Raw genomic sequence first — 70,568 nt, 5'->3', positions numbered from 1 at the left:
AGGGACCGTTTTCCTGTTGTCAGGAGAAGCCCACAGCCTGTGCGTCCTCCCCGACCTCGGGGCCTTCTTAGGTCCTGACTGCCTGGAAGGTGGAGTGAGGCTGTGAGGGGCTGCCTCCCCGCAGGTGTGTCCCTGGCATGTCCCTGGTGTGTCCCTGGTGTGTCCCTGGCGTGTCTGCTGCACTGAGCAGCCTCATTTCTGCAGAAAGAGCCTGAGGTGGAGTCTCCCGGCCAGGAGAAGTGCTGAGAGATCCTGGGAGGGGGAAAGAGAGTGTGGAGGAAGAGGAGGGAGCCCACCCTGTGACCTGTGACCCTGCCCCCCATCTGTGACAAACCTGATTGTAAAACACGTGACTCGGGCCATGGAAATGCAAATGAACTTTGTCTCCTGCAGCGCGATTGATTAGCGCCAGCAAGTTATTGATCAGTTTTGCATCAATTTGTGAATTAATCCCAGCATTCCAGCTGAGGTGAGCGTGTGTGTGCGTGTGTGTGTGAGTGTGTGTGTTTGAGCGTGTGTGCATGTGTGTGAGTCTGTGAGTGTGTGTGTGCGTGTGTGTGAGTGCATGTGTGTGTGTGCATATGTGTGAGTGTGTATGTGTGAGTGCGTGTGAGTGAGTGTGAATCTTCCTCTGACACAGTGATGCGATCTTTCTGGTTCCCTCATCCCGAACGCATGAAATAAAACCTTTGCGGGGTGTCCATCTGTGACGGCCCAGAGGAGCGATCTCACTCTTATGTAAAGATGACCCTTCCACGTTCTCCCACGAAGGAAAGGTCCCATTGAAAGGCCCCTCCAGGTGGAGGGAGTCTGGGATCTATGCGTGCGTTCCTCGGGGGTCCGTCTTGTCTGTCGCCCCCAGCCCACCTGAGCAGGTGCGCAGCTCCTTGGCCGTCATCCGAGGGCAGGGACAGCCTTCTGGCGAGTGTTCCAAGCCGAGGACCCTGGCTGTGCCCCTGAGCGAGCGGTAGGGGCTCTGAGCCCCCAGCATGTCTGAGTTTCTCGCTCCCTGCAGTCTCGTGGGATGGAAGCTAGAGACAGAGACTGGGTGATTGACAGAAGCATCCAGTGCCCAGGACTCTGCATTTGACCAACAACCAGGCTGGTGTGGAGGCGTAACCAGACTTGGAGCAATTCCACCCTGCTGGGTTGATTCTGGGGCATGAAGGGGCGCGGCCACACGAGGTGAGGAGGGGGCGGCCCCCAGCACCGTGTGACCACGGCGAGGCAGCAGGTGCACTGGTCGGGTCCTAGGACGGCCCAGGCGACAAGCCACTGGCGTCAGGAGCACCCCACGGGCAGACTGGGGCTGTCTGGGGTGTGGCCAGAAGGCCTCCGTTCTTGGGGTGGGATCCCAGTGGCTTCCTAATCTACAAGTGGGGAAACTGAGGCCCAGAGCAGGGGGAGCAAGGCGGGCACCGGGGGACCCCGGATCTCGGGCTGCTCCACAGCTCAGTCTCCAGAGCGTTCCTCTCGCTCATCCATGCAGTGAGTCTGCCTTAAGGTCTCCCTATGTGCTGCCTAGAATTCTTGATGACACCAGAGACCGACGGGCCAAAGCACAGAGCCGGGGACTCTGCCCAGGTCTCCCTTGTCAATGGCGGGGGCCCAAGTACTGGAGCTGTCCACTTCCCAGGGTGTGCACCAGCAGGAGGCTAGACTCAGAAGCAGAGCCAAGCGCGCCAGCACAGGATGTGGGTGGCCCACGTGCATCTCCCGTGCTGGGCCAAACGCCCACCCCTAAACAGACATTTCTTAATCCCCAGGTGCAAACCGCTCGCCTCTGCTACCCACGCCAACCCTCCCTGGCCCCCCAGGACTGGTCTCAGAGACAGCAGCCACGGGGAGGGGGCCGAGGAGGGGGCGGGCGTTCCGCCCCGTGGTTTGGATGCTGAGAAGCCCGCATCTGATCAGGAACCCCTGGTTCCCACTCCAGCTCCCTGCTGACGCACACCCTGGGGGACAGCAGACGATGGCCCACGTCCTTGGGTCCCTGCCTCCCACGTGGAAGACCTGATGGAGCTCCTGGCTCCCAGGGCGAGCCTGGCCCAGCCTTGGGGGTTGACCAAGTGAGTGGCCACTCTGAGCCTGACTCCCTGATTCTTTAGTGAATATTAAGTGACAAAAGAGAGCTCTACCTGCAGCCAGAGGGACCCAACCTCAAGCACACGCGGAGCGTCTATGCCCGCTCTGTCCTGAGCATGGCGAGGCCCCGTATCTGTAAACCATCTCTCACCCTTCCTAGAGCCAAGACTTCCTCTTCCCAAGACACGGAGTGGACCAGAACTCCGCTGTGCGTGGAGGTTCCCACCCACCACTCCCCGAAGGCCCAGCCACTGAATGGCTACGGCTTTTGGCCACTTTTCTCTTTCGCTGCCGCGTGCCTCTGCAGAGGCAGCTCAGACAGCCACACAGGGGCAGGCTAAGAGGCCCGCATCGCACGTCAGAGCGCCTGGGTGCCACTCCTGGCTCCGGCTCCTGCCGCCAGCTTACTGTTAGTGCAGCACGGGAATGGCTAGAGCGACTGGGGCTCCTGCCACTCCGGTGGGAAACCTGGATGGAGCTCCTGGCTACTGGCTCCTGGCTCCTGGCTTCTGCCCAGCCCAAACCCGGCTGTTGAAGGTACTTGGTGAGTGAAGCAGCTGATGGAAGCGCCCTCTCTCGCTCGCTCTCTCTCTCCCATGTTAAAAACAATGCAGCCACAGATAATATGGCACGTTTCCAGAAAGTTCAACTAGATGCATACGATAAAAAAACTTTGCATGGACTTCAAAAATATTTTGCATCCAAACCAGCCTACCTTCTTTTATTTTTTTAAGATTTATTTATTTATTTGAAAGTCAGAGTTACACAGAGAGAGAAGGAGAGGCAGAGAGAGAGAGAGAGAGAGAGAGAGAGAGGTCTTCCATCTGCTGGTTCACTCTCCAGTTGGCTGCAATGGCCCGAGCTGCATCAATCCAAAACCAGGAGCCGTAAGCCTTCTCCAGGTCTCCCACATGGGTGCAGGGACTCAAGGACTTGAGCCATCTTCTACTGCTTTCCCAGGCCATAGCAGAGAGCTGGATAGGAAGTGGAGCAGCCGGGACTCGAACCGATGCCCATATGGGATGCCGGCACTGCAGGCCGGGGCCTTACCCGCTACGCCACAGCACCAGTCCCTAGCCTACCTTCTAATTCCATTTTCCAGTAGTGACTGCAGTATCCTCACATGTGTGCAGCTGTGCTGACAACACAGCTTTTTACGATGAGGCGATCTGCGCCAGGCCTGTTGCGTTCTGAGCCCCCAGATCAAGCCTTGGGTGTTGTTCAAGGCCTTACGGACTTTGCCTCTGCCCTCCCCCACCCAGTCTCAAGCTTCCCTGTTTGTGGGGTTCCCACTGGGTCCATTCAAAACTCAATACAGACTCTGCTACGAGTGGCTGCCGAATCTCTCCATCTGGGGAAAAGCAACAAAACCGTCAGATTGATCCAGCAAGGCAAGACATTTTTGCAAGATCGAATCATTGCTGATCTAAGACGTGCCGTCTCTCCCCCTCTCACACTGCTGCTCCACATCACCTAAGGGACGGTGGCCAACCTCTTGTTCCCCCATGGTCCTGGTGTGCTGGACGCCACTCCCAGCCCCAGGAGCTCCACGTGACCCAGCCCTGGCCAAGCAAATCCGTCCCTTCCCTGGGCCCTGGGATCGCTCCTCGGATTTTTCCTCCTATGTGCTGGTAGCATCTCAGGCACAATTTGGTGCCTGTTTGAAAAATGAGGCCAAGAGACACAGTAGAGGGGGGAGGGGCTTGCCCTCATGGAATTAGGCATTGCACAGCACCTACTGGGTGTCAGGCTCTAAGCTAACTCCTAGAAGAGCAATAACTGGCTCTCTCTGCTTCCGGATGGCTCCAAGGACTGGTGAGAAACGGAGACAAGGGAACCCGTGATGAAGATGGGTGTGCCAAGCTCTCTGGCACAGAGAAGGCAGAGGCACCAACACCCCGGGCTGGCCGACCAGGAGTGCTTTGTGGAGGAGGGGCCATCTGAGCTAAGACTGGATGAAGGTGTTTGTCCTGGGGAATGAGAGCCACAGGGCTCCAGACAGATGGGAGAGGGGGAGGGAGGGAGGAACCTGGCAGGTGCCTAGCCCGGGACACGGCTGAGTCAGTGGGCTCCGAGGCCACAGGGCTGGGCAGGGGCCAGGCCACTGGCTGTGCAGGTGCAGTACAAGCTGCTGCACCCACCCTGGCACATGTGCGGCTCTGAGGGGCCCCACCCCCTCTCGGAGCCTGGATTTTTCCAGGAACTCAGTAGCTGCTACAGAGCCTTGACCATCCCGTCCTTCGCAGACTGGGAAGGCTGCTGGGTGTGGCTGGGGGAGAGGCTGGGCTGGGGGTGGGGAGGGGGGATGTGAGAGCAGGAGAGAGCTCCCTCGGAGGAGCCGACCTTGCAGCCCAGGCGTGAGGAAGATGCCAGATGCCCTTGGCTTTGATGGCTGGAGGGAGAGGCCGGCCACTCATCTGGAGACACACAGAGGGGAGAGGGCTGGACTCGTCTTGCTTTGGAGGTAACTGAGTTTGCTGAGCCTTGGGTTGGCCAGAGAAGAGATTCGGGGAAGGGGCTAGAGAGAGTGGGACCACCTGGGGGCCCTGCGCTGGCTCAGCGAGGGAAAATCCAGGGTGGCCAGGAACTCAGCATCCCCAGCGGAACCCACAGCCCTGCCCTGTGACTCATCCTGGCGGCCTTAGGTCCCCTCTTGGTCCTCCAACGACAGCCACGTATCAGTCATTCCTCCTCCAACTCCACATCAGCTCCTTTGCTACTCTCCCTGGTGTGGTACTTGGAGCAGACCTAGTCCCCCCAGAACCCAGCGGTCGATACTTTCTGAAAGAATCCAGAAATAGTCACAGGGGGTGCTCAGCCAAATTGGAGATGGCATCAGTTTCTGGCTCTTGGCCTCAGTCTTCACATCCATCAAATGGGTTTAGCAACCTCATTAGTTGTCTGTCCAGTGCAGAGCAAGGTTTCTGAGACGCCCTTGCCACCTACAGTGACTGAGGAGAAGACAAAGGCTCCGTGATTGGTTCTGCTCTTTCTGTTTGAAACCCAGGGAAATCTGGCCACGCTATGGTAGGTCCCCCCGCATGCCCCGTCTTCCCTTGGCTGGTTTGCGTGTGCCAAGTCCCTCCAAGGACACACAGTCAGAAAGCACCTGCACCTTTTGCCTTCCAAGCCTCCTCAGCTCTCCCACCCGTGTCCAATGGTGTTGGGCAGGTCTGGGCCAAGCAGCCAGAGGCACATCCCCACTGGTGAGTCACTTCCTGTCAGCCGGCACCTGCCGGGCAGTGCCTCCACCCCTCTGTGTATTCTGCGCGCAGCCAGCAGCTGCCAGGAGCCGGGCTGCCAGCTCTGGTCGCTGGAGATGGACTGCTCTGCCCATCCCAGGGTCTGGCCCCTGCTCGCTCGTTCTAGGAAGCCTTGACTTGTCTCTTCCTCCTCCCAGCGGCATGGCTGCATTGCAGCAGAGCCTGAGACAGAGAGAGAAAGAGAGAGAGAAAGAGAGAGAGAAAGAGAGAGAGGCTGGATACAACATCCATGATGTTAGAACAACAACCAAAACTTTACCTTGGATTCCAACCCCACTTCCGTTTGTAATTTCCTCAATTTTTATTTATTTATTTATTTATTTTTATTTTTGTGACCATGCAGCTCTGTTACACGGCAGGCTGTGGTCTGACCACTGACTGGGTTCCTGGGTATGGGTTTGGACCACGGGTCTGCACATCAGGAAGCCTGCCATTCTGATCCGTGCTTGGCTGTGTGACCCTGGTTGGGCGTCTCCATGCCTCTGAGCTCCCAGTTCCCCTCATTCTTGTTCTTTCTCTGCCCGGACTGTGGATGCCCAGGCTGTCCCCCACCGTTCTGACTCATGGGGCGGGTCTGGACGGTGCTTTGCAGGTCACCACGTGGATGCTGGGGAGTTTTCTGGTCCGCACCTGCCTGACCAGGTCTGCTCACCCCCCAGCTCATGGCGCCATCCCCACCTCTTTCACAGAGCCTGGCAGGGTTGGGGGAGTGTCTGAGGCTCTGTGGGGCCCCTGGTCGCACTGTGCAGGTTAGCCGTGTCATCCCAGCCCAGGGTGGCCATGTGCAACCCCCCGCACGGGTGGGCGTAGCTGTGTTTCCTTAAAGCCCTTTTTGGGTGCTGAGATTTGAACACCCTGTCCTGTCCACTGGGCAGGAAGTATCACCTCGCATCTCATCAGTGGTTAAAATAGGTGGAAACCATGCTCAGGGGGAGCTGCACGAAGCAGGCAGTGGGTGGGCCGTGGCCAGCGGGCAGCACGATCCTGAGCCCTCCTTAGGGAGGCCGCCCTCTGTCCTCCCTCCCAGCCTACATTGCCACTTCTGCCGGCCATCACACCCACCTGCTACCTTCTCCGGGGATGAAGAGCTCTTGGGAGGAAGCACTGGTTTGTATCCACCCCATGATGCTCAGCGCCCAGCACGTAGTAGGTGTTCAGCGACTGTCAAAGAAGCCCACGTGTGGACGAATGAAGTCTTGCAGGAGCTCCACGTGGCGGATGTTCTGCCAATGTCCATCTCGCAGACGTGGCCACACACAGATCCCAGGGGCTTCGCGTGCCTGGCACCTACTGTGTGCCAGGAGGCACTGACACCACACAGTCCTACCCCTTGGGATACAGCCTTTGGGGTCCAGAGCATCGGACTTGGTGTCCAAGACAAGACTGACTCGGGGCCGGCACTGTGGTGGAGTAGATTAAAGCTCCTGCCTGCACTGCCGGCATCCCATATGGGCATCGGTTCGAGTCCCGGCTGCTCCACTTCCCATCCAGCTCTCTGCTATGGCCTGGGAAAGCAGTAGAAGATGGCCCAAGTCCTTGGGCCCCTGCACCCATGTGGGAGACCCAGAAGAAGCGCCTGGCTCCTGGCTTCGGATCAGCTCAGTTCTGGGAATTGCAGCCATTTGGGGAGTGAACCAGCAGGTGGAAGACCCCTCTCTCTCTGTCTCTCCCTCTCTCTGTAACTCTGCCTCTCAAATAAATAAATGCATCTTAAAGAAAGAAAAGAAAGACTATGGCTCCACAAGGCCGGGAGCACAGCAGTCCCGGCTGAGTCCCCGGGACCCAGATGGCTCTCAGCACACAGTAGGGCGTTTACAGGAGACCCTGTGCACCGCGCCCTGGGCCAAAGCTGCACCTCCACGTTCCCTGTGGAAGTCATTCAGCTTCTGCAACTCCGTCCCAGAAACGCAACCTGCAAATCAGCTTTAAAAAATTCATTCATTAAAAAAAAAAAAAGTTCAGTGACACCTGTCCCGCTGGTGGCAGCCAGGGCAGTATCTGCTGAGTCAGAGAGGTTATAGTCATAACCGATGACTCATCTCCCAGCGACTTCCCTCCTGCCCACACAACAGACAGGAAGGGCCTGGCGGAACGGGGCGCAGGACGGTCGGACAGGGCACAGGACGGACAGACAGACGGGGTCTCAGGATGGACGGACGAAGCATAGAAGCAGGGGACTAGGGAGACGTCGCCACCGTGAGCTCGGCTCCCACACCTGCTGCTGAGGGAGGGAGCCAGGAGCGAGGCCGGGCTCCAGCCAAGAGGGGTACAGCCCGCCAGGCCCCACTTGATATGGAGAGGGTGACACGGGGGTGACACGGGGGAGGGGGCGCCACTGTCAGCGGCAGGCCCTCGCTCTGAGCGGCTGCTCCGTGTTCTCCTCCCAGCCCCATCCACCAGCCCCAGCGGGCCCCCGCCTCGAAGCGGCCTGAGTGGCAGGAGTCTGCAGAGAGAGGAGCCAGGAGCTGGGGCTGGCCCCACGCCCCAGCCCCCTCGGAGCGGGATTTAACGGTGGAATAATATTTACACAGCAAACTCCTCCAGAGGTGTCCTAAACACCATAAAAGGGATTTTCGGAGCTTAATGAGAGTTAGTGGCAACTGGTGGCTCTAATCTGATCTGGCATTTTCCACACAGGACCACTGCGGGGAGGGGGGGGGGAGGGGGCGGGACTGTTTGCAGAGTTGACACAAGTGGCTCTGAAAAGCCTCCCTCTCCTCTTTTCTTTTCTGGTCTCTCTTTTCTCATCAGCGCCATGCGTCTTGCCGCTGGCCACGGCTCACCCACGCCCCTGGGCTCAGCGTGGCCCTTTTAGGAGATGATTAGGGGAGGGGCTGGGCGGAGACCCGGATCACCTCCCCGCTCTCTTTTCCTGAGGGCAGAGCGGAAGGGGTCAGTAAGAGAACCCCCCCGGGGGTGAGACAGGTTCCGGGCACGTGTTCATCGGACCCGGGTGCAGCCCCAGCGTCCCGGGAGGTGAGTGTGGCAGGAAGCGGGCAGGGCCTCCAGTCCCGACTCTGCAAACACCAGCGGAGTCCCCTCCCCCGCAAGCCTCAGCTTTGTCATCTGTGAGAGGGGACTGCCAGCGGTACCTCCGTCAGGCTGTTGTGGCAATGGCACAAGGGGTCGCGGAGCGTGCTTTCTCTGCGGAGGCGATGCACGGATTTCAGAAGGTTTTGCACAGAGATAAACTCATTCCCTGCTGAGCATTTTTCATGAGCTTTCTAAGGCCCCATCACGGGAAGGCTGGATGCAGCAAGCCTCCGGGAGATTAGTTTAGAGAGTCTTCTGGGGGCCGGTGCTGCGACATAGCAGGTAAAGCCACAGCCTGCAGTGCCAGCATCCCATATGGACCCTGGTTCGAGTCCCGGCTGTTCCACTTCCAATCCAGCTCCCTGCTATGGCCTGGGAAAGTAGCAGAAAATGGCCCAAGTCCTTGGGCCCCTGCATGCATGCGGGAGACCTAGAAGAAGCTCCTGGCTCCTGGTTTCAGATCGGCACAGCTCCGGCTATTGCGGCCAATTGGGGAGTGAACCATCGGATGGAAGACTCTCTCTCTCTCCCTCTCCCCCTCTCTCTATGCCTCTCCTCCTCTCTCTGTGTAACTCTGACTTTCAAATAAATAAATAAATACATCTTTAAAACCAGACAAAGTCCTCTGGGGCGAGCCCGTGGCCCAGCGGTTAAGAGGAGATGGGACCCCGCCTCCCGCATCCCAGCGCCTGCTGTGAGAGCCTCAGCTCTGCTCCCCATTCCCACTCCTGCTCACACAGACCTCGGGGGCAGCAGGCAGTACTGCAAGTGGTGACGTCCCTGCCACCCACACGAGAGACCTGGATGGAGTCCTCAGCTCCCGGCTTCCGCTGGGCCCAGCCCTGGCTCTTGTGGGAATTTGGAGAGTGAACCAGCAAGTGGAAATACTGTCTGTCTGTCTCTCTGTGCGTCTCAAAAAAAAAAAAAGTGCTTCTGACCTCAGTTTTCCTTGTCCGTACAATGGGACTCCTATTATCGACCTGAAAGGAGCAAATGAGATACATTGGTGCTGGCTAACCTGTTCCCCAGGCTGATCCCCATTAAGGTGGTTCCTCCTTTAGGCCGGGATGGGGCATTTGTTCAAGACCCCACTGGAAGCCTGAAACCACGGATACGCTATGTTTTTCTATACACCCGTATCTATGATAATTAAATTTATAAGCTAGGTACAGTAAAAGACGAACAACCATACTTAATAAAATAGGACAAGTATAGCAATGCACTCTAATAAAAGTTATTCCAAACTCCCGCATTGTCTGTTGCTGGCATCCTCCATGTAATATTCTCAGACCACGGGTAGCTGACTGGGGAGTGAAGGGGCGGAGCATGCATCTCTCCCCTTCAGTTTGCAGCTGTTGATTGACAGCTGAGCAGCTGCCCTGGGAACAGACTTCCATGAACGGGGAGGAGCCCTTCTGTGGCCGGAGAATCCCCCAACTCCCCAAAGCCACGGTTAGCTCCGGAGCTGTGGAAGCGAATCTGAGTGCGAAGCCAGGCGCTCCGGGGCCTTGGCAGCAGGCGGCTCCTTCACAGGACACCTGGGCTGTTGGGAGACCAGTAATTCCTGGCCATGTGGATCTGGCGGTGCCGGGTGGGGACAGGTGGACAGCTCTGGCCAGTGCAGCTCTGAATGGGCTTTCCTGGCTCCACACCAGTCTCCCTGAGCCGGGGTGGGGGTTCCCTGGGTACACCATGTGGTTGCCACGCCTGGTTCTGAATCTTCCCCTTCATATTAGTCTAGTTATCATCCCTCTAACTAAATACCACAGAGAAGCTACTTAGGACGGCAGGAGGGTTTTTGGGCTCATGATTTGGAGGTTCAGAGCCCGAGGTGGGGTGTGCCCCACTTGGTGCAGCCATCTGGTGAGGGCAGAGGATGGCGAAGGTGGACTGTGCCCAGGGAGGATCATGGGAGAGAGACAGAGAGACAGAGGGATGGGGGGCAGGCCCACCTTGGCAAAGCTCTGTAGGTCAGCTCTGGGAGGATACAATGCCAGATGGAGAGAGAGAAAGAGAGAGAGAGAGAGAGAGAGAGAGAGAGAGAGAGAGAGAGAGAGAGGCTGGTTCTTGCTATTCCCATGACCACCAGGCTTTGCCTTGAGCACAAAGCAGGGGAGGAAGACGATGGGACAGCTTCATCTCCAGCTGGTGTGTGAGGAAGGGGTATCTTCGTCTGTTCTCGAGACAGTTGGTTTGGTGGGAAGAGGAGAGAAATCAGAGCCGGTGGCCCCGTGTGTTCCTGTCTTCCCCAATGCTGTCCTGTCTGAGTTGCACAACCCTGGGCAAGCCCTTGGGAAGCCTCTATCTTCTTATCTGCAAAATGGGTGCGATTCCATGTCTCCTGTCTGTACAGACACAAAGCAAGGCCATACGATGAGTGTTCTGGTTTCCTGCCTCTGGCCACAAGCCACAGCTTCCTGAGAAAAAAAATAAATGGGATTTGAGAGCTCAAAGCAAGGGAGCGAGGTGTGCAGGGGACAGGTCCTGGGACAAATACCTCTTCTGGGCGTCCCGGTCTCTGGGGCAAGCGCCTGCACCTGTTGTAGGTTGCTGAGCTCCTGTTTCTCTCTGCATCAGGGCATTGGTGCAGGGGAGTGAGGAGAGGTGAGCAGGCGGGAAAGGCAGTGGGGAGAACCCTTGCCACCTGCTTCACAGGGTCCAGTGTGAAAGTAGCCGCTCCCAGAGACCAAGCAGCATCGGGAAGTCAGGCCCCCAAAAGACGCCTCCTCCCCAGGCCTGCCACGCGCTCCCCACGTAGCTGTGGCTTCCACGACAGAGCCCCCAGGCGCGCTGCAGTGGCTGCGGCTCCCTCAGCCCCTTCCCTGGAGGGTGGTGGCCTGCTAGGAGCCCCCCGCAGCCCGCCTGGCTGCCGGGCCCAGACCTGGCTGGCGGCAGCATGTTGCTAGGCGTCTGGCACAGAGACAGATCCTTATCAGAACAGATTCCTGCCCACATGCCTGGGCCCTTCCTGTCCACCTGTTCCGGCATCTGCTTCTCCTAAAACGTATTCATTACACGGAGAGGAGCCCTGAGAAGGCGGGGCGGAAGCCTCACAGGCAGGGGTAGGTGCTCCTCCCCACCTTCCTTGGGAGCAATTGTTGGGGGCAGGGCCATGGTGCAGGGCTCAGTCCGGGAGGTCTGCTGGTGTGGGTGTCCAGGAGCACCTGGACATCGGCTCGGGGTGCGCGGCTCGGGGGCAAACACCAGGAATGGCGGGCACAGGGCTTAAGCCAGTCAGTGTGGCCTTGGGCAACTTCCTGGAGCCCTCAGAGCCCCAGTCTCGTCCTCTGGGAAATGGGGGTGAGGCTCAATGCTGCCCAAATGCTTTGGTTTGCGTTTTGCCTCTGGGTGGTTCGAGAGCTCCTGCCGGTGGGAGTCAGTCACATCTGCACAGTAAGAGAGTGTGCACACATTCATTCGTTCATTCATTCATTCATTCATTGGTCTATCATCATTCAAGGTGCTAACTGCCACCCAGCAAGGGCAGGGAGGGAACTGTCACATGTGCGTGGAAAGATGGAGTAGAAAGAAAAGTGTATGGGGCTGGTGCGTGGCGTATGCTCTGCTTCCGACCCAGCTCCGTGATAATGCGCCTGGGAAAGCAGTGGAAGATGGCCCAAGCTTGGGCTCCTGCACCCAGGTGGGAGATTCAGAGGGAGCTCCTGGCTCCTGGCTTCAGATCAGCCCAGCTCCAGCTGTTGTGGCCATTTGGGGAGTGAACCAGCAGATGGAAGACCTCTCTCTCTCTCTCTGTCTTTCTCTCTGCCTCTGCCTCTCCCTTTAACTCCATCTTTCAAGTAAAATAAATAAATCTTTACAAAAAAGTGTGTTTGGTACAAACACTTTTGAAATCCATGCCCGAGGCTCAGAGAGGGGAAACAGCTTGTGCCACGTTGCACAGCACACACAGAGACAGTGCGCATTCTCAGCTAGGGCTTCCAGCTGCTGGCCGCCACCCTGAGTCCCTGCCTACATGTCCTTGTGGCTCCCAGGGCTTGTTCCTCTGTGATGCCTTCAAGACAGCTGGGGAGGATGAGGACTTCTACAGTTCTGGTGGGGAAACTGAGGCCCCGGGCATGGAAATGGATTTCCCACAATCACAGAGCAGGCCAGCTGCATCCGTACCTGTCCACACAGACCCAAAGCCACGTAGCAAACCAGAGCCTCTCACCCTGCAGTCATGCTCCTCTTACGTCATCGCATCTCTACGGCACTGGCCCCCACACACCTGCTCAGATTTTTGTGTTTCCTATCGCAACAAATGGTGGTTCATGGTCTAGTTGGAGCTGGTTGTAGCTTCTTGTAGCAATGAAATGATGGTGTGCGCTGTGACCCACGGCAGACTGGGTGGTGTTTGTTGGGCACCTGCTATGGTCAGACTGCTGAATATTGTTTCTGCTGTGGTTCTCCCACAGGGAGGAGGCCCCCGGGCAGGCTGGGGTTCTTGGGGATCCTGGAGAGGTGGGTATTAGGTGCCTATGTTTGTGTCCTTTAACCAAGTTCAAGTTTCCAGCTCTGTTCATGCCACAGGGCTGGCACACACGTTGCGGGGGGGGGCTATTACCACCTGCAGCCCCCCAGGAGCTCTCACTGAGGGTCCAGGTGTGAGCGCCCTCACCCCCGTCTCTGCTGGGGCCCCTTCCCCAGGTTCCCCCAGGTCCGGAGACACAGGGCTGCACCCCCACCATGCTCCAGGGGACGGGGCTGATGCTGATCCTCATGTTGCCACCACGAGCTCTTGAAACAATTGGGGTGGAATGATTTGGCCAGCTCAGCTCTGCCACCAGCCTCTGAGAGACAGAGGAGGGCCCGGAGCAGGACACAGCGGCTGCCGTCAAAACCGGGCAGCAGGTTCATCTGCTCTGGTGGACACGGAGCCGGGCCCCGAGCAGCAGGCGCTGGGCGCTGATGGCCTGGGGCTGGAGGGGCAGCAGCCACGTGTGCAGACTGGTGGAGCAGCGTGGGTGAGCTGCCCCTTCCTGCACGTCACAACCCACCCCCTGGCACACTTGTAGCGTCTCTCTCTCTCATACACACACGCACACGCACGCACTCCCATAGATGCACACGGAGATACACACATAGTCACACACACTCATGGGGACACACACACACAGAAAACTCTTGGTCAGAATATACCCTACACACACACAGACACACACATACACACACACACGTATGTACCCCATAGATGCATGCAGAGACACACATGCACACACACACATGCACACACACACAGGCACAACAGCTCCTCAGCAGAACAAACACTTACATCCCCACACACATACACTTGTAGTCACACACATGCACACATGTGTACCCCCATAGACACACATGGAGACATACACACATACACACACATAAACCCTTAGATACACACAGACATGTACACAGACACACAAACACACACACAGACACACACAAACACACAGGCACACACACAGTCACACACAGACACACATGGACACACACACAGACTTGCACAGAATTACTTCCCATCATAGAAGCACTGTAAGTAAGAGATTGCCAAATAAAGTATGTATTCATGTATTCATATTTATTTATTTGAAAGGCAAAGCCACCCAGAGAGAGAGAGAGAGAGAGAAAGAGGGAGAGGTCGGTCTTCCATCCACTGGTTCAGTCTCCAGATGGCTGCAACGGCCAGGGCTGGGCCAGCTCAAAGCCAGGGGCCAGGAACTCCATCCAGGCCCCCCACGTGGGTGCAGGGGCCCGAGCACTGGGGCCACCTTCTGCTGCCTCCCCAGGCACATTAGCAGGGAGCTGGATCAGAAGAAGAGCAATTGAGATTTAACCAGAGCTCGGGCTGGGGGTGCGGGCGTCACGAGTGGCAGCTGTGCCACGATGCTGGCCCCCAGGTGAAATATTCCTGAAGACGCTGTCCGTTTATGGTCCCACGCTGTGCAGACTTCATCCCAGACCCCTTCGTGTTTCAAAGCGCGCACGTCCAGTGGCCAACCCCAGCAGCAGGGCAGACCTGGAAGGGGGCTCTGGTGGGAAAGGGCTTGCGGGCATCTCAGGTCGCCGGCCCCCAAACGCTGACGGCGCACCCGCTGCCCAACAGGCTCCGCCAGAGAGCCAGCCTAGGAAGCAGCCGCGGTATCCAGCCCGCACTGCCAGGCGCCCGCGTGGCGCAAATCTGTTTACTCCTGAAGGCGCAGTGGGACATCGGGGCTCGTGTGTCTGCGCCTTGCAGAGCAGTAACTGGAGGCACGGAGCACTTCACGCACTTGCTCAAAAGTCACAGAGGATGTGGGAGACCGAGGAGCTCCCGTGGGCTAAGTGATGTCACGCCGCCCTTGTCACAGCTCTCCAGGGCCTGTGGCTCAGCCACTGCTGGAGCTCTCAGTGTCACACAGCTGCTCAGTAGCAGAGGGGCTTCTGTCATGGAGAGGAAGCCACCTACGTTCCCCAGACGGCACAGGGCTGGCCGGGATGAGCAACCGGCTGCAGCAGTCACAGTCTGATGGTGGAGGTGGGCAAGCAGCTCCCCAAGCGGGACCCTGGGGTAATTGTTGGCAATAATAGCGGGCGCCTAGGCAGCTCTGGGGGGCCTCCGCGGGCTCTGTGACAGAAGACCTTCCAGAAGAGGGTTCTGCACTGAGAGATGAAAGAAGAGGTGAGGAAAATGACACAGTCAGGTGGGGGAGGCAAACAAGAGCTGAGGCGACGCGGACACCGTCACAGGGCAAACATTGAGGGCCGCACTGATGAACGTCTAGTGCTAGACTTCCTGAGTGTCCCCACTATGAAGCAGGTGCAACATTGTTCCCATCTTACAGATTGCGAATTGGAGGCTCCAAGCCGGGAGGGAATAGCTCAGGTGCACAGAGAGGGAGAGGCAAAGTTGGCCGCTGGACTTGGAATCCAGCCACTTCACCAGTTGGTAGCTGCTTGGACGGGTCCAGCCAAGGCTGCCCAAGCCAGGGTGGCCACGCGCCAGGGGAACGCCCATCCTCGCCCTGCTCCAAGTTCAACAGCGGGAGCCTTGCTCCGGGGAGTTCTCAGTCTTCCCAGGGGCCCAGCCATGGGGGCCTGACCTGGGTTACAGACACCGTGCTGGGGGTGGGGGGTGGGGGGCTGCACCTGCTCGTAAGTGGAGACAACCACGGGGCGGTTGGTGCCAGATGACATCACGGCTCCCGTTGGGTCTGAGCCTCTCCCAGTTGGAGAGAAGAGAACTGAGGTAGTGTTAGAAGGGGTGGCTGCAGGATTTCCCTGTCGGAGCCACATTGGTGTGGCCACAGCTGAGTTGCTTGTACAGGCTGGAAAGCTCCAAGCATTCCAGAGAGGCGGGGCCGATGGATAGGCAGCTGCTCCCAGGGCTCTGGGCCTCCGTGGCACAGAGGAAAGACTTCAGCAGCTGCAAGCAGAATTCAGGGTCGGCCTCAGATGGGTGCCCCTCCCACGCTGGGTGCCAGGGCAGGGCCAGGCAGAAAGAGGCAAACACACACACAGACACACAGACACACACACACACACACACACACACCTGGTGCAGCTACAGCCTGCCAGGGTCAGTACTGCAGAATCTCAAACAGTCCCTTCACGCCTCCCGTGCCCTGCCCCTGGCTCAGCACCCAAGTTTTTGCCCTCAGGGGGTTCCCAGTCCATGTAGACAGCCATTGCCAAGTACAGTGTGTCCAGATCACACGACTGGGAGACGTGCAGGGAGGGGGACCCTTTCGTGCTCCTGAGGTCTGTAATTGAGGTTCCCAGCCCCAGTGTGTAGAGGGAACTGAGGCTCCCAAAGAGAAGCCGTGGACCTGGGGGCTAGGGTCCACACTGCTCGGGGCAGCTTGGAAGCTGTCCACTGAGGACTCCAGCCTCAGCCCCCACGCTCCACTCCTTCGCCCCTGCTGGGTTGGCAGTAGTCTGTCTCTCTCCACTGCTTTGTCCTGGGTAAGGAACTCCTTAGACAGGAACTGCACGCACTTTATACCGGGTCCACCTCCCAGAGCAGATGGCTGCTACTAGTACAACACCTGCCATAGCACAGGTGATCAGCGAGCATTTGGAGGATGGGTGGATGGGTGGGTGGAGAGGCAAATTGCTAGATGGATGAATTAGTGGCTTAATTGATCAACTAATGGGTGATCAGATTGATGGATGGATGGATGGATGGATGGATGGAAATACTTCCCATGGTGCATGGCAAACACGGATGCTTGATAATTGTGCTGGCCCAAAGGCTCCCGTGGGACCTTCAGGCTGTTCCCCGGCTGTCCCTCAACAAGTGACCGCCACTCAGCAGGGGACTGGGATTCCCAGAGCCCCCTCCCCCCACACCCCGTTCAACACAATGTCACTGTCTGTGGCCTGGGAGGGGCTCTGAGCCCTAGGCGTCCACTCCGCCCACCCGGGCTCATCTCCTTCCGCCTGGTCGGCTTCCCAGGCGTCAACAGAGTTCCCTCTCAATCCGCTTCTTCCAGCTGTCCATGGATATTACAAAGGCTCATGGGTAAATGAACTTAAAGATACATTTATTTGAGAATAAGCATTTTTGGGATCCATGCATGACTGTTTCCTGTAATATCCATTTTTCATCGATGCTAAAAAATGAGTACTTGGCCTATTTTCAAGGCAGACTGATGAAGACAGACAGAACTCCCATCTGCAGGTTCCTTCCTCAAATGCCTGAAATAGCCGTCAGCAGTGTCTCCAGGATGCGGGAAGCTGGTGTTAGGGGCTGGAGCCGGGGGTGGAATCCAGGCACTCAAATATCGGACATGGGTATCCTCGTTGGTAACCTCACCACTAGGTCAAATTCCTACCCCTCACGAAATCTGTGAACATCTCCTTGTATTCGTGGGTTTCGAAAGCCTTTGGCAGGGCTGGCATTGTGGCATAGCCGGTTAAGCCACTGCCTGTGATGCCAGCATCCCATACAGGCGCCAGTTTGAGTTCTAGCTGCTTCACTTCTGATCCAGCTCTCTGCTAATGCTTCTGGGACAACAGTGGAGGATGGCCCAAGTCCCTGGGCTGCTGCCACCCATGGGGGAGACTGAGATGGGGTTCTAGGCTCCTGGCTTCAACCTGCCCAGCCCCAGCTATTGCAACCATTTAGGGAGTGAACCAGCAGATAGAAGATCTCTCTTTCTCTCTCTCTACCTTTCTATTAAATACACAAATCTTTATATTTAACAAAGAAAAATTAACAACTAAAAAAATAAATAAAAACAAAATTTCTGCTCCCAAATAAACTTACCTTGAAATTCCATTTCCATGGACTTTTTCAAGTCCCCCCCTGCTAGCTGGCATCAAGGCAAGGGCTTACAAATATATGGATAAAGCTATCAATGCCATGAAAATAGGTCGGATTCCTGGGGAGACATGATGAAGGTAAGTCGCATTACTAACTGCACGCATATAAAATGCACGACTTTGTAAAGTCCCCTCAGTGCATGGATTTCACAATTTGCATGCACCCAAAATGAACTTATCTTTCATTTTAATTTTTTATGAACCTTTGATGTCATGTGTGTGAGTGTCTGTGTGTGTCTGTGTGTGTGTGTGTAAGAAACTAAAAGAGATTGGGGAAGGGAATCCTACAAGACAGACAAATCCAGCAGGCGATGGCTTTTTTTCACATTGTAAACGCTTGGTCCCTTGAAAGGAAATCCAAGCTGGACCCTGGGAGTGAGAGACGACGTGTTACGACTGCGAGTCTGCTCTAGACAGACAGGCTGGGGTGGCCCCTAGGCAGAGACGCTAAATTCAAACCCAGAGCCCATACCTGGCAGCAGGAGTTCGGGGAATAAAGGTCCAAGCATGCGCTTGAACACAAGGACCCGGATCGTTGCTTAATCACTCGCTGACGTCTGGAGACACCCGGGAGGCTGGCAGGGAACACGTGAGCAGTTCCCAGCACGGAAAGGCTGATTTCTTAGGCCCTAATGAGCTCTCTTTAGCGATCAATAGGAAAGAAAAACCAAGAGAATAAAAACACAGGCAAAGGATTGAACAGGGAGTTAGGAAGGAAATACAAATAGAACCACAAGACAGTGGAGGAGGGTTCAGCTCCATGGGGGGCAGATGGCTATTTTGATTTCAGAAACAGAGAGAGAGAGAGTGTCTAGTTTGGGTGCAGTGGCGTGGGGAAGGTGGGTGTTTGTGGCTGTGCCTCCTAGGGAGTTTATAATCTATTTATTTATTTTGGGGAGAGAAGAGGGAGAGGGAGAGAGAGAGCTCCCGTCCATCGGTTCACTTTCCAAATGCCCTCAACAGCCTGGGGCTGGGCAGGGCCAAAGGCAGACGCCTGGAACTCAATCCAGGTCTCCCATGTGGGTGGCAGGGACCCAGTTACCCGAGTCCTCACCTGCTGCCTCCCGGGGCGGGGGGTGCATCGGCAGGACGCAGGGGTCAGGAGCCCGAGTGGGGTCTCCAACACCAACACTCTGCCGTGGGATGCAGGCATCTCAAGTCCTAGGCTAAAGGCTGGCTCCTCCGCTCCATGGATGAGGAAAGCTCACAGGAACTAACCTGCAGGGAGAGCCCACTCATGACCCCTGCGGTCTGCAGGGACTCGGGGAAGGCTCAGCAAGCCGCTGCGCTCTCATGGCTCCGAGGCAGCAGACCTGGGCGGAGGTCATGTGGAGTGGCTAGCTGCTGCTCTCGCAGATGCAGCTGCACCTCCGCCAGCAGGTGCCGCGCGGCTCATCCCCACCACGTTCTATGGCCCCTGGCGCTTGCTGGCCCTATTGGCTGAACTCATGGAACGGGTAGGAATGAATTCCAGTCTCTGTCCCTGGGATGCTGGTGAAGGGATGGCGTCCCTGGCAGTGGGGTACTAGACGGATGTGAAGCCCCCTCTGAGATGGGCAGGTGGACAGATTCCAGGGGTGCTCAGGTAAGCGCAGGGGTGCTCAGGTAAGCGCAGGAGTCCCTGCCTCCCACAGTGAGAAAAGGTGTGTAATAGAACTATGCTGACCCACATAGGGTGGAAGACTTCTTAGAAGCCTGGAGCATTGTGGTCTCAAAGGAAGAGAATTATGCGACCAGGGCACAGAGGGCAGATAGAAAGAAACCAGGGACTGTAGCTCCTCTCCCTCCCTCCCTCCCTCCCTCCTTTCTTCCCTCCTTACCTCCCTCCCTTTCTTCCCCTTTAGAATTTTGAACCACATCGCTGTGTCACTGATTGAAAAGTCAACTAACTTAGAATAAGCAAGCAAGGGCTGGACCTTGTGCTGCAGTGATCCCGGCTGCCCCAGCAGCACCAGCATCCCCACATCCGAGCCCAGGTTCAAGTCCCTGCTGCTCTGCTTTGATCCAGCTCCCTGCTACTGTGCTTGGGATGGCTCAGGTATGTGGGGCTTCTACCATCCACGGGAGAGATAGGGATGGGGCTCTGGGCTCCCGGCTTCAGCCTGGCCCAGTCCCAGCTTTGGCGACCATCTGGGGAGTGAACCAGCAGATGGAAGATCTCTCTCTCTTTCTCTCTATCTCTCTGCACTGCACTTCAAATAAATAAAGAAAATCTGAAAAAAAATAAGCAAAATGGTTCATGTATGAACACATCACTTAAAAAACGGCTCCTTGTTTTCAGGGACTTTTTAGATAAAGCGACTGAACTTCTAGACCTGCCTTGTTTCAGAGTGTTTGCACAAACCGTGGTCTGAGCCCTCTATTACGAGCAGGCATCGCTTATGACGCTTTATCTGTATATGAAGTGCACAGGTGCCACGCACAGGCCACGCACACGCACAGGTAAGCAATGGTAGAGGCCCAAACAGACCTCCCCGGGGGGTAGCCGCCAGGGCCTGCCATGGGGGCACAGCCCTCCCCCAGTGCCGCCTCCTGGTGTCCCACCTCACCCGACTCCCTCTGCCGCGTGTGTGCTCACTGATAAAGGTAGGCTGTGTCCCTGTGGCCGCTTCTAATTAATTTCTGACCCGAAAGCTCCCAGAGCCTTCTCCTGCCTCAGAGACCTGCACAGCCACCAGCCCCTCCTCCCCCTTCCGCAGGAAGCAGCTGCCCAAGTGTAGCTGAGATTCCAAAAAAGAAAAAAAAAAAAAAAAAGGAAAAACACTGTATGTGGGGGGGCACTCACACTTCTTTTCCCCCATTTGCCCTGATTTGCATATTAATAGTTTGCATATTAACCAGCGACTTCAGAGGGTGGGCAGCTAATGAATGCAGCAAGCACCTCAATTTTAACTCCATTTGCCTCATCCATATTCCGATGACTTCGGGGATTGGTGTTCAGCGATACGTTCCGAGCTCGACCCAGTGTGGGCTGCTCTACCATTAATCCAATTAATTAGCCCCACGGAAGTGGCCGCCTGGGCCAGGGCCCTTTGTTCAGGGCTGGGGGCTAATGACAGCCCCAATCTGATGGGATAATGAGAGGAGGGTGTGACCCCAGCCCGGGTCCTGGGTGGGGCTGGCAGTGGGAGGGGATGGGAGGCTTTTGGGCAGAGCAGGACAGATCTCTGCCCCTCTTCTCCCTGCTCCGCAACGTCCCCCGGGAGGCTGAGCTGCCCCAAGTGGCTCCTTGGGTCTCTGGCTTCCAGCTTCTGGGCAGATCCTGCTGATGGGGGTGCAGGAGGAGGAAGGGGGTGGTGCATCGAGTCCTTGGTTTCCTCTTTGCTGGCGCACAGGCTGCTGGGCGCCTCCATCAAAGGTCAGCAGCAGCCCCAGCCTTGCCCACTGAGACCCCCCCCCCTGGAGGTTGACCAGCAAGCCCTGGGGTTACCCCTGCTCTTCCAGTACTTGCTTCAGCAGCCACGCCAGCCCCTCTGAGTGCACCCTCTGTCCCCTGCTGTGGCTCTGGCCCACACCCACCCCTCCCGCTTCACACCCCGCAGTCTCTCACTTCCAGAACATCACGCAAGGGTTCTGGAGCGCTCAGCTCCGTGCCTGGCAGGAGTTCGGTCAAGCTCGGGCAGGGTCCTGTGTGGGGCTGGGCACCTAGCTAGTGAGACAGGGGACAGCCGCAATGACTCCAGGAAGTGGCGATTGCCCACGAGAGGCTTTTGGGCTGGAAACAAAAGCATTTTGTGGTAATCAATGTCTAGGATTCCAGCAAACACCTGGTTAGAGAGACATAAGGCGCATGGTTAGAATGCAGGCTGTGGGCACCTGCAGGACCCTCATTCTCTCTCCAAGGTGGCCTGGTTTGGAGGAGAAAGTTACCCTAGGATTGTGGCCTAGGGGAGAAGAAAGAGAAATTGCTATGGAGAGAGAAAGGCGGAAGCTGGAGGGAGGGAGCAGAGGTGGCCACGTGGGCGTTGAAGGCCGGGAAAGGATCCACTTTCTTTCTATTTTGTTTAAAAAGATTTATTATTCATTTGAGAGAGAGACTGACTTTCCCAAATGGCCACAACAGGCAGCACTGGGCCAGTCCAAAGTCAGGAGCCTGGAGCTCCATCCGCGTCTCCCACGTGGATGGCAGGAACTTCAGCACCTGAGCTGTTCTCTGGGTGCATTAGCAGGAAGCTGGGCGGGGCTGGAGTAGCTGGGACTGGTGCACTGGGAACCAGGCACTCTGATATGGGATGTAGGCGTCCCACATGGTGACTTAAGCCCACGACACCACAAGGCCCACTAAACTCAGCGTTTTAAATTCCATTTTCCACGAAATGTTGGGAGGACCCTCATCCTCTCTCTCAGATGTGTTTTCCACTAGGAGCTGGCCCCAGTGTACGTGGGGGCAGGGAGGGGAGCTGGGGGAGGGGTTGTCTGAGCCCTCAGCAAATGCAAATAGGGTGAGTCCCTGCTCAAGACCCTTAGCAGCCGTGTGGCCTGGGAGAAGCTGCCTGGCCTCTTGGGACCTCAGTTTTCCCAACAGCAAAATGGGAAGAAGATCGCTCGGCACATGCAGCTACGGGGAGAGTCAGAGCAGTCAGCCAGCGAGCTGCTGAGCCTCTGAACAGACCCCGGGACTCCTGCCCGTGGATCTGTGCATGGGGTCTCTAGCACTGTGGGTCTGGGGGTGGGGAGTCCTTGCTCCCTTCCCAAGCAAGTCCCCTAGATTTACTCACATGTGTGCTTAGAAGAATGTATCTTAAGATATTTGGACAAGGGTGGACGGATGGTTGCCCAGCTACATCCCTTTTGGTAAAAATACCAGCAGCAAACCTCCATGTCCAACAGCAGGGGATCGACTAAGTCCAGAGGGAGGATTCTGAGCAACGGAAGATTGTGAAGCCTCGTAGATGAGGAACAACTTTTCCAAAACCTTGGGACGGTCACCTTTTAAAGACCCGTGACCCTCTCTTTACTTCCAGCCCAATTGTTTTTAATATATGATTTTTGAAAAGGTATTCAGGAGGCATAGAGAAACACAGAGAGAGACAGAGACAGAGGACAGAGAGGGACAGACAGAGGCGGACAGAGAGATGGACAGACAGAACTCCCTCCCCAGACACCTGTAACTCCCGGGGCTGTGCTGGGCCGAAGCTGCGGTGGCGGGGAGGGGGCAGGAACCCGGGGAGGCCCTGGAGGAGGCTGGAGGCAGAGGTCACAGCGGTGAGTCTCACCCCAGGAGCTCTGATGTGGGAGGCAGCTGTCCCAGGTGGTGTCTCCACTTTTAGGCCGACCACCTGTTCCCATCCAAGCAAGTTTATGTATACCATGCAAAGAGATCAAATAGATTTTTTAAAAATGCAGTAGTTGTCTGGGGCTGGGCCTGTGGTACAGTGGGTGAAGCCACCGCCAGCAGTGTTGGCATCCTCTATGGGCACTGGTTCAAGTCCTGGCTACTCCACTTCTGATCCAGTGCTCTGCTAATGGCCTGGGAAAGCAGCAGAAGATGGCTCAAGTGTTTGGGCCCCTGCACCCACGTGGGAGACCTGGAGAAAGCTCCTGACTTCAGATCAGCCCAGCTCCAGCCTTTGTAGTCATCTGGGGAGTGAACCAGCAGATGGAAGACCTCTCTCTCTCTTTCTCTCTCTCTCTCTCTCTCTCTCCCTCCCTCTGCCTCTCTGTAACTCTGCCTTTCAAATAAATAAATAAATCTTTTTTTTTAAAATGCAATAGTTGCCTTAATTATGGGGAGCAGGGGAAAAGAGGGTCCTGGCCCCCAGCCCCACTCCCACCCAGCACCCAACGCGTCTCGGGTACCTCCTTAGAGCTGAGGGACTTAAAGGGACAGCACAAAGATAAAATTATATGGGCCCACACATGGGCTTCTCAGCGATTCATCTCAATTCTACATTACACATGGCGTCGGTTAATTTTCCTAGCAAGACTGGCTCAAGGTGAGTGCCCCACTAATCAATCCATTTTACAGATGGGAAGACAGAGTCTTTTGGCCAAAATTGCACAGGTGAGAAAGGCAGAACCAGGAGCCAACCGCTGAAGTCTGAAGCTCCAGCCCCTGCTCCCCACGGGTGGGAGTGTTGAGTCGGAAGAGCTGAGAGCCCAGGGCCTGCAACACCAGTTTCCTGGTTTGCAACAGTGTTTCCTTGTTTCCTAAGATGGGAAAAGCTGGGGACCAGATCCGCAGTGACTCTGCCGGTCCTTGCAGCCTTGTGCGAGTCTGAAGCCATTGCCAAGTAACATGAGAGCTACAGAGCATGAAGAGTGAGCTCCCATTTGGTTGTGAGTGTTTGAAATGGCTTGAAAATGATACACAGGGTTGGCGTTACCATACAGTGCATTGAGCACCAGATCACAGTGCCAGACTAAATCCTGGCGGCTCAGCTTCCACTGCCACTTCCTGCTAACATGCCTGGGTCAGATGCCTACATCTGGCTGAAGCCAGGAGCCCGGAACTCGTCCAGGTCTCCTGCATGGATGACAGGGACCCCAGTACTTGAACCATCGCCTGCTGCCCCCCAGGGCACACGTTATCAGAAAGCTGGAACCGGAAGCAGAGCCAGGACTCAAACCCAAGCCCTCCGTAGTGGGATGAGGGCATCCCAATGAGTGTCTTTGACCCTTTTGCCAAAAGCCCTTGAGTGTTTGCTAGCCAATAAGATGCCCAAGTGGAATATTCCACACTGGACCTCGCCGAGGGGTCACAGTCAAAACACGGGCAGAGTAAGAATAACGCCTGAAACCGCTCTCAGGCCTCGTGTCCGGGGAGTATGGGAGGCACAGGTGGACTTCACGTTTGGACTTGATCTCGTGACGAGTACACACGAGTATTCCACACATAACAGCAGTAAAAGCCCGAGATGCTTCCGATGTCCCGAGCATTTGGGCTAAGAGCTATCGAACCTACGTTACGAATCGTAACGATACCCCTCTCCATCTCCAGGCGAGTTTGCCGGGGATTTTTTTATGTCTTCCATCTTAGATGTATTTCTTCACTACCCGTGAAGGCTGATTTGTGTCCTATTTTGTTTTTTAAAAGATGTGTAAAATCAGAATCATCTGTGGCCAGCAGGTCTCTTCCCGAGCTCCCGCCTCCGTGCGCAGTGGCAGGGGCAGCCCCAGAGTCTCCCGCTTCTGTCCAAACCCCTTCTTTCTGGAGGCGCAGACAGCTGAGCTGGCGGCGGCCTCAGTCTGGTCCCCGTCACTGGCAGACCCTGGCAAGAAGCTCCCGGAAGCCGCGGCGAGGCGGGCGCAGCTCAGCGGCTCGCCCTGACAAAATCTGATGTTTGGTGCTAGCGCCCTGATATGCGTTTCATTCGTAAGGCTCGAGGAACTCATCGGAAATATTAAATTAAGCAGTGTAACAGCTGAGAATAATTGGGTTTTCTGCCCCGTTGCCTGTGATTTTGTGTGGGGGTTGAGGCAGTTAGGAGGCCCAGGCAGGTTGTTTGAGGTTGGGGAGAGAGGCGAGTTCAACTCCCTGTTGAGATGGGAGAGACCCCCGTCACCCCTGGCACCAACCCTCTGAGTCCTGGGAGCTGAATTTCCTAGCTAAAAGAGACTACAGACGCCATGTGAGTTGATATCATCCTGCACCCATTTCATGGATGGGGAAAACTGAGTGCTTTGAGAGCTGTTTTAGCAAGTTAGCAGCAGAGCTGGGACTTAGCAGCTGACTGCGATAAAGCTTTTTCCATCCCATTAGCTCTCCTGTTTATTATGGTTTCAGAAACCCTAGAACTCTGAGCCTGCTTGCTTGTAATGTGACTCAAAGATCATGGGTTCCAGGGTCAGAGAGACTCAAACACAGCTCTTCCCTGGGAGCTGCTAGGCAAGCCGAGGATGCTGGGAACCTCATCTTCCTGCTAGAAGCTGGGGCTCCCCGGGCATTCATCAGAAGGGGGGCACTGAGCTTTGTACAGGAGCTGAGGTGAGCGCTGTGCACCTGAGCTGTTGATACACTGAGGTTTCCCATTCAGTAGGCGTCTAGGCAGATCTGACATTCTCCACCAGGGCACTTCAACAGAGTCGTGGAGGACGCTGGGAGGAAAAAGGCAAGTTTATTTCAGAGCAGTTGAATTTTGAAATCCATGCATACAAAAATTTTCAAAAAGTTCAGGCAAAATACTCAGTATGAAAAAAAAAGGAATGGTACCATTCCTTGTACCAAAAGAAACTCTTTTCTGTCAATTCCATTTTCCCACAAACATTTTTGAAGCACCCTCCTACTTCCTTTTTCTGTCCATCAATCATCTGTCTATCATCTATTTGCTTATCTATCTACCTATGAGATACAGAGAGACAGTGAGCTTCCATCCACTGGTTCACTCTCTGATGCCTGCAGTAGCTCAGCCCAGATCCTCCTCATATGTGAGCCAGCGCTGTGACCTCTCAGGGTGTGCATTAGCAGGAGGCTGCAATCAAGGCTGGAGCTGGGACGCAAACCCTAGCACTCTGGTGTGGGATGCGGGATGCCACACCAACCCTAGCATGCGTGGATTTCCCACTAGCCCTGAGGCAGTGATCTTGGAACAACACTGGTGCACAATGTGCAGAACGGCTCAGCCAGGGCATGCAGTAGGCACTCAACCAATGCTCCTGTCCTTGTGCTCTCCAGCTCCATTTCTGAGAAGTAAACCAGAGAGAAAACTGGGCGTTGGGGGGGTGTGTTGTGTTAGCTGCACATCCAATGGGTCTGTGAGAGGCAAACACATCCAGCCGCATCTTGTATGCTTCCACTCCTTACCCGAGGTGACCAGGCCAGCTTTGGGGGTGAGGGTGAGTGGCAGTGGGTAGGCTCTGAGGAACTGTGCAACGTTTCCCTTCCCCCAGCAGGAGAAATACTTTTGTGCTTGCATGTTTTCCAGCCGTTGAGGCAAGAACCCATGCCCTGTTAGCCTTGTCACATGCTGGCCTCTCTGATGTCAGAGAGGGGTGTCCCTTTAAAACCCCATCTCACTAACACAGTCTGGGGCACCCTGGAATCAGGCTGGGGTTTCTTTTCCTCTTGAAAAGCCAACAATATCACTGGGATGCTGATGTGGCCATTTCCCCTCCTGGTGGCCTCAGGCACGATGTTGCTCCTCTCTGAGCCCCAGGTCCTCTGTGGACACTCTGTGTGGAAGTCATTAGCTGTGGCACCTGGAGCGTGGCAGGTGTGGAGTCTGGAGTTTCTATCACACGCTATCCCAGCTCCATCACATCCCAGCCCTGAGAGTTAGAGCTCCAAACCCCAGCCTTCCCGTCTGTAACTCGGGCTTAGGAGCAGGGCCTGCCTCCCTGCCCAGTCCTGAGGATTCAGCAGGACAAGAACTTGCATCACCTTTAGCTTGGGTCTGAGCATGCCTACGGGTGGCCGCGTCACCGCCAGACTTTGGTGCTGGACGTTGGTCAGGATTGGCATCCATCCCAGATTCCTGCTTTAATTGCAGCAGCCATTTTTCTGGAGTTGCTTGGAATGGTGACAGTGATGGTGATAGTAACGTCACCAGTGCTTCCTGGGCATCTATGCACCAGTCACCATTCTGAAGTGTTCACCTGTGCTGCCTCTCCCAACTCGGAGAGCCTGATGAGAGGACATGAGCGTGCATAGGCGGGCTCTTGGAAAAGTTCATGGGAGATGCATGGTATGAAAAAAATCTATGCATATATCTTTTTAAAAAAATTCAAAAAAAATCATTCTGTTAATTCATTTTTTTCAACAACTTTTAGGCACACCCTTGTATTCTGCATTTTATCAAGGAGGAAACTGGGGCATGGGAAGCAGCCGGAGGATGCAGAGTGTCAGTCAGTCTGGCCTCCATAGCAGTGCTGTGGCACCGAGGGTCACAGACAGCTCAGTGGCAAACATCGTGTCGGCTCCTCAGCCATGCACCTGAAAGGGTAGGCAGAAGTGAGCTCAGCTGGCCATGACAGAGCTCAGCTTCTTGTCTGTTCTACATGTCTTGCCTCCTCCGTGGGTTGGCAGCTACTCATGGCAGAAGGCTGCTGTCCATGGTGCTAACCTCCCACAGGCCACAGTGAAGCCCAGGGTCAGTGGGTGCAGAAGCACCTGGTGCCATAAAGCAGCCCAGGCAAAGCCCTGAGTCTGTCCCCCCTCCCATAGGGGAGCTGGACAAGACATGGCTGACAAGTGCAAGGGAGAGAGGGAGGCACTGAACACAGAGAGCCTGATGGGAGGATTTGCCTGCTTCACTGCCACACCGGAAGCCTCTCTACCTCCCTGGGGCATTGAGCCAACACAGGTAGGATGCTAGGATCTGTCAGCAGCTCCAGCTGGGCTCATGTGAGACTTGGGAGAGGCCAAATGACTGACTTGGATAGGGGACAGGGGGCAGGTGCTTAGCCTGGTGGTCAGGACACCAGTGAAGGTTGGCACCCAGCTGTCATTCCCTCACCGTGTGACCTTGAATGGGTGAATTGACATCTCTAAGCCCTAGCCTTGTCATCTGCAATGTGGCGGTGATGGCTGAGAGCAAAGAACCTGCAAGGCCTTGGGCACCAAGGCGAGTTCTCGAGCCTCTCTGTTCCATCACATGGGACCCCCGGGTTCAAGCGACCAGACCCACTGCAATGTGCGATTGGATTGAAGGCAGCATGGAGCACCCACCAGATTCCTGCCCGGTGGAATAAGATGCCCACAGACTGGAAGTGGGGCAGACAGCTCCAGATCCCAGGGGATAGCCCCTCCCAGCCAGGCTGGGAGGATGGGAGAAGCGGACAGTGACCCTCCAGGGCAGAGCGATGGTACCTGACCCTCAGCAGGAATGGAGTGGGCCCTGACCAGAAGCACAAGAACAGAGCCCAGGTTGGGAGCAGGGGGCTGAGGGTAGGAAGGGATGATACAAGACACAAGAGCAGATGTGTTCGGGGCATCGCCTTCCCTGTGGTCCCCAGACCCAGAGCACTCTACAATGCCTGCTGGAGACATGTAGAACCATCCAGAGAACGGCAGGCGGCCACTGCTCTGTATTTTTCTAGGTGCCACAGACAAACGTGGGGTCTGAGCCACCCGTGCTGGACGGAGGACCCCAAGCCTGCACCAGCAGGGAGCTCCCCTGTGGCCCTAATGGCCTCAGCACTTGCTCAGGAGCACCTCTGCTGTGTGAAGCAGAAAAAAAGACGCAAGGGGTGTGGCTTGGCAGTTCATGGACCCCCTCCTGCCACAGGTGAACATCTCTGCTTGGAACATCTGTGCAGTGAATGACGCCCCCAAAGCCCTTTCCAGTTCTGCTTCCCCAAGTCCATCTTCTCCCTGTCTCATCTCTTTCCCCTGCTCTCCCAGCAGACAGGACACAAGATGTCCATGGTTGTAATTCATTGCAACAGGGAGAGACTGCACTCTGGAAGCCACGTACATGCTACCGGAAATGGAAACCCTCCAAAGCCCCTGGTCCAGGCTGTGCTACATTCAGAAATACATGCCATCAGCCATCCGCCCACCCACCCATCCACCTATCCATCCATCCGCCCATGCACCCATCCATCCACCCATCCAACCACCCACCTCACCCATCCATCCATCCACCCACCCATCCATCCATCCACCCATCCACCCACCCACCTCACCCATCCATCCTTCCATCCACCCACCCACCCATCCATCCATTCACCCATCCATCCATCCACCCACCCACCCACCCACCCATCCATCCATCCACCCATCCATCCATCCACCCACCCATCCACCCACCCATCCACCCATCCACCCACCCATCCACCCATCCATCCATCCACCCCACCCACCCATCCATCCACCCATCCACCCATCCCTCCCTCACTCACTGAACCTGCTTTTCGTGTTTGCTGTTCAGGACACACAACGTGGCTGAGTCTCCTTCCCTTCTCTGAAGATTTCATGGTGAAGACGTGGCCCAGCAGAGAAGACGCCAGCTGAGATGCCCATGTACCCATGGCCCATGTCCGAGTGCCTGGGCTGGATGGTCAGCTCCAGCTTCTGACTCCAGCTTCTTGCCCGTGTACACCCCGGGAGGCAGCAGCAGTGGCTCAGCTGTTGCTGCCCCTGTGGGAGGCCTGGATTGAGTTTCCCCTTCCTGGCTTCGTCCTCCGACCTGGGGCCACTGTGGGCATGTGGGGAGTGAGCCCATGAGTGGCAACTGCCTCTCTCTCTCTCTCTCTCTCTCTCTCTCTCTCTCAGATAAACACAAAGTTAAAAAGAAATGTAAGAAGAGTGCTTAGATTTCTTGTCTTCCAACTCAAAGCGTGATTTCTCCCCCTGCACTTTATTACACATACATTTCTTTATTATTTGTTTATTCTCAAACCCCAAAGCCGTGCAGGTGAGCAGATGTGCCCGCCCAGCCCTGCTCCACACAGTGGTGTGTGACATTGACAGAGATGGCTTCTGATAGATTCCAGGGGCCCCGCTGATCTTTTTTTAATCAGGTGTTGCCATGCGGCTATGATGAAGCCATTGCTGTGGATTCACCAGGCACTCACCAGGGAGCCTGGCTTGTCCCTCACCTCCCTTCTCGGGGACACCGCAGTCTCCTCTGGGGGACTCAGACCCCACAGTGTGGCTGCGCCAGCGCCAAGCGTCTGCTGTCCTGAGGCCTGCAGGGCATCACGTGTCTCCACGCATCAGGATCAGGGGCCCTGGGGTGAGCCCAGGGTGCTGCATTCCCTCAAGTGCTCCAGGACACCTTTGTGCCCTTTGAAGTACAGAGTTCAGCTCCTATCACCAGTAGCAGGCAAGAAGGGAAAGAAGGAAGCAGTGGTAAAATCCTATGAGCTTGCACCGCCCAGTCAATCAGCGTCTGATCTGGGAATGCAATGTTTTTGACTCTGCCTTCGGTGCCACAGAGTGCATTGCCTTGGTGCCTCCCAGACCCCTCATCGCCCCTTCACCTCCACTTGCCACACACACGGCCTCTCCTTCCTAAGTGATCTCATTCCCCCACATAGCCATCGCACCCTGGCTTTCTTTTCATTTGTCTCTTCTCCCGGAATATCTTTGAGTTTGCTAGGTTTTTCTGTCACCAAACTCCTACCAATCCCTCAAAACTCAACTGATCCTCACCACTTCCTCCCAGCTCAGTTAGTTGCCCCTCCCCCACCCCATCTTCCTGCTTCTCAGGCTGAAGATCCCACACCTGAGCGAGGATCCGAGCCGCAAGTTACTGAGTCCCACTCTGAGCCTGGTGCTGCGTTCAGCACCTGAGACACTGGTTTAACAAAAAGATGGAAGACGCTGCACTTGCCTGCAGGGCAGGCACTGAGAATCACCCTCCCCCCCAGGCAGAGCGGGTGCTCCAGGCAGCTGGGGAGGGCTGAGATCCGGGTGCCCACCTCACCAGCGGGGATCAGCCAGGAAAGCCAGGCCACATGATTCTGAGAGAGCCTGAGCAGGGGCGGGGCAAGGCAGAGCACAGCCCTAGGATTGACAGTCACGTGCATCTCCCTCCGTGCTGGGGGGCAGGGAAGAACCTGTCATCCTTGAACCTTGCCCTGGTACAGCGTCAGCTCCCTGCTCCATCTCCATGGAAACACCAGCCACAGGCTCTCCAGAGTGAACACAGGTGCCCTCCCTCAGCCCACCTGCCACCTGTCTAGACCCAGAGATCCGTGAGTGTGCAAGACATCGCTGGGCCAGCCATCCCTCCCCGGCAAGAATGTGCTACCTGTGATGGTGCTCTAGGTCAGCTTCTGGGCCTTTCAGGATGTCAGCTGGGATGTGATGCCTGGACAAGACGCCAGCCCTGGTTCATCCACAAACCCAGGTTCCAGCATCAGAAGTCAGCTCTGCTGTGCCACTTTTGGGAGCTCACCCAGCTTCTCTGAGTTATGCTTTCTTGACCATCATTTGAGAACAGCAAGTGTTCCACATGGCCCTTGTGCGTCTTGGTGGAGGAGACACTGCTGCCAGGTTTGCTCTCCGACGCCTCCTACTTATTAGTGTTTTGGTTGGTAGAGGTGGCGATTGCTGTGACGTTCCGGTCTTGGGGTTAGCGCACGTCTGAGCTTTCTCCATCCCATCTCTGATTAAGAAAACGCCTTCTAAGCGATTTCCCTTTGTTGGCTTTACGTGTTTTCTCGAGTGAGATCTCTCCACTGACATTCATTTCCTGGCCAGTCTGCAGCCTGATGCACCGTCCTGATCATGCTATATGATGTTTGGCAACATAATGTGATGTGACGCCGGCTGCTGATGACCGATGGGCTGCCCGTCAGCGGCTGGAACAGCACCCAATTTTCTAAAGAGCATTGTTACAGAAACAAACAGGATGGCCTTTTAACTCGTATTGATTTATTTCTGAGGAATGAGCCCCTCTGCTACTCTTACAAGTGCTGTAATTAGAGGGCAGAGTTACCTTTCTGGGGCAAGGGCTGGGGGAGCTCAGCAAGGAGGTGTGGGAGGTGGAGAGAAAAGGCGGGGCGGGGTGCAGGCAGCAGCCCCGGACTCTCTAGCGCACCATAGTGAGCTCAGGAAACATGGCGGCCACGTGCATAAAGAATTCTCCCTCCCTCCTCCCTCCCTCTTTCCTTTCTTCTCCACCTCCCTCCTTTCCATCCGTCATCCAACTATCCATTATGTATCCATCTATCTGCACATCTTGCCAACCTTTCTTCCTTTGCTTTATCCATCAATCTACCCATTCACCCATTCATCCATCCAACCACTCACCCATCCACCCACCCATCTACCCATCCACTCACCCATCCACCCATACACCCACCCATCCACCCATCCACCCATCCATCCATTATCCACCCATCCACCCACCCATCTACCCGTCCACTCACCCATCCACCCATCCACCCATCCACCCATCCACCCACCCATACACCCATCCATCCATTATCCACCCATCCAAATTCCTTCCTCCTTTCCTCCCCTCTCCCCATCTCCCTTCCTTCCTCTCTCTGTCTCTCCCAGTCTCATTCCTTCTCTTTCCCATGAAGCATTGGGGAGGACGCTGGCTGGTGTGCTGTAGTAGGAGGACTCAGAGAGAATGGGGTTCTCATCCTGGCCCTGCTGGGTGACCCTGGGGATTAGGCCCCCTTCCTCACACCAGCTTTCCTCACCTCCCCCACCATCCTGTCTCCGGCTCCTTCCCTTCCTGTCCATCACCCTCCTCCTAGCAGGGATCCTGGCATCCATTTTCACTTTACCAAGGACATTGTAGCCGTGGCTTCGTGGCTCCCTCCCTCCTCCTGGGGCTCTACACAAATGCCTTCTCCCAGGGAGAACTTCCCTGGCCACCTCTGTAGAACCTCACCTCCTGTTGAGCTGGTAACACCATGTAGTGCTTATCTAATGGGTAACTATGCCAGGCAGGTCCACTTTTCCACAGTTGTAGCCACATACCCTAGAGCAGAGTGTGCCATGTTAACGGGCACTGTGCAAATTCCCATAGGATGAGAAAACTTCATGTTGTAGATTTGGGTGCCAGCAGGTGCGAGTCTTCAGGGGCTGATGCCAGGAAGCAGGAGTGAGGGAGCAGGAGAGACGGATGGGGGGAAGGGAAGGCAGTCTTGGGGTGTTCACTGCCATCGCTGCCGTGGACCTGAGCTCAGTTTCCTTGGCCCCTCTCGGGATCGTTCTGGCCAGGATCACAAGGTGGAGAATCGAGCCCCGACTACTCCGGGAACCCTTTGTGCAGGGTGAAACTTGGGGCTGAGCCGGCACCATGGCACGAGTCCTGGTGGCATAGAACTGTCCCCAGCAGGTGCTGCTGAGGTCCCGGGGCGGGGGTGCTCAGGCTTTGTCTGCCCCACCTCATTGCTGTAGGGGAGTCTTCCTGGAGGAGCTACATTTGTGGGACAAGAAGGCAGCCCAGAATCAGTTGCTTTGCTGTATCCTCCACCCATCCTGACCTCATCCATAATGACTTTGGCCATGGCACTCATCTGCTGCCACCTTCCAGTTTCCCAGTAATAAAATAAACAGTTTGGACAAGATCATGGCTGCTACCTATCCAAGATAAAAATCTGCCCATTAAAAAAAATCATTAAATGCATTGTGCGGATTCAATGTAGAAAGAAACCCTCATAAAATAAGATAATAGAAAAGGAGAATTATTGCAGAAGTGGATCTCTGTGGGCACTGTGAATTTTTTATATTCTCTGATATTTTTATGCAAAGTCTCCTCCCCTTTTCCCCCTCTCCACCCCTCCCCCTTATTTTCCTTCTTCCACCTCCTGCCCCTCCCCCCTTTCCTTTCTCCCGTTAGAATTTGAGTTCCATCCATGGAGGCAGGGATTTCTGCTCCCTCTGCTCCCTGCTGTTGGCCAGTGCCTGGCACAGAACTGCAATGGGCATGAATGGGCTGTAATAATATAGCTTGAGCAATGGGTTACTGAACATTGACATGGGAGAGCAGGGAGACCCAGCGGTGGGCAGGCCAGGTGGTGCCATGAGCTCATGGGGCTTCCGACATAGCTGGGACTGCTCATTTTGTCCTCCCCAGCAACATTTCGGGTGGCACAGATTAGGTGACATGGTCCATGTTCCGTCGCTGTAACAACATCACAAAGAAAACAGGTTTGTGTAGCTCATGGTCGTAGAGATCCCAGGGCAAGGCACCAGCCCCTGTGTGGCCCTGGTGGAACCATCCTGGTGGGTGGCACCCCTATGTGGGGAGCCCATGGGAGGGCATTTTTGAGTGGTGCATGCATCCACTTGGTGAGGCCGTGCTCATTTGCGTCAGCTCATCTGCCAGGCAGTCAACCCCGTCATCTGAGTCCATCCCTGATGGTAGCGTCCCCACGTGCCTGGGTTATCCCAGATATAGAGGGCTTGAGCCCAGGACATCCTATCTATGTCATGGCCTCAGAGGAGAGTCCGGCGTCCACCAGGGGAAGTCAGTGGGGAGCTGGGGGAGGGTGCAGGGTCCACTGGGACCCTGAGCAGGTGGCCCCCTGCCTGAGAGGTGCTGTCATGCCAGTTCAGGGAGAGCAGTACCCAGTACAGGCAGCTCAGAAGCTTCATGCCTGGGCTCTGGGGTCAGACAGCCATGGCTTCCAGCTCCACCTGGCTCAGCTCCACTTCATGGCTGCGTGCCCCTCGCATGCTGCAATCCTCTCTGAGCCCAGGTAAAGTGGGGGTCCTGGCCTCTCCCAGCTGAGTGCTAGCAGGGTTCACACACTCTGCTGAGTCTGAAGCCTCAGTGGGGACTTCTATGACAGACGCTGCTCACAGGGGTTAATTCACTAACATGAGCAGCCAGAGCCGGACCAGGTGGGAGGAGATCGGGGTCTGCAGAGAAGAAATTCTCAGGCCTGAGCTTGGCCAAGTGCCATTTCTTTGTGACCCCTGCAGGCCACGTTTGGGGCCTTCTAGCCCTTTATTGCCAGCCCAGCCCTGCAAAGCAGAGCCTACCCTTTTACTGTGAATGCTGTGCTGTTGGCTGACCCCAGGATAGAAGCATCCAGAAGGGCAATGACACAAGGGGCTGAGACAGAGCCACATCCCCACTGGCCACATCTGCTGTCCCCAGCTTGAGGAGGGACCATGGCTATGGAAGGGACCCTGGTACAGCGCTGATGTAAGGTGTACCCCAAGGGTCCAGGAATGGTGGCTCCTGGTATCACTGCCACGGACATGCTTATTGGCTGTGGCACAAGCCCCAACTCCTCTGCCAGAAACTCCCACCCTTGACCTTGATGAAGCAGCATCCATGCAGCCCGAGGGACTCTCACAGCTCTCACTTCCCCATCTCCATCCTGACTCCCAGGCAGCCAAGTGCACTGGGGCTACCGCAACAGAATGCCACAGAGACAGGTGCATCAGGAACTCATTTTCTGCCAGTTCTGGAGGCTGCAAGTTCAAGGTCAGGGTGATGGCAGTTGTGGTTTCTTCTGGGGACCCTGTCCTTGCTTGGCACAGGGCCATCTTCTTGCTGTGTCCTCGAGTGGCCGCCCCTCTGCACGCTCCCATCCCGGTGTCTGCTGTGCCCCTGACCTCTCACATCAGCGACTAGGAACAGATTCGACCAGAGCGTACCTCGAAGGCATCATTTTAACGTCCTTACCTCTGTGAGGGGCCTGTCCTCCAGTGCAGGACTTTAACATGTGGCCCTCGAGGGCAGCCAGGTCGCCTCCCCAGACCTGTCACCTTTTCTTTCCACCATGTTCCCCGCACAAGCCCCAGGAAGAACCTGCCCTGCCGCACACCCACTTCTGCTCGCTCCCATCTCCCAGGTCCACAGCACTGCACACAGCGCCAACAGCCCGTGTCTGTGCCCACAAGCCAGCCAGGGCTGGGACGATGTCTCCCTCCGAGAGGGCGGGCAGAGATTGGGGTCATCTTTGATTGAGAAGAAAGCTGTTGCAATGACACCCACAGCCATTTTGCTCTCGGAGACGGGAAAAGTACTTCACTCATTAGTGTAAAAAAGGAGAGAACAGAGGCACAAGCAATCTTGTGGACCAGCCCGGGCCATTCATTTGCAACCGTCCATTTTCTGGGTGTCAGAGGACGACTTTTTTTTTTTTTTATGTATAATCTGATTTCCAATGTTGGCAACAAAGAATGCTTCACTCATGTGCGACGCGGGGTTTTCTTCTTCATAGACAATAACCGATTATAAAAGCCGTTCTCAGCCTCCCACCCCCCCCCCGCCCCCCAATCTCGGAGCCGTGTTGACATATGGAAATGAATCAAAATGTAATACGCATAATTACGAGCATTGTAAGTAGGGTACAATTAGTGTCTCTTCAAACCGATGTTGTAATCAAAAGACACCACTAAAACAGTCCAAGGAGTGAGAGCATGAGCCACGGGATTCGACGCCGATTGGAAGGAAGTTTCTCTCTTTCTTTGCCTCTTCTCCTGGGTATAGAGACGCGCGTCGCCTCCTATTCTGTTCCTGAGTGGGTGCAGAGAAATCAATTCTAATTATTCTCTCCACCCATGGAGCTGAGCACAGCCAAGGAAGGCCTGGCTTTAAAAATAAACCCAGCCGCCCAGAAGGGGGAAGGGTGGCTTTGGCTGAAGCTTTTATCTGGAGGGTGTCTTCTGAGGTCACGGGCCCCTCCCCGGGGAGTAGGGGAGGGGCGTTGGGCTTCATCAATCAGGATTTTGTAGCCTGGATATCTTCTGTGTCCGTCAGAAGGCATTTTGGGGGTGACTGGGGATGTGTGAGGTCTGGTTTTTGTTTTGCTAGCTGTGGATTCATTTGGCTTTTGCATCAAAGCCTTTGCCAACACGGGACTGTTGGGGTAAGGGTTTGGCCCAGGAGTTAGGACCCTCGCATCCCATACAGCAGCTCCTGGGTTCACTCCCATCTCCGACTCCCGACGCCAGCCTCCTGCTCACACAGATGCTGGGAAGCAGCAGTGATGAATCGAGTGGCTGAGTTCCACCACCCCCACGGGAGACCTGGGGTGAGTTTCCCATCCTTGCAGGCGTCTGGGACATGAATCGGCAGATGGGTGCTCTCTGTCTCTCAAATAAATCCAAGAAAATTTAAACAGAAATAAAAGCCAGGAACCGGTCCCTTCGAGGGGCATTGTCCTCTGAGCCTCACTACAGCAGACCCTAGGGACAGGACAGCCAGCTCGCTCCCCCTCCCCCCTGCTGCCCCTTGCGAGTGAGCTGCCCTGCACCAACCACTCTAGTTTTTCCCCCATTCCCTGCCCGTCCCAATTTCTGCCGTCTCTCTGAAGTTACTTCCGGCCCCCAAGTTGCCACATTCCCCCAAGGCCACTTTTGCTGTCTCCTCTGCCAGGAGAGTCCTTGCTGGCAGCCCCCAGCCCCAGTCCAAGCAGTAGCATCACCATTGACCTTGAGCCTGGCTTTCTGCATGGACTCTCCCCTCTGCAGCTAAGCCACACCCACTGTTCATCTGGGCATTTCTCCCTCATCTGCAGGCTCTGAGAGGTAAGGTCCCTGCTGTTTCCATGGCTGTACCCCAAATGCCAAGTCCAGGATCTGGCACAGGGCAGGGGTTGGAGGGGGGAGTGGTGAAGCCCCTGTCTGAATTTTTGGATGAATTATTCAGTGAGAGCTGCCTCTTTGTTGCCTCTTAAGTGAGGCTGGAATAAGGGAGGAAGGGGAAGGGGATACTTTCTGAAACTCTGTGGGAACAAGATATTTACCCCCTTAAGATAAACACCTTACATCCGGGGTTAAAATCCTCTTTAAAGGTTGCTAGGCTCTCAATGTGTTCGCCAAGATTTCACGCATGGAAACTTAGTCTCCAAACTCCTGCATTCATGATATTTAGGAGGTGCTTAAAATTAGATGGAGCCATGAGGGGGGAACCTCCGGCACTGCCTCTGTGGCTTTATTGGAAGAAGAAGAGAGAGTCGAGCTCACACCTGCTCCGTGTCGCCCTGCGCTGCCTTCTGATATGTCACAATGCAGCGAGAAGACCCTCAGCAGATGTCACCCCGTGTCACCACCATGAGACTTCCCAGCCTCAAGAACCATGAGCCAAACCAGCTTCTAGTCCTTCTAGTCCTAGATGAGCGTCACTGCAGATACGGAAGCTGACGTGGACACCCGTATTTGTTTTCTATAGCATCGTTCGTCTAGATCTCATTTTCTGTTGGGTTGATCCAACGGCAAACACTTGGAAAGGACTTAAGATCCATCCCTAAGCATGAGATCAACAAACTACAGTGCACTTAAACACTAGAAGATTCTACAAGAATGTGTGAATGGTCATTTAGGGGCACGGAAAACTCGCCCGTCTGGGGGCCTAGGTCAAGCCATGAGCAGACACAAAGGTGTCATCGTATATGCAAACAGTAGCTCGGCTTCTACCAATGTGGATGCACAGAGCAATAGACGTCTGGGACCCATCGAGCTAACTGTCTAGAGTGGTCTTTCTCATCCGTGGGCTTTTGGCTGATTTTTTAAAAAGATTTATTTTATTTATTTGAAAGACAAAGTTACAGAGAGGCAAAGGCAGAGAGAGAGAGAGAGAGAGAGAGAGAGAGAGAGAGGTCTTCCATCCGATGGTTCACTCCCCAATTGGCCAGAGCTGCACCGATCTGAAGCCAGGAGCCAGGAGCTTCCTTAGGGTCTCCCACATGGGTGCAGGATCCCAAGGACTTGGGCCATCTTCCACCGCTATGCCAGGCCATAGCAGAGAGCTGGGACTTGAACTGGCACCCATATGGGATGCCAGTGCTTCAGGCCAGGGGTTTAACCTGCTGCGCTACAGTGCCAGCCCTTTTTGGCTGATTTTTAAGCCAGAAGCCAGGAACTTCTTCCTGGTCTCCTATGTGGGTGCAGGGGCCCAAGGACTTGGGCCAACTTCTGCTTTCCCAGGCCATAGCAGAGAGCTGGATCAGAAGAGGAGCAGCCAGGACTAGAACTGGCGCCCATATGGGATGCCGGGCCTGCAGGCAGCAGCTTTACCCACTACACCACAGTGCTGGCCCCTCTGGGTAGTTTCCACCCTCCTTGGACCTTGACATTTATTGTGATCCACTCCCCCACCCAAAGCAATGCAGCAGCTGTGGACACGTTGTGCTGGAATCTCACTTCTCTCTTCCTCTCCTGTCCTCCCAGTGCCATGGTCGGGGTGGGGGGCTGGCTCGGGGGTGTTCCCCCATTTTGGCCAAGCCACAGTTCCAGAAGCCAAGACCCCTTACTGAGCCAGATTCCGCAAATATTAACCTTGAGACAGGGTCATCAAAAGTTCCGATGAGGCGTAGGCATTTAGCCTTGTAGCTTAAGATGCCTGCATCCCTCACTGGGGTCCCGGATTTGATTCCTGCCTCTGAGTCTGGTGCCAGCTCCTACCAGTGCACACCCTGGGAGGCAGCAGGTGATGGTTCATGTTGTTGGGTCTTTGCCACCCACAGTGGAGACCCGGATGGAGTTCCCAGCTTCTGGCTTTGGCCTGGCCCAGCCCCAGATGTTGTGGATGCTTGGGGAGTGATCCAGCGGATGGGAGCTCTCTCTCTGTCTCTCTGCCTCTCCTCGACTCGTCCCCCTCCCCCTCAGTGGGTAACTTCTGGGGCCTCTCTTAGAGTGCGTCTCTGGGGATAAGCATGTGGGCAGCTCATTTCCATGCAACCCTGAGCCTTGGTTAAGTGAGGGAGGCTGGGGGAGAAGCAAATCAGCTCAAGGAACCCCGGCACAGGGGCGTCTCCCTGGAAAGAGCTCCCACCCGGCCCAGGGGCTCTCCCACAATGCACCAGGTGCCTGGAGCTGATAAGAATGAGTCACACAGCCCACAGGCGCATGACGGGAGAGAGGAGAAGAGAGGAGGTGCAGGTGGATGAGAGGGGACGGATCACGACCTTGGGTGTCTTTTCCCTTGGGCTGGGGTTATTTGCTATTGGTTCCCCTGCCCTGCTCGTTCCTGGGAAGAGGAACACGGAGCCCAGCTGGGGAGGTGGATGTCACCTGTAGACATTTAAACAGGCGGCTGAGAACGGGCAGTGGAGCCCACGCCTGGAGTGCCAGCCCTGGCTTTGTCTGGGGCAGGAGCTTGTGGGAGATTTTTTCCCCTTTTTCTTCACCCTTGGCTAATGTCTTACCAATAGCCTGACTCTCAGTAAGTGCTGGGTCTCTAATCAGAAAATAAATAGGAAGATAAAAGTCGCTTTGAATGCGAGTTTCGATTTCACTTCCTAGTTGCCTTTAAGCATGGGGACTGGAGGGGGAGAGGGTGGTTTTTGCAGTCTGGCTCCTCCTAAGAAGCTGGGCATGGAGGCACGTGCCTCCCAGGCCAGTGTTGAAGGAATGTTCTAGAAAGCTGGACAAGTCTTCTATAAGAAATGGGAATGATCCTTTCTTATAAAGTTAAACGTAAAATCACCCAGTGACCTTGAATTCCCACTCCTGGGTGCATCCTGTAGAAAATGACAACTTGTTTTCACACAAGACCTAAAGACTGGTCTTTTTCATCATAGCCCCAAACAGGAATGAACCCGAACCTCCCGGAGACGAGTGGCTGCATTACTTGTGGTTACACCCACAGGCAGGATCCAGGGACACCTGCCGCACCTGCCACAGCCCAGCCACAGGCTATGTCCTGTGTGAATCGTTTATAGAACATTCCTGGCAGGAAGACAGCCAGTGCGAGGGAGAACAGGTTGGTGGTGGCCAATGGCTAAGGCCAGGGTGGGGTGGGACATTGGGGATGGCAGGGGCATCTCCATGGTGACGGAGCAGCCCCATGTCGTGGTCTCCATGGGACCCGCTCCAATCCACCTCTCATACAGCTTCCTAGTTCCTACGTCAGAACAAGAAAAGCTCACCTAAAGCTAGCCAAGTCCGGCTGAGGTTGTGTTGGCGCTCTTAGCGCTGCACCCATGTCTACCATTACGTGAGATCCATGCACCAGGGGACACTGGGTGATGGCTACTTCTGTAACTCCTTGTGAATTACAAACTATTTAAGAACAAAGCAGAGCTTTACGGGTTAAGTGGGACTCGCCTCCCCCCAGTGCACTCAGATATTTAAACTCGATGTCTTCAATGTCTTCGTGCTAATGATAGATGGATTGTGGGTGGAGCTTTGATACAGCTTTGGTGCCTGATGGGCGATGTCGCTGGGGGTGTGCCTGCAGAGAGAGGCTCTTGTGCACATGTTGGTTGTCCTGGGTGCAAGTTCAGGCCAGCTTGCTCTCCCACTCTGCTTCCTGGGTTACCGCATGACCATGCCTCCACACCTGCCACAGTGAGCACCCACCAGACCCCACCCCATGGGCTCACCCGATCCTCAGCTCAAACTCCAAACTCTCAGCCGAAATCAAGCCTTTTCGTTCCCAAGATGTTCCTCTTGGTATTTTAATTGAAGTCATGAAAATTGAACTAGCACACAGCATTTCAACCATTACTAGAAAAGACTATTTAAAACATTCTGCATCCAGAGGGCCCCTACAGTTGGCAGTCAGAACAGAAAGTCAAACGCGGGTGCCTCTGACATCTCAGTCTGGCCACAGTTAACAGCTGTCACTTCCTCGTTCAGAGAGGTCCGAAGGAGTCACAGATCCCAGAATCTTGGCAGCAGAGTCACCAGGCTTTCTCCTCCTGATTGACTGCTGGTATCACCTTAAACCTCTAAGAGAAAACAATCCCGGAATATCTCTCTCTCTCTCTCTCTCCTTTTTAAAGATTCATTTACTTTTTTTGGAAAGGCAGAGTTATAGAGAGAGAGGGAGAGACAGAGAGACACCATCCATCTGCTGGTTCACTCCCTAGATGGCCACAATGGCCAGGGCTGGCCCAGACTGAAGCCAAGAGCCAAGGGCTTTTTCTAGATCTCCTACATGGGCGATCTTCCGCTGCTTTCCCAGGCGCATGAGCAGGGAGCTGGATGGGAAGTGGAGCAGCCGTGACTCCAACCAGCACCCATATAAGCTGGGGTGCCACTAAACCTACTGAGTCACAATGCAGGCACCATCCCCCACCCTTCCCCTGGCCTTCAGTATCTCTTTTAAGTCAATTTCAGAAGCAATTGCCCAGGAGTTGAGATTACGGAGTTAAGATCCAGGAAAATCCGGGTTGGCGCTGGCTCCCCTACCTACATGGCCACGTCCTCAGCGTAGGAAACTTACTCGGCTTTCCTGAGTGACGGATTGTTAATATAAAAATGGGACACATCTGGACCTAATTCAGCCAGCTTGAGAGACACAGGATATACGAGTATTAGCTCGCAGAACAGTGAAAAGATTCCAGCTCCAGGCATGGCCGGGGCTAGGCATTCAATGGATGTTCTTGGGCGTCCGTCTCATTCCCATTTTGTGCTGGTCTCATTCTTAGGCAGGAGCTTCCTCACGATAACAAAAGGGCTGCCAGGTGCTCCGAGTCTTCCTGCCGTTTTCATTTATCCGTTGTCACTGGAAGGACATCTTTTCCTAAGCAGTCACAGCTAACACACTGCAGCTGAGCCTCATCCCTGACATCCGTCACCTGCCTGTCTCCATCCATCACGGAGACCGGGAAATGGAATCCACCAAGGGCGCAGGTCTGAGTCCCGGTCCCACTTGTGCTCTGCCACACAGCTGTGAGAACAGAGAAGAGCCGTGTTAGAAGCATATGGGGAGTTTTTTTTTTCCAGGAAGAAAATCAATGCGTCTTTAGCAGAAAGAAGGTGGATTGGAAATTGAGCCAGCAAAATCAACAGACGTCCAGCAGAGAGGAAAATAGCATCATTATGGGTACAGAAATATTACCAGAGCCAGCACACGTGAGCGCGTGGGAGGTGCTGGGTGCCCATGAGGTTAACAAAGAGCCGGTCCCCAGCCCACCCATCGCTGTCACTGTCGCTGTCGCTGAGGGGGTGAACTGGGTGCCCTGGAGAACACAGCCTGATGTTCCGTGTGCACCCCGTGGAGGCACAGAGCCCTCCCTGTCCCCCACCCCAAGCCTTTGCCTGTCTCCACCCCCTAACCCGACAGCCTTCCATCTGCCTCCCTCTCCCCGTTAAAACCCGAGCAGGCCGGCATGAGCGGCCGAGTGCCAGATGCGGCACTGGACGTTCTGCACCCAGGGCAGCTGTTCTGGCTCCATTTTGCAGATGAGCGAACAGTTTCAGAGGTGGCAGAGCCGGACCTCGAATCCGGAGGCTCAGCAATGCCGGTGGCTGTGGCAAAAAGCCCCTGAGGGCCCCCAAGATGTCCCCAGGGAAACCCACCTGGCAAAGCAGACCCCAGCAGGGTGCGGCCTCCACCTGCTCCTGAGCGCACCCTGTTCCCTTGTTCCCTTCCTCCTGGGGTTACTATCTCTCTCTGTTTTTATGACGCGGATCTGCGGGAGCCCAGGGCATTGATGTCAGTGCAAACCAAGCCCCAGACGGAGCCATGAGCAACACAATTCCTTCCTTGCACAGTAGCCTGCCACGCCACGCCATGCCACGCCAGGGCAGCACCCTGCACCACCAGGGCCAAGGAGCCCTTGTTCTACCCAAGACGTTAGGAAAATGAGGATGGGTTCATTCTGCACAGGCAGCACGTGCAGTAAAAATTCAGAAGGTTGTTCTGGCACTGGGTGAAGGGCCAAGGGCCACAGACACCACTCCTGTCCTGAGCCGAGTGCACTTGTACCCTCTCTGCTCGGTTTCTTGCCTTTCAACATGCATGCATGTGCACACACACACGTGCACACACACACAAAGGCACCCATGCATGCACAGACGGGCGGGGCTTTCTCCCGCCTCTTAAAATGATACAAAGTAGCTCCTTTTACTTTTTCCTTTCTATCTCTGTTTTTCCTCCCCCTTGCTGGAAAGACTGGCTGCCATCCCCTCACCCTGTGTGTGCCAAGGTGAACCTCATGCATGTGGGGTTTTGTCCCAGGGTATTTTTCTTCACTGCATCACTACAATGAGCTGAAACTCAGCCATGTTTGGAAAATGGACAGTGCTAGCACCCCACTTGTTAAAGCCGGAGCCTGTTGTCGGCAGCAGCTTGGTTGCCAGGTACCACTTGATGGGTGTTGCAAGAAACAGCATAATTCACTGACCGGGTTCTCAGACTGGGCTGGGCACTGCGTTCTGTGGCTGCCTTCCGTGCCAGGCTTTGCTGCTGGTGGGGTCAGAGTTAGAGCCGTGGCCGGATCGTCCCGCTCAGGGACTCCTGACCATTTTCAGAAAATGGCCAAGAGGACCTCCAAGAACTTACACCTCCAGCGTGGTTGGGGATCCGTTGTTCATCATAGGCAGTTTCCATGAACTTTTTGAAAGGCCCATCGCACGCGTGGGTTTCACAAAATTTTGCAGCGAAATAAACACATCATTTACTTTTATTTCCATGAATATAAAAGCCATAGAGAAAATAGCATCCAAACTAGCTTTCAAAAAAATGTGGGCCAGCGCTGCGGCTCATTAGGCTAATCCTCCACCTTGCGGCGCTGGCACACCAGGTTCTAGTCCCGTTCGGGGCACCGGATTCTGTCCCTGTTGCCCCTCTTCCAGGCCAGCTCTCTGCTGTGGCCCGGGAGTGCAGTGGAGGATGGCCCAAGTGCTTGGGCCCTGCACCCCACGGGAGACCAGGATAAGCACCTGGCTCCTGCCATCGGATCAGCATGGTGCGCCAGCCGCAGCACGCCGGCCGTGGTGGCCATTGGAGGGTGAACCAGTGGCAAAGGAAGACCTTTCTATCTGTCTCTCTCTCTCACTGTCCACTCTGCCTGTCAAAAAAAAAAGTGAACTTTACGATCTGTTTGGCCCAGGTTTTTTTTTTTTTTTTTTTTTTTTTCCCCTCAAAGAAGGCATCACAGACACTGCTGAACGCAGGCTGCCAGGCCCGCTCGCGGTGTCCTGCTTTCCTCCCGCCACGAGCCTCAGCTCCCAGGTTAACATGCCAGGGGGTGCTTTGTAACGTTCATCGTGCGATCCCATATCCATAAACACGATGTCGCATTTGCTCCCACAGGGTTTTAAACTTCATACAAACGGTGTGGATCATTCTGGAACTGGGTTTTTGCTTCTCGTCTTGGACATCCAATCAAAGATCGAGGATCACGCCCAATCCTCCCAGCAGCCGTAGGTGGCTGGCACCATCTGACAGATGAGAAGGTTGAGGCCCGGAGAGGATGCGGAACTGGCCCCTGAATGCACACGTAGGTCTGGGACTCTTCAGTCAGATTTCCCTCCCTGTGGTTCTGTGACCGCATGCTCCACCAACCGCAGGTGCAAAATATTCAGAAAAGAAACCTTGTATGGAACTCACACACACCTGCTTTCCTGTAGCTATTCCCTAACCGATGCAGTCTAAAATCCAGCTGCATAGCATTTGCATAGTGTATGGGAGGGGCCAGGCGCTGGGATAGCCACTTCCCATACCGAGTGCCTGGGTTCAAGTCCCGGTGCCACTCCCGATTCTGGCGTCCAGTCGGTGCACACCCTGGGGGGGGGGGCAGCAGAATATTCCAGTAACCCTGTCATCACCAACCGGCCTGGCTTGGTTTTGAACTTCATGCCACGGACATGCAGGTGTTGGTGTAAGAGTTGGGAGCTTCTCACCCACGTGGGAAACCTGGAGGGAGTTTCTGGCTCCCGGCTTTGGCCCGAGCCTAGCTTTAGTCATTGCATGCACCCGGGAGTGAGCCAGCAGGTGAAAGTTCTTTTTTTCCTCTCCTTGCCTCTCTACAAAGGAGGAAGAAGAAGAGGAGGAGGAGGAGGAAGAGAAGGAGAGGAAGGTGTTAGGAGGGTGTGCAGAGGCTCTGTGCAGACACTATGTCAGTTTATATGGGGAAATTCAGTGTTCAGGGATGTCGGTGCCCAAGGGGAACCCTCGAACTCATCCCCATGGATACTGAGGGTCCCGTGTGTACTCCAAAGAAACCAGTGTCCAGGGCTCCTCAGGATGTGCACAAACACCCCTATAGGAGCTTTATGCAAAAGGGCACAAGAGTAGCAGCAGCCTCAATGTGGATCCACAGGAGAAAGGAAAAACTGACGAAGGCACACGCTGGGATATTATACAACACTGAAAAAGAAAGGGTGTGGCACAGAGCAACAAGGCTGCCTCTCTCCGCTGGAATGCTGAGTGACAGGCCAGATGCACTGGAAGCATGTTTACTCGCTCCCAGGTTTGACATGAAGTTCAAAACCAGACTGGACCCATTGGTGATGACAGGGGTACTGGAATATTCTGTATCCTGATGTTGGTAGTGGTTGCGCGAGGTTACAGGTTCTGATCCCCTCACATGGCCACAGTGGAATGCCATAGGCTGGCTGGCAGGCACAGCAGAAATGGATCTTCTCACAGTTCTGGAGGTGCAGGGGCCAGGATGCAGGTGCCGCCCAGCACGTCTGCTTCTCGGGGCCCTCCCTCCTCGGCTCATGGGTGGCGGCTCCCTTGCTGCGCCCTCACCTGGCCATCTTCCGCGCGTATGTGCTAACGGTGTCTCCCACATGCCCTGATTCCCACTCCTGTGTCTTTGTATTACTTATTTATTTGGAAGGCAGAGAGAGAGAAAGAGAGAGAGAGAGAGAGAGAGAGAGACAGTGAGATATTTCCCATTGTTGGTTCACACCCCAAATGCTTGTGACAGCTGGGGCTGGGCCAGGCTTAAACCAGGAGCCAAGAACTCCAACTGGGGTCTCCTACCATGGGTGCTGGGGACCCAAGTCCTCGAGCTTCCCAGGGTGTGCATTAGCAGGACTCAGGATGGCAGGTGGAGGCAGAACTCGATCCCACGCCTTCCGAGATGGGATACGGGCATCCCATGAAGAGGCTTCCATAGCTGTCCTCTGACTTCCTTTTCTTTTAGGGCCACCTGTCACACAGAGCTCATCTCCATGATGCCACTTTAACTTACTGACCTCTGTAAAACCCAGCCACCTGCTGAAGTATAAAGTCACTTCGCAAAGTTAGTGGAGATTGGAGCCAAAAGATACATTGATTTTTTCACAGAAATGTTTGACATCCATGCATGGGCTACTAATCACTAAAAGGCTCATGGTAAATGTGTGTGATGAAAAAAATGGGATTTTGAAAGTCTAGTGTCAGTTTATATGCAACACAAGTTGATTGCAACTTGTGTTGCAATTTTGTCCCCCCCTCCCCCCCACTCCTGCTAGGAGTTAGGGCTTCACTGCTTGGCTGCAGGGAGAGACGCGAGGCCCTCAGGGCAATCAGGTGAGTTGGAGGAGCAGGAGGGAGGACTGATTGCCCACGCAGAGCCCCCCGAGTCAGTGTCGCCCACGGCAGAGTGGATTTGCACCCAGTGGTCTGGCATCTATCTCAACCTTGCACGCGGCCCATAATCTGTGAGATGGATGACAGGAAGGGTGGACAGCTGGTCCGGCTACAGGTTGTGCACTGGGTAAGTGACAAAGGTCGAACTTGAACCTCACTCTGCCCTGACTTCAGATGACTTCTCTATCCATGAGCACGCCCCGGGGACAAAGCCTGGGCTCTCAGAGCACCCAAGCCACTCTCCATCATGAGTGAGTTTTCCACTCGCTGTGTTCCATCGCTGGAAACCTTATCCTCATCATTCCCATTTCACAGATGGAGAAATGGAGACCTGGTCAATGTGCTCCCAGACAACCAAATTCCCAGGCTCCCGTGAGGGGCTGTGCACAGAGCATGATGCCTGGGGCGAGACAGCTCAGAGCCAGCTCGAGGGGTGGGCGTTTGGCGAGGTGGTGCTTTGGGATAGCTACATATATTTGCATATATATACATATATTTGCATCCAATTTCCAAGTGCCTGGATTCAAGTCTTGCCTCTGCTTCTGATTCCAGTTTCCTGCTCAAGAACTTGGGCCCCTGCACTCACCTGGGAGACTCAGCTTACGCTCCTGGTTTCTGGTTTTGGCCTGGCCTAGCTCTGCCTTTAGTGGGCATTTAGGGAGTGAACCAACGGATGGAAGCCTTCACTTCCTGCCTTTCAAATAAATAGATCCAGCTGTGACGTCAGCACTGGGACACAAATCAGCCACAGCTCTGCGTGTCCTCCGACCAGGGCAGCTGTGAGTATTAAATGAGGCAGCAAGAGCAGGTGGCCCTGGGCCCCGCGCATGGGCCACCCACATGGATCTTCTCCTGAATCTTTTGTTTCCCTTTCAATTCAGTCCTTCCTTGGTCATTACTTGGAGTTGAACCCTGCATTCTCTTGCAGCCTTCAGACCCTGGAACTTAAGCCATTTTAAGCAAACGTCCATGGAGCACTCTGTTCTGAAGGCAGCAGAGAGCAGAGGTGGGGTGTGGGCCAGTGTGGAGAAGCCATAGGGACAGCTTAAACATTCCTTCACTCTTTTAATTCACCCCAAAACATCCTGGAGCCGTCACAGTGCCTTGGCAAGAGGATTCGCTCCTGCACCTGTTCATGAGTGATTCGCAAGAGGTGGTGCAAGGTGGGGTAGGGTCCCCACTAAACAGGAACTTGAACCAAAGGCCATGCCTCTGGGGACTCAAGCCCTGGGGACAGCCACACCCCCTGCAGCTGGCCTTTATGGGACATTTGACTCCAGATTGGCCCATAAAACCCCCGAGGAAAACAAAAGCCCAGGGAGACATAAAAACAACCCTAACTCCAGCACCCATAACGAGAAGAGAAGCTGGTGATCATTCGGATCTAGTTAAGCGTGCAACACGACGGAATAAACCCGGCTCCATTAACCTTATTTTAGAAGCACTTTGTGGTGGTTCATGTTTATGGCACCGTTAACATTTAAAGGAGTGCGGGTGCACAGCCGTGTCTGCTGGGGAACCCGGCTCAGGGCAGGACGCACGTGCGCGGGCCAGGAAGTGGGGCTGGCAGGACCAACTCCCAGGCTGCCAGGCTTCATGGTCTCCTTCCGGGCTTGATTTACAGGGGTTTGCCTGGGTGGGGGTGGGGGCACAGGCGGGCAGAATCCATTTTGTTTCTGCCCAAAGTCATCTGGATAATTATAATGTCATTGGCGGGACATATACAATGATCAACCCGCTAGAGATGTATTGGATTTGGGTTTTGAGTCCTGGCCATGGTTGTCTTGGCAGGGCCAGACCAAATCACTTCCCCAGCCTTCTAGGGCCCCAGGCTGGATGCTGACCGCTCTCCACTCTGGCTAGGCACTGCGGCTACAGCAGTGAGCACAGCAGGCACTTGCCTCAGGGAGCTGGTGCCATGGTGAGGCAAGACCAGCGCGAGGGGCCAGTACTGTGGCACAGTGGATTAAAGCCCTGGCCTGAAGCACCAGCATCCCCTATGTGCACCAGTTAGAGTCCCAGCTGTTCCTCTTCTGATCCAGTTCTCTGCTGTGGCCTGGGAAAGCAGTGGAAGATGGCCCAAGTCCTTGGACCCCTGCACCCTGCACCCTGCACCCGAAAGAGGCTCCTGACTCCTGGCTTCGGATTGGCGCAGCTCCAGCCAATGCAGCCATCTAGGGAGTGAACCAGTGGATGGAAGCCTCTCTCTCTGTCTCTACCTCTCTCTGTAACCCTGTCTTTCAAATAAATAAAATAAACCTTAAAAAAAAAAAAGGACCAGTGAGAGTGGGGAACTTCTCTGGCTGGGCCATCCTGGCAAATTTAAAACAAATCCCAATCCTTTTCTTAAATAGATGCATGAGTTCATTTGAAAGGCAGAGTGACAGAGAGAGAGAGGGAGAGCCATGGAGAGAGAGAGAGCTTCCACCCTCTGGTTCAATCCCCAAATGGCTGCAACAACCAGAGCTGAGCCAGGCTAAAGCCAGGGGCCTGAACCAACAGGGGAGTCCCCGCCCCCCCGCCCCTGTGTAAGGATCAATTCCAAGGGCAAGCACTCCTCGCTTTACAGTGGAGTTATGCCCCCAATAGCCCATTATAAATGGCAGACATCCTAAGCCAGCAAGGCCCTCAGTCCACCTAACCTGCTGAACACTGCAGTTTGGCAGCACGGCATGCTCTAGGGGGTCGGCTGTGTCCCCTCCTGATGGTGGGGCTGAGCACTGTGGCTCACAGCTGTTGCCCTGCACCACCAACCAGATCAGCCTGTATATTTGGAGCCCTGGTAACACTCTGGGAGTCAGTGCTGTGGTGCAGCGGATTAAAGCCATGGCCTGCAGCACTAGCATCCTATACGGGCACCAGTTTGAGTCCTGGCTGCTCCATGTCTGATCCAGCTCTCTGCCATGGCCTGGGAAAGCAGTAGAAGATGGCCCAAGTCCTTGGGCCCCTGCACCCACATGGGAGACCTGGAAGAAGCTCCTGGATCCTGGCTTTGGATCTACCTGGCTCTGGCCATTGAGACCATTTGGGGATTGAACCAGTGGATGGAAGACCTCTCTCTCTCTCTCTCTCTCTCTCTCTCTCTCTGCTTTTGCCTCTCTGCAACTCTGCTTTTCAAATTTGTAAATTAATCTAAAAAATAAAAGACCCAAACTCAAATTGTGAAGTCTAGTGTCTACCGAATGGGCATAGCTTCTGCACCACTGAGAAATCAAAATATCTGAACTCGTGGCACAGGGGTCAGGACAGCTGCTGTGGGGTGCGGAGAAGCCCTGGGGTGAGCGCTTCCTGGTCGTCTTCTCTGGGGAGCATCACCGTCCACCACCCCCACCCCCCGACAGTCCTTGCTGCTTTCCTGCGAGCGTGAGCTCACACAGGGGGACTGCGGAATGTGCATGGACAGAGGTAAAAGATAATTTTCTTTCAGTGCAAAAAATGTTGAAAGCCAAGTGGTTTCTTTCTTCCTTTCTTTCTGAAGATGCTTTTTTTTCCCCCCATGAACTCCTTGATGATTTCTCCTTATAAACACAAGAAGTCGTACAAATACAAACTGAACGAGGCCACCGCCCTGGAGAAGCTAGGGGATTCCTGCTGACCTCGAGACAAAGGCTCCACGAGTGCCCTGTGACCGGGACTCCAGGCGAGCTCTAGTCTGGCTCCCTTTGGGAGTCTTGGATAAAGGAAACCAGAGATGTAGGGGACTAGAGGGCCGGTGCACCCGGAAAGGCAGCAGAAGATGGCCCGAGTGCTTGGGTCCCTGCCACCCGTACGGGAGACCTGGATGGAGTTCCTGGCTCCTGGCTTTGGCCCAGCTGCTGTGGCCCCAGCAGATGGAAGATTCTCTCTCTCTCTCTCTCTCTCTCTCTCTCTCTCTCTCTCTCTCTCTCTCTCCCTCCTGCTCTGTTGCTCTGACTTTCAAATAGACAAATAGACCAATAAGTCTTTAAAATAAGGCCTGAGAGGAGGTGGCTGCTGCAGCCTGGGGAGGGGGTTGTGTGGGAGGGTCTCGGGACAGCAGCTCGCCCCTGCTGCTCCTGCAGAGAGCAAGCTGGGGGAGCCGGAGCCTGAGCCCTGTCCTGGGTGCTGGGCACGAAGGAGCTGGGTGGAGAGTGATCCCCGAGGCACATGGACAGCATCGGCCCAGAGCCCTGCCTGCCTGCCTCCCCCCTCCCCCGCCCCGACTCCCGCGGGGGCTCCTCCGCACACAGGGACCCCAGCTCCCAGCTGAGCCCCAGCTCTCATCTGATCAGAGCTGGCCAGCGGTCAGCTACACCATCCTCCAGGCCCTTCCCAGGTGGACACTGCCCAGGCGTCTGCTTCGCCCTCCACTGCCGCCCCTTCAGACAGAGCTCGGCGCACAGTAGGTCTGCAGCAGTTGTCGGGGGCGGGGCTCAGGGGGAAGGGGAGGCCTGTGGTGTCGCCTCCCATCCCTGAGACATAGCAGAAGAGCGCTCGTCCCTGGGTTTCCCGACGCCCGTGCCAGCGCCCGCAGCCCCCGCCTCAGTCACCTTTGTTTTGAAAAGGATGATTTTTGAGGTCCCTCTGGGGATCCCCTTGCCAAGCGATTCGGGAAACAGACGCTCGGAAGACGCAGGCTTGTTGTTGTTTTCTGTTGTGAGGTGAAGTGTTTATGGATGGAAACTCCAGCTCCGCTGCCGTCGGCGCCTCTCCCGGGAGAGAACAGACTCTGCTCAGGAAAGCGAGAGGAGAGTGGGGGCTGCTACGTGCGGGAATTGGGAGGGGAGACGCAGTGAGTGCAGGAGAACGGGGGGTGGGGGGGAGGGAGAGAGAGAGACTGACAGCAGGTGTTCAGAATTTATAAATACGCAGAGGCTCAATTCTTGCTTATCTTTGTCTCTAGAACGAGATATGTATGCGCATGCGCGTGCGCACATCCGCCCCCTGCGTGCACGCTGCCTACAAAATGCTGACGTCTCGGCTGGAATGAGGGATGGGGCCAGAGGCTGCAGGGCGGTGAAGGTGGCTCAGGAAACCCCGCAGCCGGGGTGGGGTTTCTGGCCCAGGGTGAAGCCCTCAGGGCGGACCGTGGCTTCCCAGGCTGGAGACCTGGGTTTGAGCCCTGCCTCTGCTGTGCCATGCAGCTTCCGGCAGGGTCGGGCGCACCCTGGGAGGCAGCGGCGTGGGCTCTAGCCGCTGGGTTCCTGCCATCCACGTGGGAGACCCAGATTGAGTTCCTGGCTCCCGGCTTCAACTCAACCCAGCAGGTGGATGCTTGCTCCGTGTTCCTCTCTCTCTCTCTTTCATGAATAAATAACTAAATAGAAATAAAACCTCTAAGGCGAGGTTGGGAGGTGGCTTGGCAGGGGCATCCCAGAGCTGAGCTGCTCAAACTGGCTCAGGCACTGCAGGAACCCCCAGATGGGAGGAATCCGTGTCTTCCTGCTCCCTAGACACCCCTCCCCCACACAGTGCTCTGGGGGCACCGGGCAATGTGAACAGTGTCTCCCTGGGACACTGCCACTGTCACTGCCAGGCACTGGTCCAGGTGTGGTGACCCTCAAAGGTCTGTGTGTAGGAAGTGTGGTCTCAGCGCAGCAGTTAAGAGGTGATGGGACCTTTAAGGGGCGGGGCCTGGGAGCAGGTGCAGAGCTCCTGGGCTGGTCTTTGGAAGTGAGTTTGCATGAGGTACCTGGCCCCTCGGTGGCTTCAGGTCTCTTCATGTGCTCCTCTCTCTCTCATACAGCTCACTGTGACGCCCTCTGCTGTGTGTGACCCAGACAGGGAACCCTGAGCCGCGCTGAAGCAGTGACCCCCCCCCAGTCGCAAAGGGTGAGCTGCCAACAGGTCTCTCCTTTACAAGTGGCCAGCCTCAGGCATTTTGTCACACACCCAACAGCAGAGCGGGGGACAAGGGTGCAAGCCAGGAGGGACTCCAGGGACCGTGACTCAACTCAACCTGCCGTCCCTGATTCCTTTGTTTGTCCTGGGGCCCTGGAGAGAATGCCGCCAGGAAGTGCCACTCCCCCGCACACACTTTGGGGTCAAGAACCTGGTGCTGTTGGCACGATGAGAGCACTTCTCTGTCACCTGGCGGGCAGGTGGTGAGAAGCATAAGTCTACGTTTCTTGAGGGTCACCGTCCATTTTGGGGGGGGGGGGCTACAGGTGGGGGTGGGGACGGCTCTCCCTCCCCCAGGGAAGCCAGGCTGATCCTGTTATCAGAACAGGCTGACACCTGCCAGCATGGACCAAAGGCTTGCTCTGTATCTAAAGCATGAGTGTGCGTCTACGCACACTATCTTGGCCGATGTCATCTGGCCACCCACGGGGTAGAGCAATGCGACCATTTTGTGGATGAGAAAGTCGAGTTTAGGAAAAGCTTCATTTCTTACCAACTCGCTGGCCCTGGGGCAGCTACTTCGCCTTCCTAACTTGCAATCTGGGGAGCCTTTCGCAGCCCATGTGGGCAAAACAAAGTTCCACCCGATTCTGAAACTTCCTTGTCTGTGAAACAGGACAACGTGATCCTTGCCTTCCTGGCTGGGAAGTGGCTCTCTGAGCCTGGTGCCGTGTGGGCATTCTCTCTGCTCGTGTAGCTTGCAAGGTGGATTCGCCGGCAGCCGGCCAGGCTCTGAAATTCTGTAGTGTAATAATAACACGATTCACCCGCAAACACACCAGCACACACTTGACTGAGCGTCCCCTGCCCTGCCCGTCACACAGCAGAGCCCGGGCACTGTACCCCGCCTGGCCATCTCAGCTGCCCTCGGAGCTCCACGCCCAGGGCTCCTCCTGCCGGCCCAGAAAACGCAGCAGCTGGCGTGTCTGGCTCTCCCTCTCTAAGTCTCCTCTAAGAGGCAGGAGCCCAGCCTGGCTGCCCTGTGTGGGGACCTTTGTTGCAGCTCAGAGCCCAGTGCCAGGGACCTCCCACGAAGGGCTGCTTTTTTTTTTTTCCCTGATTTTACTTATTTATTTGAGAGGTAGAATTACAGACAGAGAGAGGTCTTCCATCCACTAGTTCACTCCCCAAATGGCCAAAACTGCCAGAGCTGGGCTGATCTGAGGCCAGGATCCAGGAGCTTCCTCCAGGTCTCCCACGTGGGTGCAGGGGCCCAAGGACTTGGGCCATCTTCTACTGCTTTCCCAGGCCATAGCAGAGAGCTGGATCGGAAGTGGAGCAGCTGGGACTCGAACCGGCGCCCATATAGGATGCCAGCTCCGTAGGCAGAGGCTTAGCTCACTACACCAGAGCTCTGGACTCGAGGGGCTGCTCTTTGCTGATTGCTTCACTGAGCCACAGACACGAGGGGTCTGGAGGGAACCCCAAAGCTCCCCACTCGCTGAGTTGCCTCAGCTGGCTGCAGTCAGAGTCCCAGGGTGGCCCTGAGGGTGATGGTCCCAGGCGCCTGCCTTCCTCTGGGACCTGACGGATCCAGCTTTCAGAGGAGCAGATGCAGAGGCAGGTGCCCCTGGGTCAAGTCCAGGGCTGAAGTGTTTTGGACCAGCGCCCTGCCCTCAGTTTCCTTGTCTTTAAACTGTGGTGGAGACAATGTCGGCCTCACTGGAACATTGTGAAACTCAGAGGGTTCACGAACGCTCGCCATAGCGTGCGGTAAGTGCCTGCTGCCTACTGAACCCTGTGATGACGATCCCACATTTCAGCTCATTATATTCTCACAACCAATAGGGAAAGTTGGAGTTTTTTTTTTTTAATCCCCATTGTGGGGGCCGGCACTGGGGCATAGCAGGTGCAGTGCTGGCATCCCATACGGACGGTGGTTCAAGTCCTGGCTGCTCCATTTCTGATCTAGCTTTCTGCTATGGCCTGGGAAAGCAGTCCTTGGGCCCCTGCACCCGCATGGGAGACCTGGAGGAAGCTCCTGGCTCCTGGCTTCAGATCAGAGAAGCTCTGGCCATTGCAGCCATCCAGGGATGGAACCATCAGATGAAAGGCCTCTCTCTCTCTCTCTCTCTCTGCCTTTGCCTCTCTGTAACTCTGACTTTCAAATAAGTAAAATAAATCTATAAAAAAAAGAAATCCCCATGGTATAAATGTTTTAACTGGAGCTCAGAGAGGTAGAGCCACCTGGCCAACATCACCCAGATCTGGAATTTAAGCCCCAAAACAGAGCTTCACACATAGTGAACTCGTAAGCCACGCCGACAATGGCTGGGTTGGTTTCCCAGAGGGTTCTGCAGGCTGTGCAGTGATGGACACACGGTCAGAGTCACGGTGCTCCCAGCTTACGCTTGTCCAGACCTGGCCGTGCGTCCCGGGCTGCTGCACTGAGCCCTGCCTTCACCTAGCTCTGCAGCAGTCCTTTTTTTTGATTATTTTACATGGGCCCAGACTACAAACTAAATGGTTTTCTTTCAAAATTATTTACTTATTTGAGAGGAAGAAAGAGAGACAAATGCCATCTGCCGGTTCCACTACTCCCCCATGCCGGAAACAGCTCGAGCGTGGCTGGCGCTGAAGCCAGGAGCCAGGAATTCCATGAAGGTCTCCCACCTGAGCCATCCCAGCCACCTCCCAGGAGCTGCAGTAGCCGGGGCTGGAACTGGGCATCAGATCTGGGCACTTGGATGTGACACATGGACATCTTACCTCCTGGACCGAACCCCCACTTCCTGAAGCCTTTCCAAAATGGACGAAAGACTCTGACCGGTGGGCCATACATAGGGAGCCACGGCAGGTCTGCAGGGGAGAGCCTGCTGTGACCAAACTGGCTCTGGCTAACAGGAGGAAGACAGGCAGGAAGCAGAGAGGCTGGAGCAAGAGGCAAAGACGGAGCCTCCCTTGCTTCTCTCTAGCCAGGCGAGGCCTGTGGCAGCATCTCGGCCCTTGGTCCCCATCTCCTGCCAGCCGGCTCCGCCCAGCGCAGACCCTGCCCACAGGTTCCCCAAACATGGAGCCCGCTGCCCTGGGCGGGTAAGGAGAAGCTGTCTCTCTGTGCATTTGTTGAGTCACTCATCCACTCAAATATTCTCTTTTGGGCACTTGCTATCTGCAGGGCACTGTTCACACAGCACAGAACGAGACACTCAAAAGGCCACGTTTAGGATCAGAGTCGCAGGGGTCATGTCCTTCACCCTGAGCCTATGTGAATCTGCGCCCCGTAGCCAGGCCGCCCCTTGCTCTTCTGTGAAATGGACATGAGCTTCACATCTATGCTGCCCTGCGGGTGCGAACACACAGCGAGATGCCAAGGAAGCCCTGGAGTGGGCTGTGGGTGGGGATTTCCGGGCTCCTCCTGCAGAGAGAGCAGAGCGAAGGGGCTCTGGGGGTGGGAGGCGGAGGGGGCTGAGGTCAGGGGGCTCTGGCTCTAAGTTCTGGGGACATGTGGGAACAGCCTGGGGGTGGGGAGATGCTACAGCACAGGAGATGCTACAGGAGATGCTAATGGACAGAGACCGGGGTGCCTGCCCCCCAAGAATCTCCTGGATGCCAAAGGGCTAAGGTGTGGGAGCCAGGTCGCAGTGGGTGCTGTAGAGAGGGAGGCTGGGGTCCCAGAGCTCTGCCTGTGCAGAAAGCAGCCCACCCTCTAGAAAACTGCCCCATCCACTACCCACCCCAGCCAGAGGGGGTCCACACCTGGAGCACAGCACAGAGGGGTCCCCATCTCCAGACAGACTTCCCACCCTGCGGGACCAGCCCTGCCAGGAGCACTGGGCTCCCAGCACTGACTGCCAGGCTCCTGGCTGGGAGCCCGTGTGCAGCACCTGCACCCACAGCTGTGTGCGCCCAGAGCCGACGCTAGTCTCTGACCATGGCACCTGAGCCAGCAGTCAGTCCGTGCTGGCCCCAGTGCTGGGCAGCCACCAGCAGCAGGGGCCAGGGGGTGGCTGCCCCTGTCCCTCTGCCCAGCCAACACCGTGTGGGCCAGGGCTGGGAAATTGCACGAGGCTTTGTCTGAAGCAGGGGTACAGGGCCTGGCTCTCCAGGGCCAGCGGGGCTCCCAGGTCCACGCTGTTGCCCCTCTGAGCTTTGTTACCACCCCTCAGCCTCTGCCAGCTGCTGGGGTTCATGAGAGCACCCAGGAGCCTGGCGATCTCTCTCCTCCACGGAAGGGCCTCCCTCTCAGCAGGTGGGGGCCCCTCTACCTTCTGCCACTTGAATATAGCTGGGGACACACAACGGATCCCAGAACAGGTGCACAGCATCGTCTCCCTGGAGTCTGTCCCTTGTCGGTCCTGCTGGAGGCTGACTACCCGAGGCAGGGCAGAGGTCAGACCACTCCGTGCAGAGCTTGGCTGTACAGGAACCAGACTCGGTCCATACCCGGCGGCTGAGGAGTGTTTGGGCCATCTGCTGCCTTCCCAGCTGCATTAGCAGGGAGCTGGATTAGAAGTGGAGCAGCCAGGACTGGAACCAGCGCTCGTGTGGGATGCTGGCGCTGCAGGTGGCGGCTTACCTGCTGCACCACAACACCAGCCCCCTCATATCATCTTCATCCTCACAGCCAGCCCAGGGGACAGGAAAGCTACCGTCACTTCTCAGATGGGCAGTGGGGAGGTCTCACACACACATAGGCGGTATGAGATGGAGGTGGTGTCCCACCCAGCAGTGAGGGGGCCTTGGTTTCCAGTCCCAGGCTGACCACACAGTTCCCTCAGAGCAAATCCCTGAAAGATCAGGCACGGTTGGCTGGTCTGGGTTCCATGCTGTCATCCTGGAGCAGCAGAGAAGTCTGGAGTCTTCCAACGAGGCTGCACTTGGCAAAGGACTCTCCTAACTCCTTTGTGAATCACTGCTCCACCCATTGCACCTGCAGCCTGGGGCCTGGGGGTACCCTGGCCCCCAGCTTACAGATGAAGAAACAGAGGTGCAGGGAGCAGATTGCAGTCCCCAGCATCGCTCAGGTCTAAGTATTCCTCAATGCCCACAGTGCCCCAGTTCTCTTATGATGCCCGACTCATGTCCAGGCTGCTCTTCTGTCTGCATCCAGGACTTGGTGCCCAGCAGGACAGCCTGGCCGACCAATCCCCAGGCCTCAAGGTGCACCTGAAACACCCCCTGCACATTCCAGAAGGCACTCCGGCCATTGGACTCAGGGCCGTGTGCAGGGCAGGGGCAGGGCAGGTGCAGGGACCTCCCTGAGGGCGGTGTGAGGCTGGGCTGGACTGGAGCATCTGGTGGGGCTGTTTTGTTCCTTGCCTGCATGACTGAGGACTTAAAAATCAAGGTCGGAGGCTGAGCACAGAAGAAGAGGGAGGATTTTCCACTGGTGGTCTCTTCACTATCTCTTTTGAGAAGTCTTAATCCCTTAATCACTTTTATTAATCTCATAACAATCTTTCCAACATCACTTACATCCTTCTTATCTGGGTTAAGCATTTCTGTGAACTCAGAGCTTCTTGTCACTTGGGGAATTTCTCCTTCTGCTTAAGGCACTCGCTCTCTCTCCCTCTCTCTCTTTCGCTCCCTCTCTCCCTCTCTCTCTTTCGCTCCCTCTCTCCCTCTCTCTCTCCCTCTTTCTTTCTACCTATGCTGTAAGAATCCAATAACCCTTGCATTTCAGAGCTGGCAGGAACCTTCACAACCAACCAGCATCCATTTCTCATTTTACACCCGGGAGAGCCAAGGCTCCCACACGTTAATTGAGTCATTCAAGGTCACAATGACCTCCAACAGGGGTTCTGCCCGGGGCCTTATGAGAGGGATGGGAAGTCACCGAGCCCCAGACATGGCGTGGGGCAGAGAGTGGGAGGCGGGAGCCTGGCCACTCCGACCACAGCCCGACCTCCCAGCTGCCAGGCCCTCAATGCTGCCTGTCTTCCTCCTGCTGTTTCCGTCAGGGTCACTGAGCAGGTGCACAACGGGGCGGAAAGCAGGTACCTTATCAGGAGCAACCAAGGTGCTCAAAACCGAACCACTGCCCCTCTCTCTGCTGGGAATTCTTTTTAAAAATTTATTTACTTTGAGAGAGAGAGAGAGAGAGAGAGAGATCGGTCTTCCATCTACTGGTTTACTCCCCAAGATGGCCACAACAGCCCCTCGCACTGGACCAGGCGGAAGCCAGGAGCCTGGAGTTTCATCCGGGTCTTCCACATGGGTGACAGGGACTAAAGCACTTGGGTCATCTGCTACTGCTTTCCCAGGTGCATCAGCAGGGAGCTGGATTGGAAATGGGGCAGCTGGGACTCAAACCAAAGCCCTTATGGGGTGCTGGCATGGCAGGGGGAGGCTTAACCCACCGCACCACAACGCTGACCCCTCTGTTGGGAATCAGGACAACATTGCTGGGGTTTCCACAGCCCCTTAGAGGGCTGCCCTGTCTGCTGGAGCCCTCGGCTGCAGCTGCTGCAGACCCAAAGCTCAACCCTTCATCAGGACCCAAAGCTCAACCCTTCATAAGGGTACAAGACAGGCAACAGCCCACCGGGAGGGCCAAGCCCTGGCCAGGCCCCTCTCTCCCTGCAGTGTCAGGTACAGAGAACTTTCTGGAAGTGAAAGACAGCATGGGAATCCACAAGGAGCAGCTCGTGAAAGCAAACTGCCACTGGGAGGGGGCCCGTCTGGGTTTCCATCTCCCCCTCCCCTCACAGGGTCCCAGCAGGTGATGGCACTGAACTGCCATCTCCAGGCCGCAGTTGGGATGTCTCGCGTGCCCTCCACTGTGCTGGGAGCCCATCAGCAAGGCCCGAGCAGAAGGTTGCTCCCATGAGAACGGCTCCCCAGAACCGTCCCAGAATCTGCGGTCCCACGAGGCCAGCTCTGCTCGTCCCCATCACCCTGTCAGGTCCCCAGACCTCTCTCTCTCCTCCATTCCCGCCTGTGCCCTTGCCTCCCTCTTTGTCTGCCTGACAAGTGGCTGCCGAGGCTGAAGATGGAAAACCCACCGCCAAGCTTCGGAAGTAAAAACACCCCGGCTGGCTTTATTAATCTGTAAAATGCCCTCCAATTGCTGCCGCGCCGAGAGAGCTCTGTTCTCCCCGAGAACCTCGTAAAAAAGTGGCAGTGTTTACAAGGATGACTGCAAAATAGAGCAGTAGATCTTTCTGGTAATGTACAAGGTGATGCAGTAATTGCTATGGAAACCAGTCATTATAATTCAATAAAAAGGGAGGGAAAAAGTTAAGTTCATTGTGTTACCTATGACTCCGTTGGCAAGTTCTTTACATATATTTGCATAAAATCAGGTCTCACTTTGATGGACAGGGCCGTGGCCAGCTCTGGCACCCCCCAGGGGTCTCTAGGGGTCTGCACAGATCAAGTTCTAAAGAGGAGAACAAAAACTCACTTCGCAAGAAATCGCCCCTTCTCTCCTGTTCCTGGGCAAAATACGTGCTGTTTCTCCATCCATGTACACGCAAGGCTCTGGCAGAGAATCCAACTTGTGCAAAAGGAGTTTTCTGGGGGCCAGCACTGTGGCGTAGTGGGTAAAGCTGCTGCCTGCAGCACCAGCAGCCTATAGGGGCGCCGGTTCGAGTCCCAGCTGGTCCTCTTTCAATCCAGCTCCCTGCTAAATGTACTTGGAAAGCAGTAGAGGATGGCCCACATGCTTGGGCCCCTGCACCCATGTGGGAGACCCGGAAGAGGCTCCTGGCTCCTGGTTTTGGTTCGACCCAACTCTGGCTGTTGCGGCCATTTGGGGAGTGAACTAGTGGATGGAAGCTCCATCTCTCTGTCTTTACCTCTCTTTGTCTGTAACTCTCTGTTCTTTTTTTTTTTTTTTTAAGATTTATTTATTTTACTTGAAAGTCAGAGCTACACAGAGAGAGAAGGAGAGGCAGAGAGAGAGAGAGAGAGAGAGAGAGAGAGAGAGAGGCACCCCGCCCGCCTGCCCAATCCAACGCCCGCACCCTTGCTTTTCCTGGCAGGTGCACCTTGGGAAATAGATTTGCACCCAATGCCATCATGACAGCAAGGGGGTGGGAAGAACCATGTAGGGGAGGCTGGCAATACCTATTTCCGGCAAAGGGAGGGAAAGCGGTGGGCGCCCGTGTGTTCCCCTGCTGGCCGCGTGGCTCAACGTCAGACCAGCAGTGGCTCTTCCTCCCGGCTGCCCCAGGGGTTTCCAGGGCGGGTCTCCCTCCCACGCAGTGACCATCTGGCCACTCTGTCCCCCTGTATAGCTCCTCTTCAGACACCTGTGCCCAAGCTGGACGTGGGCCTGTCTCTGGGCACGTGAGCACCTGCTTGGTTCCACTGCCTCCTCTGAGCGTCTTCCCCTGGAGTCTGGCTCCACGTTCAGCCCCAGGGAGGAGCTGCTTCCCACTGCACCCTCCATGGTTCCTCAGCCCAGGCGTCTCCCTCAGCTCTTCCCAGAGTGTCCCTGCCTCGGCCACCGACTCCCTCTACTGCAGTCTCGCTGTTGGAATACCTGGCCCGGCTTCCGCTTCTTGCCTTCAGCCTTCAGACTTCCTTCATCTCTAATTCTTTTAACTGATTAATTTATTGATTTGAAATAAGAGCAGGGCACAGAGAGCGAGAGAGAGATCTTCTGACTGCTGGTTCACTCCCCCAACGGTCACAAGAGCTGGGCCAGGCTGAAGCCAGGTATCTGGAACTCCATCTGGGTCTCCCACGTGGGTGCAGGGGTCCAAGCACTTGGGCCACTTCTGCTGCCTTCCCAGGCACATTAGCAGGGAGCTGGGTCAGAAGTGGAGCAGCCAGGACTTGAATCGGTGCTCTGGTATGGGATGCCGGTGTCTCAAGCAGCGGCTTAACCAGCTATGCCACAAAGCAGGCCCCAGTCTCACCACGTCTGAGCCACACTGCCCATCACCTGGGATCTGGTGCAATCTTCCTGGTCACTTTTTGATCAAGATGCTCCCCAGAGAGGATCAGCGCTGGTCTCTGGGCTGTCAGTGCCCCTCTCCTGGCTAGATCTCCTGTGCGCATCACCTTTCTGTGAGCCTGCATACACCCTCAGAATCCTTCCCAACACAGGGCTTCGGCACGGCGGTGATATGGGGTCTATTTTCCAAACTTTCCCCCAACAGCAAGTCCTGCCTCTGGGCTATGGCTTGTGAGAGTGTCGTGAAAATGTTTCTCACGTGTAGTGAGCGTTGATGATGCCCCAAGTTTTCTACCTCCTGCTGTGTAGCACCTGCAGAGAGAAAGACCCCACCCATACCAGCAGCCCTGTGTTGGTGTTGGTCCCATAGAAGCCCCTGCATGCGTGGCTCTGTGGTAGTACCTCCAGGAACTCTGTCCCTGAGATGTGATGAAGCCTGGCCGTTATACGTGGCCAACTCAGAGCAGCCCACGGCAGAGCGCTGTCACGCGTGGATGGCACCGTGGGAATCCTTACCCGCATGCGGCTCTCAGTCACAGCTTCTATTCCGGGACATTCCGCTGTGTTTCCACCAAGTCCTGCTTCCTTTTTAATTAACAACTTCATTTATTTCCCCTCCTTTGTTTTCTGATTCAAAGGGCAAAGAGAAAAGACAGGCAGATAGTCAGAGAGAGATTGATCTTCCATCGGCTGGTTCCCTCTCCAAATGCCTGCAACAGCCAGGTCTGAGCCAAGCCAAAGCCAAGAACCTGAAACTCCATCCAGGTCTCCCACGTGGGTGGCAGGGGCCAAGTGCTGGCTCCCAGAGTGCTGCCTCCCAGAGCGCACATTAGCAGGGAGCTGGCATCAGGATTCCAACCCAGGCGCTCGGGTATGGGGTGTGGGCGTCCTCGTGGTGTCCTCACTGCTGTCTGTGCCCAATGCCAGCCTCTCTGATCTTCTTCGACGTCTTCCAGGTTTGTCTGGAGCTTGTGTCCCCCCACCCCCACCCTGCAGCCCTGGGATGTGAAGTAGCAGCTGCAGACATTTCTGATCAAGAAAAGTGGGGTGGGGGGAGGCTATCAGCCACTGCTGGGTCCACGCCAGGGCTCCTGGATGCCGCTTCACATCCCACGTGTGCGGGACAGTCTGCACCAAAGAATTGTGTGTCTCAAGATGTTACAAACGTCTGCACTGAGAACCTGTGTCTCTGACGTTTTCTGGGCTGGTCACAGAGTCCTGGTATAGGCTACTTTTATTTGCTCAGAAATTCTCCTGCTTCTACATGTGTCAAAATTCGGCACTGGGGCCCAGTGTTGTAGTGCAGTGGGGAAGCTACCATTTGGGATTCTTGCATCCCAGTGAGAGACCTGGGGGCCTGGGCCACTCCGCTTCCCCTCCAGCTGCCTGCTGTCACCCCCGGGAGGCGGTGGAGGATGGGTCAAGTGCTTGGACCCCTGCCTCTCATGGAAGAGACCCAGAAAGGGTTCTCAGCTCCTGGCTTTTGCCTAGAGCAGTCCCAGCTGTCACAGCCATTTGGAGAGTGAACCAGCAGATGGAAGCTCCCCTCCCCACTTCCTTTCAAAAATAAATAAATTAAATCTTAAAAAAAAAAAAATGGACACATAGGCTGGCTAGCTGCCTCTGTGGCTCGGCCACGCCCGGTCTAAGGGCTCCAGGAAGACCGAGCTGCAAGCCCTTCTCCCATTGGCCTGAGTCGTGGACACCGGGACACGTCCTGTGTTAGGCTCGTTAGTTTCTCTCTTCCACCTGGAAATGCCCACATGTGCTCTCTCTGGCTGCAGATCCTTCCACCCGCCTTCCTTGTCCTTACAGGGCCAAGCGTCTCTAATCCGATCGAGTTGAACACTCACCGCGCTCTCACTCATTAGCCACAACCTGACAGTGGGGTCTGCATGGGGCTGCCGCGGTCGGCTACCCTTGCATAGCAAACACAGAGCCCTAACGTTTGCTTCTGAACTCTGCGTGTTTCCATGCTGGCTCTGCGCAGAGCACGAGGCGGACGGCCACCTCTCCAGCACGGCGGCGATGGCACTGCTTTCACTAGGACACTGAGGGGACCTCATGCCGGGTTCAGCCTTCTGGGACCATCTCGGCATCCGGTGGTAGCACGGCCACCACCCCATGGCCCCCTTTGCCTCCTGGGCTCGGCGACCTACGGGCGAGCTCCTCTCTGATCTTACAGAGCGGACTGTTCCTGAATTGTGGTATCAGAGGGCTGAACCCCCCAGAAGCCGTAACATTTCAGCATGGTCCACTCAGGGCACCCCACTTTCAATGCAGTGAGTCCACTTGGATTGCAAGATGTGAGGGTCAGCCAGCCCTGGGCATGGTGAGTTTGGTTCTGGAGAGCTTGAATGCTAGCATTTTAGACTTTGAGTATTATAAGCCACTTGGATGGGCAAATCTCAGAATTTTGTAATTGTAGGTCCTGTCCTCCCCCCAGGCTGTGAAGTCCTGTAACATAGCTTCCAGAAACTTCTAGAACTGCCAGAAGGGAGGACTGTGAAACCAAGTCCTGTCAGAGCCTCAGGACTCTGAAGCTCATATCAGGGCTCACCTGTCCTCCCCTGGTGGGCTGTTCTGTCCCAGACGGAGCCACCCACCATCAGAGGGGGCACTCTACCCACAAAGCCATAAGCGAGGCGTCTTCTGCCTCCACAGGCAGATCATTGCTCTCCCCCACCCCCAGGCAAGGGGCACAACGCATGCGAGGGCAAAGGGGAGATGCAAAAAACAGAAAATGGGTCTTGGAGTCAGGGAGACAACGGGAGTAGTAGAGACTGTGGCAGGTGACGGCTGGCGCGATGCCAGCCGACCTGTGCCAGGTGAGTCCAGGAGCCCATCATCGCCTGAGCTTCCAGGAGATGCTGGGCATGCATGCTTTTTTATTATTTATTTAAGGTTTATTTATTTATTTGAAAGGCAGAGTTACAGAGAGGCAGATGCAGAGACAGAGAGAGAGAGAGATCTTCCATTCATTGGTTCACTCCCCCAAATGGCTGCAATGGCTGAGGCTGGGCTAGGCTGAAGCCAGGAGCTTCCTCCTGGTCTCCCATGCAGGCACAGGGACCCAAGGACTTGGGCCATCTTCCACTGCTTTTCCAGGCCATAGTAGAGAGCTGGATTGGAAGTGGAGCAGCTGGGTCTCGAACCAGCCCCCGTATGGGATGCCAACACTGCAGATGGCGGCTTTGCTCTGAGGGCCACTTTTGGCCCAGACATCTCTGCTTTGCACTTCCTGCAGCAGCCAGCACCAGAGAACCAGAGATGGCGCCACTCCAGTCAGGAGCAAGGGACTCCCACTCTGCTACTTCCTGGCTGTGCAACCTTGGCGGAGTTCCTTACCCTCTCTGTGCCTGCTTTCTCCTCAGTCTGTGAAATGAGGCTTCACGACACAGCCTAGTGAGGTTTAGCTGAGTGCAAATATGCATAACCCTTAGGAAGTAAGTGTTGGTTGGCATCCGTGGAGGATTCGGTTTGTGGTAAGTGACAGCCATTGTTCTAAGCATTTCATAGATCCGCATTGTGGTTAAACGTAACCTTTCCCCAGCGTTCCTGGGCAGGCAGGGGGGCCGCCATGAACAGCTCCAGTTTGCAGATTGGAACACTGAGGCACAGGAATCTGTTTTGTTCTTTTTTTTAAACTTGCTCAATATCACACAGCAGACACGGGGCAGGACCTGGTGCAGGACCCGGCTCTCCAAGTCTGCGCTCCCTTCCTGTCTGAAGCGCCCGCCACCTCCCAGCCAGCCAGGAGCCGTGCCACCCTGCCAGCTGTCCCTCGCTGTGCTCCAGACACAAAATGACAATGAAGTGCAGTTTTTTTTTTTTAAAGAAAGAGAGGGAGAGGAGGGAGCAGAGGGTGGGAAAAGAACTGTTCTCTCACAAATTTCTCTCTGGCCCTCTTCCCAGACTTGAAGTTCCTGGCACGGTTGGCAAGACTTGGGGCAGGAGAGTGAGCGAGCAGGCAGCCTGCTGGGCAGCGGGGGGGGGGGGGCGGGGGGAGGGTCCAGAGCTGCCCGCCCTCATTTCTCAGATTCTCCAGCCACCTCCCCTCCTCCTCCCTGCCCCTGCCCCGGGACCTGGGTACGAAACTTGTGCAACAAGAGAATACAGGAGAACCTTAGGGCCCCGTGCCTCTGCAGAGATCCAACCCCCCACCCCCGGCAATTCAGCCCCAAAGATGCTGCCTCCTTGTCTCAGACACACACACACACACACACCCTCACCTTGCTCCTTGGGGGGCGCTCCACGAGGCTTAAAAGACACCCTCGTCTCTTCCCCTCCCGTGTCCTGGCGAGATAACACCACCACTGGGAGACCCAGGACAATTTTTATATGGGATTAGAAAACAAAAATCAATATTTAATTATCTGTAAGCTTTTTGTGCCACTGAATCTTTAGTGTCCTACCAGGGAGCTCGAGCTGCCGAGGCAAAAGTGAGTCATTAAGGACACAGTAGCTCCAGCCAGCGCTTCTCAGAGCCTGCCCATAAATAGAGTCCCTGATCACTCCGCACACGCCAGCATTGTTATTTATCTCCACCATCTCGATTTCCCTCTGTTTATAGCAGATTTCCCCCATATATTCTGAGGCCAGGTTAGCTTGAACGGAGTTCGTGAAAAGAGACGCTTAAAACTTTGGAACATGCTTGTGTGGACAGATGGCAAGGTTTTCAGAAGCTATGGGGCCCAGAAGGCCGATCTGAAGGGTGTTGATTTTTTCCCCCTTTTTCTCCGTATTGCCTGCACTTCTCCCCCTAAGCAGGCTCGCCGAGTCCTTCGTCCCTGGCACCGTGGCTACAGCTAAAGAGCAAAGGGACTGAGCACAGGGCAGGCGACCCTGGGTTCTGGACCGCGTGGTCTTGCCTGTGTTTTTTTTTTTTTTTTTTTTTTAACGTGCCGGGCTCGACTGCAAAGCTGTGTTTCCTGAGGTTGGAAGCTCTGGCTTCACCCTCGCTGGTTTGGTCCTTCGCTGCCTGGTAACAGTCTGTTCGCTGACCAGCCCTGCCATCACAGGACAGAGTCCAGAGCACTGGGGGCTTAGCATGATGCCCGGGGAACCGCAGATGCACTGGAGATGCAAAAGGCACAGTTCAAGTTAAAACCGGCATCGGGGTGATCCCAGTTTCAATTTCTCCTCTGGAGCTACTGTCTCAGGGTTCCCGGGCTGGCTTAATTATCCTCTCTGGGCCTTGGTTTCCCCACGGAGTGACGTGCAGAGCCCGGGGTGCGGTGCAGAAGGCGCGGCGGCACGAGCTGACTTTGTGTCGTTAATCCTGAGAGTCACGGAACTCTTCAGAACGAACGTGAGATGTGGGGAAGTGAATGGCTGCGTGCGTGGGTGAATGAATGGATGGATGGATGGGGAGATGAATGGATGGATGGAGACACAAGTGGATGGTTGCACGGATGAGTGAATGAAAACACAAGAAAGGCTTTCCTCAGAAGCAGAGCTGGGCTCCGGGAAATACGACCTGGGGAAGGATTAGCGGCAGTTTTGCTTATTAATTTAAAAAATAAGGCCGGCTAGAAACAGACCAGAGGCTTGGTACAAATCTGCGTGCAATAAAAGGGAGCTTTACAACTCTGTCGGGGAAGGATTATTCTACAAACAGCCCTGGTACCATTGTTTAACTACTAGAGAACAAAAGTAGAGTTAAAATGTTACTTTATAGCCATCAGTTCGGGCGGGATCCAAGTTAAACTCTGTGAGCCCCCATGAAAGTGGGGCTTAGTATTTTATGACCTCAGGCATGAGGATGTTTGGAAGCATAAAAACTGCACAATACGCTCTGAAAGGAAACACAGATTTCATTAGACTGCATAAAATAACAAATCTGCAGGTGAAAATGTGTGAGCCATACCCTGGGAAAAATGGCTCCACCTCTGCTGGCAAGGGGTTAATAGATACACTACACAAAGAGCTCTTGCATGCGAAAAAAAAAAACATAAGCAAAGAAGGACAGCAACTCGGAAAAAGCGAACGATCGCCCGATTGTGAAATGAATCAAAGAAGGCATCAAAATGAGCAAACACTCGCACGGCACAAGCACAACCCCGTTTACGATTAAAAAAACACACACACACACAACTATGAACAGGCAGCTTCGAAAGGTCAACTCAACACACTGTAATGAGAATACACACTGCGTGTGTGTGTCCTGCCAAAGAGGAGCTCTTAGAAACTGGAGGTGCAACCTTTTTGGGGTGCAGGAGTAGCTGCTTTCTCTTGCACGCACTGGGACTTTGCACTCATGTTTATGCAGTGCCTTTGTGCAACAGTTAACAGATACAGCTTCAGCGATTCCCTGACTCAGTTTCCTCTCGGTGGGTGTGAGTGAGGGACGTTCCTTCCTCTAAGGGAACACTGAGAAGTATCCACGCTCTGATCGGCGACTCCCTTTTCCGGAAATCTACCTTAGAATAATACTTGTCCCTGTGCTTAGAGATGCACTCTCAGAGAAAGCCATTGCCATATTGTTAACAGTAGCAAGAAGAAATTGGAAACGACTTAATTACCCATTGAGAAGGGAATGGTTAAATAAACCAAAGGAGCTGCTGTAGGAAGTGGAAAATGGCTACACGTTACAATTTCAACCTCATGGATCACTGTAATAGATGGAACCATTAAGAATAACAAGCCAGATTGGGGCAGGCTGCCTGGTGCCCTAGGTGAAGCTGCTCCTTGGGCACCTTGCAGCCCATATTAAAGTACCTGGGTTCAAATCCTGGGTCCACTCCCAATTCCAGCTTCCTGGTATACATACCCTGGGAAGCAGCAGGGACCAGCTTAAGTCCTTGGGTCCCTGCCCTAGGCCCAGACCTAGCTGTTGCAGGCTTTTAGGGGAGTAAACCAGGATGGGTGGTCTCTCGCTCTCTTCTCTCTCTCTCTTTTCACCCCCCCACTTCAAATAATGTTTTTTTTTTTCAAGAATGAGCTTAACAGGTGCTGTACCACAAGAACATATCCAGAGTTAAACTGTTAAGAGAAGAAGCCATGTTCTGGAAAACACATGGAGCAAAGCCAAATTTGTGTCATTTATTTCACTGTGTGTATTACAAAGGCCCCTGAAAGACGCTGGGCTAGGTGAGCACACTCTCTGTATCCCATGGATCTCTACACTATGTGACATGAGGCTTTGTGTCTCACTAGAAATGCCTGCTCGCCTTGTGCACCTGCCCCAGCCCACCCCCTTGTGTCTGTGACTGTTTCTAAGCACAGTCTCAGATCTGGGCCTGGCTGGCTCGTCCTCCCGTGTCCCACTTCCTGCGATGCTCCCCACCCCCCACAGGCGCTCTTGCTACACTCCCATGCTGTCTCTCGCTCCAACAGAGAGAGAGAGAGAGAGAGAGAGAGAGAGAGAGAGGTGTCTCATCTACTGGTTCACTTCCCCAAATTCCCACAACAGCCAGGACTTGGCAAGATCAAAGCCTGGAACCAGGAACTCCATCCCAGTGTCCATGTGGGTGGTAGGGACCCAATTCCTGGAACCATCACCTGCTGCCTCTCAAGGGTGCATGAGCAGAAAGCTGAGATCAGGAGCTGAAACAGGGAATTGGACTCCGTCCAATGCTGGACACGGATGCCCTAACCAGTGACTTCACTTCCAGGCCAAACACCTGTCCCTTCAGTGGTAATTTTTTAATTTCTAAATCCCGAAGCCCTGAAATTAACTGCACTGACAGTTGCAGTATCAGGTCCGGCAACCTGAAGGGATTTTTTTTCCCCATAAAGTTCCCAGATGATCCTTGCATATACCCAAAGTGTAAGAACCATGGCCTTAGGAGCTTGAGCTCTTTGCTATAGTAGCACATGAGTGCTTAGCTTCTTGTCTGCTACCAGGCAATTGCTAGAGAGAAAGACTCTGCCTAGAGGCGGAGCGGCAGACACAGAGACACGTCCATGCGTGCGAGGCACAATCACACCTTGCCTCACACCAGAAGGAGCTCTGAGCATGCATGAGGACGTGATGTTTGTGGTTGTGGACCGAGCCCACGGAGCCCACCTAGGCAAACTAAAGCAGCAGCAGGGCCACCGGGCAGTATGGTTGATGGGACCATCACCAAGCATATAGGTCACTGCAGACCGAAACATTTTCAACCCATGACCGTGTACACGAGTCTGCAAAGATTTCCAAAAGATGTTTGCGCCCCAATGAAACCATCCTGTAACGCCACTTCATATGAACTTTTGGAAGCACCCTCCCATATGCATCTATGTAATTATTATTGTGACCATATTGAATCCATTACTTTGCATCTCAATGAGAAACTCCGCAGACTGCAAAGCATCATGCCGAACGAGGTGGTGAAATGTCCCCTCTCTACCCAGCTGTCACCATGAGCCAGCAGCCGGCGACCAGTGCCTCAGCCCTGTTGGAAGCAGGGCCAGGCTCTCAGTTGGGTATCTGCTTTGATACCTCTTTCTGGCACTGGCTGCTGGTGACGGAAGCCAGAGAGGAGCAGCGTCCGGCATGGCCGGTGCCCTGGCATCGGTGACGCAGAGATGTGTCTGGAGCAGGGATGTCTGTTAGCAACACTCGCCTCAATCCTAGGCTTGGCTGAGCCCAGGGAGGGAGGCCAGGATGGGAGTAGGTGCAGCGTGGACACCTCTGGTGTGGGGCTT

General features: G+C 55.2%; 1 long non-coding RNA gene across 1 annotated transcript; it reads right to left on the bottom strand.

Annotated features, from left to right (window-relative positions):
* Positions 1–41,344: 41,344 nt before the first annotated feature.
* On the bottom strand, positions 41,345–66,413 carry LOC127484695 (uncharacterized). The gene is made up of 3 exons (XR_007911864.3): positions 66,170–66,413; positions 62,454–62,564; positions 41,345–42,592 (listed from the first exon to the last, which is right to left on the bottom strand). It is a non-coding gene; the product is annotated as an uncharacterized LOC127484695 (long non-coding RNA).
* Between the last annotated feature and the right edge of the window lie 4,155 nt (positions 66,414–70,568).

The sequence above is a fragment of the Oryctolagus cuniculus genome, chromosome 21 (genome assembly GCF_051225735.1).
Source record: "Oryctolagus cuniculus isolate XC-2025 breed Fujian yellow rabbit chromosome 21, ASM5122573v1, whole genome shotgun sequence".
Classification (NCBI taxonomy): domain Eukaryota; kingdom Metazoa; phylum Chordata; class Mammalia; order Lagomorpha; family Leporidae; genus Oryctolagus; species Oryctolagus cuniculus.
This window is presented reverse-complemented; position numbering and strand designations above follow the sequence as displayed.